This window comes from Parus major, chromosome 2 (assembly GCF_001522545.3).
Source record: "Parus major isolate Abel chromosome 2, Parus_major1.1, whole genome shotgun sequence".
Classification (NCBI taxonomy): Eukaryota; Metazoa; Chordata; class Aves; order Passeriformes; family Paridae; genus Parus; species Parus major.
In genome coordinates, this window is record NC_031769.1 from 136,867,356 (window position 1) to 136,939,444 (window position 72,089).

The 72,089-nt window shown below is 40.4% G+C and overlaps 1 protein-coding gene across 1 annotated transcript; it reads left to right on the forward strand.

Moving 5' to 3' along the window:
• Window positions 1-8,995: 8,995 nt before the first annotated feature.
• On the forward strand, window positions 8,996-29,508 carry SLC30A8 (solute carrier family 30 member 8). The gene is made up of 8 exons (XM_015650420.1): window positions 8,996-9,238; window positions 17,308-17,512; window positions 21,271-21,409; window positions 25,025-25,178; window positions 25,705-25,894; window positions 26,295-26,400; window positions 27,968-28,102; window positions 29,071-29,508. The coding sequence occupies exons 1-8, from the start codon at window positions 9,159-9,161 to the stop codon at window positions 29,214-29,216; spliced, it is 1,155 nt and encodes a 384-aa protein (XP_015505906.1). The 5' UTR covers window positions 8,996-9,158; the 3' UTR covers window positions 29,217-29,508.
• Window positions 29,509-72,089: the final 42,581 nt, after the last annotated feature.

Genomic DNA, 72,089 nt, shown 5'->3' on the forward strand with positions numbered 1-72,089 from the left:
CTAAATTTTTTAACTCCTTGATAAGTCATTTGAAACATAAGCTTTCCAGACTGTTTCAGTTTATTACTCTTTTTAAGTGAGCAGATCTAAATTAGAATCTCCTCAGATCAATAGCTCATTTTTATCACTGGACATTTGAACTGTACCATATAGATCAGATAAATCATCTTTCACTGCACTCAAAAGTTTTAAACTGCAGATCTGTGGTGTAGAACTGCTGTAGATTGGGTGCTAGGAAAATGATGTATTACAATTGTTTCTCCCTACCTATGGCTCTTCCTGTGTAAGTGCCATGTTCCAACTCAGTGATTATTTTAATTGCAGATGTTTCCTCAAACTGCATGATATATTTCTCTCTCTTAAAGCAGGCTGTTTACTTTTACATTACAACCAGTGTTTCCTCACTGGGTGCTGCTCAGATTATTTACACCATGGAAAACACTAAGTAACATACTTGACTCCATGTGATCCTGACTGGAAGGAGTGAGGAGATTCAAAGTGGAAGTTAAAATCACAGCCATGTCTTGGGCAGTGTACAGATCACAGTATCATGGAAAATTCATGCTGGAAGGGACCTTAGGAGGTCTCTACCCTGTCTTCCTGCTCATATCCAGACTGAATTTATCTTTTTTTTTTTTTTTTTTTTTCCCATTTTATGCTTATTATCTCCCATCCTCCCGCCAGGCACTCAGCTGTGAAAAGCCTGGCTTCGCCTCTCTAATGAACTTGTGGGCATCAGGAAATGAACTTGTGGGCATTGGGGGCTACTCTTAGATACATCCCAAGTTGTGTCTTCCCCAGGATGAACCAGCACTGCTCCCTCAGCCTGTCCTCACATCCTCACAGGGCGAGTGCTCCCACCCCGAGTATCTTGGTGGCCCTCAGCTGAACTCACTCCTGTTCACAGATGCCTTCCTTTGGATGGTTGCTCTGATTTTGATACTGCTGTCCTTCATGTATTAAGCCATTATATATTGTCTGCTGATCAAGAACAGCCACAGCAAAGTTATTAATTACAGGGATTTCAGAGGCAGATGACATGACATTGCATAGAACAATCTGAATGTTTTTTCTGAAACACTTGATTTTCTGAAGCAAAACAACCCTTTTCATAGCAATTTTTCATTTGTTTTCTTTTACTTCTTTTAACAGAAAAAGTACTTGAGTGCAGAGGAGATATTTTTCCTTTATTTTGCCTAATTCATGACATATAGAAATAAATAAAGGATTCTTAATCATAGTTTAAATTATAATTCTTTTGGAACAAATAAACTTCTTTGCAGACCTTGTAGATAAGGTGAGGAGCCCTGTTAGTTTCAGGGCAGAAGGAAGCCTAATGTAAAGAAGAATCCTGCAGAGCCACACTAGCAGGAGCATGTACTCACCACCCAGCAGGTTACTGGTGTGGAACTGCAACCACAAAATATCCACAATTAATCCACTCTCAAGGCCTTGACCTGAGTCTTTTTGTGTGGCAAAAGTGAAGGACAAAGTCTCAGAAAAATAACAGACCAATATTCCCCCATGTTCTTGGACACAAGTGTTAAAAATTAAGTCCTGAGGCTTTTTTCCAGGATACCATCTATTACCCTGGTCAAAACCTGGTTCCAAGAAAGCATTGACTCCTGTTAGAAAATAACAATAATGTCCAAAGGTTTTCAGTGTGCTATCATTGCTTCTGCTGGACGTGCAGCTGTATATTACAGCATTGCCATATCGACCACAGGTAGGCATCCACGTCTGTGAGTCCCTTGATAAATCAATTGCAGAGTGTGTACACATGCACTTTAATTCATTAAGCCAGGCTTTCATTGTGGTCTGTCCTTCACCAGCATTATTCAGTATTTTCATTATTGCTATGAACAGAGGCATAGAGGATGTGTTTATTAATTTTTCAGATGACCCCAGTCTGGAAAGGGTTACCTGAAGGACTGAAAAATAGGATTGGAATTCAGAATACTTTTGACAAATTGAATAAATAATTAAAGCAAAAAAAAAAAAGAAGATGCAAATTGATCAAGTGAAAAATATTTATACACAGGTAGTGTCAGTTGTCTCCTCAAATATGCAATAGCCAAAGCAAGGTAAGCATCAGTATAACAGGAGAAGATCTGTCTGGGTGGAGAGGGCACTTAGTAAATCACAAGATGAAACAAGGTAAGTAACATTATACTGTTTCCAGAGAAGTGCCCATTGCCATGAGATGTATAGGCAGAATTTTGTCTATGTGACACATGATGGAAATCTTCTTTGAGCCAGTGGAACATGTGCCCAGCTGTTGATGCTCAGAAGCAATCCAGACTCTGGTGAGTGACTGGGGGAGAACAATCCAAAACAACAGCCCCAAGGAACTGGAGCTGCTTGCTAAAAGAAAAGAAGAGAGAGGCATGAATGTGGCTTCTATCATATAAAAGGTAGCTGTAGAGAGGGAAGGAATTAATTCTCCATTATGAAATAATGGCTTAAATTACACTGAGGTTTAAGTTAGGAATTTGGAAAAGCTTTCTAATAGCAAAAGTAATTAAGCACAGAAATAGACTGCATGAGGAATATCCATCATTGGAGGTTTAAAGAGGAGGCTGTGTAAGCTGTAGAGGAATGGGCAGCCCAGCCATGGGGCTGAAAAGAGGGAAGAGTTGTTCTGATCTGGGTGCTAGCAAGAGGAGAAGATTTACATTTTCTAAATGCAAATCTCATGGCTTTAACACACTGCTGTCTGTATAGTGCTAGCACAAGATAACCTGGAGCAATTAATTTATTGATGTGTGCAAACCTCAACAGAAGGCCTGTTTTTACAGATGGCACCTCAAAATGCTAAAACTCATGGAACAGGGCATCAAAGCAAATCCTCTGATTCAGCCCTTTGTATGAGGTCAGCCCAGATGCTCTGCAGGAACTGGGGTCCAGCTGATGCTGCAATTTTCTAGTATTGATATGCCAGAAAAAAACAAAAAGCCTAGCAGGTGAGTGCTACCAACCTTTGTAATAATCAGCATGCTCATACTTATATGCCTTCCTAACAGATTTTGCTTAGATTAAATTTTTATTGGTGTTTGAAAACCCCAGACAGCGGGGGACAACAGAGGGAGGCCAGTGAAGAAGTTTGTTCTAGCAGGAACAAACTTGTATTTTTTTTTAATTTATATTTGATTTGTATCAAATCAGCTCATACACTGGTATTCTACAAATATCTACAAAACCCAAATACTTTTAAAAAGAAAACTAGATCCAAATTTATCAATAGAGTTTAACATTAGAAGAAAAGCAGGAGCCAGAGTCTTTAAATGTCATATTAAATGCAAACATATCCATATTCACCACCTTGATACTACCCCGGTATCATCAGGTAGCTCAGGGACTTGATTACAGTCATCATGACAATGCTATAATAAAAGATTATGAATAGCTTGTTTCTGACTTGGGAGCAATCTGGAAACCTCATATCATAAAACCAGCATTCAGTCTCTTTAAATTTATTATATGAAAAAAGTTATAAAAACTCTCTGCGTAATTTTTACTGTGCTCCATACACAAGAGAGCCATTATTTAACTCTTCATTTAATTTCCAGATGCTTCATATGCACCGTATAAATGGTACCCAGAGAATCCGGGCAGGAAACAGACTTACGGTAGGCAGCTCAAACTTATGCATCTGTGGAAAATGCCATTAAAATTATAGCTTATCTAGTCTGCTTTGCTTCCCTAAACTAGAAGTGTTTCAACTATTTCCACAGGTTGAGCTTCAGGCTGCAAGGTTGATGTCCCATCAAGTTGTCTGGGAGTCCAGGTGGGCACTACCTGGGGATCACATATGTGCTGCACCTCTGAGATGCCAGGTGCAGAATCCCCATGTGTTTTCTGCCTTGAAAGACAGCCAGTGTGTCCCATTGGACCCCTTACTTACATCATGGGTACATTGCTGTGTGCCACAGTGCAGTGCAAGAGCAGCGGCCTTTGAAGTCCCAGCCCTGGACTTACACTGGACTTTTCAGTTTTCCTTTAGCAGAAAAGAGAGAAAACATGTGGCTGCAAAGAAAATCTTACTTGGTAGCAGTTTCCAGGAGACAGAGCAAAGAGGGCTACCTCCCACCAGGAATTTCCAGGTATGCCATCCCTGTGCCATGGCACAGGTGGGCTGGGGAGCCCTCACACTGCAGCTCAGCTGCCCTGGCCCTGGCCCCTGAGTGCATTGTACATATTCAGAAACTAGAAAGGGAGTAGGCATAAAACCATCTTACTTCTTCAAAGTTTCGGTGTTCTTGAACATTTGAATTGTGAGCCCTGGTTTCCTCCCTCCCAGTAATACACATTATTGCAAAGAAAATTTTGGAAGTTGTGGTAGAAAGAAAAAGTGCTTTAGCAATGGCCAGTATGGCCCAGGCAAGAAGGATGTGAGCACTGTTTCAACACCCACTGCAATTGGACAGGCTTGAGAAATCCTGATTGCCAGGAAGCAGAACACAAATTGTCCCTGCAACTGCTTTTACCAGGTCGCTCTGTCCTTTTCCTAATTCAAACTGCAATTATAGAGATGATAAAATGGAAAATAAATATACATGCAGTAGCTGAGAAAAACCAATTAGTTTTGCACCGGTGAGAAATAATGCAGAACTCCTTGTGTTTATAACAAACTGGCTCTCGATATATATTGTAATGTATCTTCATGACCCAAATATACTTAGGAAGAGCATGACAATGAAATGTATGTTGGAAGTGTAATAAAGGAACTAACACAGTAAAGTTACTATATTTTATTAGTAGAAGGAAACAATTAAAATGATATCCAGGTAGTAACTTAGAAGCCAAATGTCATAGATGTCTCTTTTGCTGCCGAAATATGTGTACTCTCCTCCTAACAGTCTCTTTCCCCAAGGAAAAATAAACGTATCTAAGAAATACTTGTTAGCAATGCAATTACAGGCTTAATTCCCCAACCAACTTCAGACATCATAAAAACAAAACCAAGCAGAAGCCCTTTGCAATTGCAATGGAAAAGAGACAGAAAACCACCAAGTGCTCAGAGAAAGGTAATATATTTTTATAACAAAAGCTGACACAGTCCTTGACAATAAATTTGAGATGACATTAGCATTAGTTTTTCAACTGCAATCTTTTTCTTTTCAGCTACAGCCTAGAATGAAAAACTTCTTCTAAGGTTAGACTGTGCTACTCCTGGACAGGACTTTTGGGACACTCAGACACCAAAGTAGCTTGCCATAGTCTTAGAAAAGCAAAGTACCTTTGTATCAAAATAACGTTTCTTGGCACTACTTACTGCTAAAGGCCTGGTCCCTCCAAAGCACTTAATGACAGCCAGGTTATTTTGTACAATGGGGGTTCAACCCTGATACCTGGGAAACTGGGAAGCTAATACAGAGCACTTCTGAATTGTTTGCCCTAAGAAAATGAGATCAAGATAAAAGTTTTAATAAATAAGATAAAAAGGACCAAAAAAAAGCGCTAAACCTTGCTTCCCTCCCTTCTCCCATCTCACCATACAGATTGGATCCATATTCATATCACAGCTTGGAGAAAAAAAATCCTTCAAGAAGCCTTGCATGGGCCAGAGGAAGTTTGTAGCTGTGCAAGGCTCATGTTTGTGGTGTCCTTCAGGATTCCCACGCTGGGGTTTAGGTTCATCCCTATCTCCTCATCTGTTTGCCAGTGTGTTCCCTGCCCAGCCTGGGCACCCTGGGCTCTGTCACCATCCATAGCAAGGCTTTGGGCTCCCCCAGAGACTCCTGTCTGGGGAGGGCCTGCCTCGTATCATTGGCTTCACCAGGAGAAACTCTGGGCACTCTGGAGTCTGCTCACGTGAGGAGTAATGTCCTGACCTGAGGCTCTGGGCTCTCTAGAAGGATTTCTACTTGACTTGGTAGCAGCATGTACTTCACTGTTGGAAGTAAAGGTGTCCACCCCAGAATAGTACCATGCTCCTTCTAGATCCCCACTCCCAATGCAAGTTTGAATTTCTTTGCCAAGGGCCTCAGAAGTATTTTTCTCCCCTATGACTTTGTGCAATCTAAAATACCCATCTAAAACATTGCAGATGACTTTTACCCCTCAGTCAGTTACCACCAGAACTCTCCATTCTTTTGAAAAATTGGCAGCAAATCCAAGATAAAAATATTGATGTTTAAAAATTTAGTATTTTAATATGTAATATTTTAAAATATTGACCATTAACATCCTATTAGTGATTTTTAAATGGATCTAAACTGGGGTACATATTTTCTTTTTGACATTCACTTATAAAGGGTTACTGCAATGATGGGTTCACAAAAAGAGGAAAGTGGATTTTCTTGCAATTTGTCTTGCTTCCAGCCTTCCAAAAGGATAGATGGCTGGAAGTCACTAGAGCTTCACTGGGTGAAAAGGCATATTTTCACTACAAATGCAAAAACTGTAATAACCAAGCCCCAGAAATCACAAATGCCTGGCTCCCTAGGTTGCCAGTGATGCAGTACAGAGCTACTGATGCTGATGCCAGAGAAAGGTAGAGAAATTCTCTTCAGATGATCTTCAAGATGTCTCATGGCTCATAAAAATGATCGACTTCAGTGGCATTTTCAATTAATAGATGCACTGATTTTTCCTCTGCACATGTAAGCTGTCAGTATCCACTCTCATAATGACAGGATGAGAGGGATTGGATTTTTTTCATATTTAAAGTGTAGCTGATTAAAGTTGAAATGAGATCAAGGATATGCTTTTTTACTAATGGAGATTTTGGATAATAATGACAAGGAGCTTTCAATTGCAAAAGCCAGTGTGTTGCCTTAGATGTCTGTATTGGATGCAAATCTTGAGAAATGTCCTTGACTAGGGTCATTAAAACTGATATGATTGGATTTGTGGCATTTTTAATGTACACTCAGAAACAAACTGCATTATTATTGAAAGCCTGAGATGAATTTATTGAGATGGTCTGAATAATTTTTCTGGAACAGAAATTCCACAGACAGCTGCTGTCTCTCTGTTAATGAGTTTCAGAGTGTGTGAAAAGAGGAAACCCAAGTCTTTGTGGATAGCTCAGAAAAGATTTCTTTCTATCCTGCCTCACAGCCTGTCTCCTGAGAAGCACAACCATCAGCACTGACAATAATAAACACAAACCAGAAGTTTAAATTAAATGCTGTCAATGATCTATGACTTTGTTTTGCTGGTATGCACCTGAGGCTCAAGATCCTTTTGCAAAATGATGGAAACTCATCTGTCTCACTAACAAAAGTTACATGCCTACAGTGATTCTAAACAGACACTGGCTTTACCTGTAATCTTCTGAGGTGGATTTTAAATTTTCCTTAAATTGAAGGTGCTTAAACCTGATACTTTGGCTTAGCACCCTAGAAAAGCTGAGATCCACTGTAAATCAGTTTCCAGGTCAGGTTTATTTTTCTGATATTCCAAGTAGGCAACAGGATGTTGCTATTTGGTAATTTCTGAAGGAAAGATTCGTTGAGATGCTTACAGAGACACTGCAATAATGGTGACATTCATGGGGTGGGGAGCCAGCAGAATCTCTCACTGCGTGTGAATAATAAGCCAGTGTCAGATCCCAGGGTGCACAGCTGGAAAGGCCACCTTTGTTTTCCTCCCTTATTCCCTCTTGGCAGCAGAATAAAGTTGCTCCTTAGTGGTGTTTCTGAGGTGACAAGAAATGTGGTACTTCTGTTTTGTAAGATTTCTGCAAATGCCCTGGGTCCATGCTACACATCCTTGGAGCTACATCTCTTCTCACACCAGCCTTGCTGGACAACCACATTTTCAGGTCCAGTAAGTGGCATCAGCTTTAAAAAACATTAAAGAGCAACTTTTTACAGTTCAGAGGAAGATAAGAAGTTCCAGGAATGAGTCATAAAATCAATTTCTTCCACATAATAAGGGTGCATAAGTGGGTATAAGAACCTGGGAAAAGGCTCTCAAGAAGAGGGCATTAGAGCAGCAAAGATGACAGCACATTGTGGAAAAAACATGCATTACTGCTGTAGCTGAAAAATGCCTGAGATACAATCAAATTGGCTCACAAGATCCAGGGAAATGTTTGCACAGCTGACATGTGGGAGGCAACATGTGGATCTCTGATGGCATAAGCCCAATTGTTTGCATTTATATGTACAAATGTGCCCCCTGTTCCCATGAATTTCAGATAGAGTATGTGCTCTGAGAGCTGAGGGAAGGAAGTTCCCAGTTCATCATCTTCATCATACTTCAGAGTACCTGTGGCAAAAGAACTGCAGAATTTAAGTGCAGCCCCCCACTGCCTTGTTCTAATCTCTCACACGAAAGCCACGCACAGGTCGGGTTCTCACAGTCTGCTGCAGCCAATAATATGGGAAAACACAGCCAGCACCAGTGCAAGATTTCCCATTTGTGCTGAAGCAAAAGTCTGAAGTCAGGCTGTGAGAGGGGTGAGGCTGGAGGGCTTCTCCTCCCCTCCAGGGACTGCGGCTGTCGATTGGACTAACAAACTGAATAAAGCAGAAATAACAACCTGCAGTCCTTCCTGCTGAAATGAAGATTTCAATAACCTGTGCTGCAAATGGCAATAATAAGCAGCCTCTTCTGTTTAAAACCATCAGGAGAGAACATGTCTGGGGAAGAAATGAGTCCTTAGAGTGATTGTTTAGATTAAAAGGCTTGTGCAGAGCTGGAGTGAGGGAGGTTTACTTTCCTCCCAAGTCAAGCATGTAGAAAGGCAAACAGGGCTGTTTCCAGGCAGATCAGGCTGTTTAATGACCTTGCTTCTCTTTTTCAGTGCATCCATGCGAGCTCCTTTGTGCACATCACTGTGTGCTCTGCTGTGCTGGACCCTGTGCCTGTGTCTGGGAGAGCACGCACCCCCCACCTGACCAGGGAGCAGATCCAGAATCAAACATGGAAGGAAAAAAACAAAAACAGGGAGGGAGACCCAAAATCTCCAATCTGACATGCTCAGCAGGTTACTGGTTGGCATGGTAGTGACGCCACCAGTACGAGGAAAGAAGCTCTCTATTGCAGTTTCTCTCGGGTTTATTGGGAAGATTATTAAAACATTTTCCTTTTAAAATATTTGGCAGAGACTTCTGCATAAGTCAAGAGGACATTTCTGCCCATATCACTTCAGACAAAGGAGCGTTTAAAGGGAAAAACCAAGCAAAACCCCATTGACTTTCTTCATGGCTACTGAAAAGGGTCTTGAAAGAGCTTGTCTTGTGAGCGAGAGGGACACCAAGAAGTACTCCTTGGCCCTAGACAGGTAACACAACTCTTTGTTTCCTTCACTGACATTTTTGTGTCAGAGCAATAGGAGATCACCAATCTGCCAACTGGCTGCAGGAGTCAAGGTCTGGAGAGTTTCACTGTGCATACATTTTACTACCTTCAAAATGTTTTGTTCAATATTTTCCTTCCCAAACTTTGTAATTAGATATTTGAAGCATTTACTAACAGCAGTTTGATGTGTTTGTGGTGGACTGAACCAATCTACTGTTGAAGCAAGTGTCTCTTGCTTTGTGTTTTATAAGCTTAGTAGATTTTTTTTTTGTAGGATGTGAAATCTCATGGATTATGCTGCAATTTTAGGCTGAATTATAACTGTGCTATTGACACCATGTTTGACTCAAGGCTCCTTCATGCTTGAATGTCTAAATTATCCATTTGGTTTGAAAAAGGCAATGCTTTATTCTTGTGGATAGTCTGTTGGGCTTAGAGTTAATGTACCTGTTGTGTGCCAGAGGTCCTGTGAGTAAATGCTTGCTTGAGTGAGGAAAGATCCTCTGAAAACATAAAATACTGTAAATGGGGTTAAAAAAATGAGTATAAATGTCTATCACAAAATAGTTTAGAAGTTAAACTTTTTTTCATTCTTCCTTTTGACTCAGACTAGCAAGTATTTTTAAAAGAAAATAGCTGCTCAGTTACAGTTTAGCACCTCTTGACATTTCCATTATCTCATTGGTTTTCAGGTTATTTATTGCTTGGCTCTCTTAAAACATATGGGACAGAAACTTGGCGTAAACACTGTCAGTTCAAATGGAAATCTGTCTCTTCATGTTCTTATACTGGGGTCAGTGCCATCGTATTTTAGTCATTTGAAAGCCTGGGTTATAATTTAAATATTATTACATGGCTCCATAAATATGGATGGCACTGTCCAAAATTACTTCTGTGGTAATATTTATATTTCAAAAAGATCCCATATGATTCTGCCATTCATTTTAGTTATTGAACACACTCAGTGTTTTTTTGAAAGTTTGCAATTTTCTGGGCACAGCTTCAGTGCTTTTGGTCCTTTGGACCCTGGCAACCTCTGGACACAAAGGACAACTCTGGGCAAACCCATTATGTGGTCCCCTGAGGCAGGGACAATTGTTAGGCTACCTTGTGAGGAAGCTTGTTTTTTCCCTGGATCACCGGTAATGGGGAATATCCCTGGTAAGCAGAAGGGTAGGATGCACACTGGGGCAAGAATCCCTGGCAGCTGATCCTCCCATCCGAGAGCTGACACACCTTCTGGTGTCAATTTTTTCTGACAAATATTTCTTAATTTAGGATTAAAATTAGTTGGGGTGAATTGCTGCAGCAATTGCAATTGTTGGGCTGATGCTGCAGTTACATGCAATAGCCCCTGCGCTGCAGGCCTGGTCCCAGGAGGGCTCTGCAGTGGTGGTCCCTGAAGGATGAGGTGGTAGTACAGCTCTCCAAAATGAAGACTTGTCATCCAGCCATGTGGCTTTTCTGCTGCATCCCCATTTTGCTTTTTCCGCCAGATGAAATTTGATTAGCTGCACAATTTAATTACTCTGTTCCAGAAATAACCAGAAATGGGGGCTGTGAGACAGAGTCTCCCTCCTGTTGGAAAGAGCTGGTAGCACAGGGGAAGCCCTTGCCCTGCTTCCCATTGCACCCAGCAGCTTGGGGTGCCAGCCCATGAGCCACAGCCAGCCCATGGGGGATGCAGGGCTGGGCTCACAGAGCAGCTGCCTTAAGCCAATAGTAGCAATAGGCTCATCTTAGCCTTTGGTATAAATTACCACATTTTTCTGTCCCTCATGTGTAGCTTTAATGAGCAGCTCTAATGCTTTCAGCGGAATTTATTTTGCACACAGATTGCCTATTTCCTTGCCAACCTCCAGCCTCTTTCTTATTAATAAATGCCATCATTACAATACACAGGGAACAAAATTAGTTTTATCTTGACCATGTGAGTAAGAAGCCTGAAAGCTGACCCCTTTCCCTGCACTCAGGGTTGTGGAGGAGGGTGTTTTGCACATGCCAGACCTGTCTGTAGGTGGTTTGGGTGCATTGCTTCCCATGTCAAACTTGAAATGCTTAAAAGGGGGTGGGGTTCAACTGAGACCTTTGAAAGTCAGATCACTTGTAGGTTTATATTCACATTGGGAAGGACCTTAAGAATGTCTCTGGTCCAACCAAGAGATTGAATAATGTTGCTCCAGTCTAGTCTTGAAAAAAATCTCTCAGGATAGAAACTCCACAACCTTTCTGGGCAATCTGCTTCAATAGGGAATTAACTTCACAATCGTTTTTCTTCCCCTTATATTAAATCGAAACTTGTTTCAATTTATGACCAATGACCTCATCCTTCCTCCGTGCAGAGTAATAAAGCTCCATCTTCTCAATAGTCTCCTTAAGAATATTGGCAGGTTGCATCTAGGTGCCCACAAAAAGTCCAGTCCCCACAGAAGTGCTCCAGCCTTTAATCATCCAGGTCACCCTCTGCTGAACTTGCACTAATTTACTGATCCTTCCTGTGCTAAGGACCCCAAATTTGGACACAATATTGTAGATGTGGTGTCACAAATCTGTCTGTCCCAAGTGCAAGGCTTTATATTTGTTCTTGTGAAATTAGCTCCTGAAATGACAGTCCCTATTGAGCTCTTCCTCCAGACTCCTCATGGCAGCCTTGCCCTCCAATCTATCAGCTGCACCTCCAGGTTGGCATCATCTGCCACCGTGATCAGGGTGCCCTACACCTCCTCCTCCTGGTAAGAGAGGAAGGCACTACACAGGATGGGTCTCAGGACAGGAGACCATTGCCCACCAGATTTGAGGAAGGTTATCAACCTTAATGGCTACAGGATCTGAAGCTGAGCACTCAGAACCTCTTGCTTCATGCAAAATGTGTTGTTCATAAGTCATACATCACCTATCTTTAAATTAGGTCTGAACTAGGTCCCTAAGATAGTTTTGTATGGTCTTCTCACAATCAATGGTGGTATTAAAAGGGAATAAGTCCTTCTAATGACTAATTATTTATATTCTATCTTTTTTCTATTTTTTTATCACTTATATAGTGATGTAAATAACCCTTTCTCACAGTCTAAGTAGTGGCTTGACCAAATTTCTCAAGTTTCCATGAATGAAGACAGGCCAGAGTATTTAATTTTTTGCTGGCAACAGATCACTGTAATATTGACCAGAAATATTCAATATCCCACTTCACAAATCAGTGGATTTGCATCTGATTATGCCAGCTCTGCTATGAGCTAAACTTTGGGTTGATCCAGCATGGATTTCTTATTGTGTTCTTTATCTGTCTTTATAGTGGGATTTTGAATACCATCATACAGCGAAACTCAAGGTTTTAAGCCTCAAAGTTTTTGGTCTTTGTTTTGTCTCTAAGACAAGACACAAGGTGGGGAAAAAACCAGGGATGGGCAATGCTGAAAGCAGGAAAGTTGCGTGAAAATGTTAGGGTTTGTCTTCAAGCAAAAGTTTTTACCACGGGGCATTTACCTGCAGATATTCCTGTAGGAATATCTATAGGCTTTAGTCTCTTAATTGGTTCCTGTCTGCCAGGCTCATACCAGCAGGCAAAAAGTTTGAAGCAAACCTGGGAGATGATTTCTTCAGGTGAAGAGTGATTTTCTATAGCAAGCACATAAGGAATATTTTCTTCTTTTTCTCCCTTCCTGCAGGGGATTTGAAAACTCTTATGAGATCAAAGAGTCCTCATCAAATAATGGCTTTCCACCACTCCTTATCCTGTGCAGAATCAATGCTCAGGAAGATTATAGTGTTTTTTGTGATTTCTGGTCTGTTTTAGTGGAGGGCCCTGTGGTTGTCTCCTTTGTACTGGGTTGCCAGCTGGCCCAGAAGCACACAGTATTTTACCAGACTCAGCAAACCTAATCCCATTGCCTTTGCTCCCCTGCAGGTGACACTAGGACCCTGCAGAAAGGACTGTGTCTGCCCAGTACTGGCCATATGCCATCTCCATTATGTCCAATTTAGTTTTGCCCTCTTCATCTCAGAAAGAAAATTAGAACCATGGTAATAAGTGATATGAAACAGAAATTAAATAGCTAGGGCATCGGCTCAGAAAATTGATGGTTCAGAGGTATAACAATGATACATAAAATCATGAATGATGTGAGGCAGGTAAACAGGGAATAGTCACTCACTATTTCTAACAGTATAAGAACTAATTAAAATAGAAGGCAGACAGCTCCAGAGTGACAAAAGGCATATTATTTTTACACACATCCTAATTAAATTATGGAATTCAATACTTTCAAGTCAGCTGGGTTTGTGGAATAAAGATCTGTAAAGAGACGTTGGACAGGAGCTCTGGTTCAGAAATGGGGAGCAGTAACTCTCTGGGAATGTTCCCCTTTGGTACTTTGACCTTATGTATTCCTTCATGCTCATGACAGAATTTGGATACTTGGCTACATGCACCTCTGGTCTGTCTCCAGGCAGCTATTGTTATAGTGTTATGTAGAAGGAAAACTCTTGACAATACATTTATGCATGCAGGGCCAGGCCTTCAAAATGAGCCCAAATAAAATAAATAAGGCATGAATTCCTATCTACTAGACATATGAATGTATGCAAATATATAAATAATTGTGTTTATTTTGTGCCGACAGTAAAGAAAAGGAGAAACTGGACAGCCAGGTTATTAACAGGGTCTTACATACCTTGAAAATATTCAAGATTGGTACATGAGTTGAAATCAGAATGGTTTCTGATTTCTGGCCAGCATGAGGGAGGTGACTATGGCTTTGATAAATTTTTCTCTGAAGGCAGTTTCATTATCCTTTCAGGCACCAGAAAATTACTATTTTCCCTCATGAAGGAGATGATCTCCTGTGGAAAGTGCAGTGATTCCACATTTTCCTCTTTTGACTGGGGAACTCATAATGGTCTAGGAGGATAGCAATTATTCCCATAAGCCTGCAGATCAAGGCACCCAGCAGATCAAGTGAAAATAAACAGAAAGGAAGTTGTAATAAAAAGCTATTGCTAATGATTTGTGTAAAATCTGCAATACGTATTAATATTTTCTGCTTCCCCCTTCCAGGCATGACTCAGTAGGAGCCTTTCAGTGACATTCCCCTGACTATCTTTTTTACAAAGAAAAGAGAATTTGAAATGAAGAAAAGATTGCTTTTTAATCTGTGACTCTGCAATATGCTGGCACAGAGACCTGATGCTCAAAGGCTACATCTTCCTCTAAAACACTATGAAGGGATTTCTGGTCTAACAGAGCTGATCTTTGCACCTTAAGCTTTTGATTCACACTTTTATAAAACTGCCTCTTAGATTCTAAGTTTCTTTTAATTAGTGGCAGGCAGCTTTTGAAACAGAAAAATAATGGTTACGTACAGGAGCTGGCAGGATATTTCCCAACTCAACAGGCCAGATGCTGTTCTGCAAGTTCAAAAGGAAGAGTGAATGCTCGCCACCTCTGGCAACTGGGGCACTTTTATTTAGGTACCCTTTAGACAGAAAAATGTGACATTTGTGGGTTTATGCTGTCTGTGTTTGCTTTTGCATCTGTCCAGCAAGATCTGTGGACAGTGCTTTTCTGCCCCTCAGTGATGCCCTCAGGCTTTGTTAGTTGACAGTGAGACTGAAAGACGAAAAACAAAAGAGTGAGATCACAGAGCGACCTATTTTGTTAACAGCAAGGAAAGGACTCGGTGGCTCAGAATATGCAGCAGTGATTTTGGCATTCCTGCCTGAGAGGCTGTTGAGCTGATCGTGACTCATGTCATTAAGATGATTTTAATGTTCAATGCCAGCTGATGAAAATTGAGGAAATTAATTTTACATGCAAACTATAGAAAAGCATTGGAAGTTAACTCCAGAGAGAGATCATGAGAAAGAAAATCTTACTTGCCCTGATCTCCAGGGGAGAGTGAGAGAACTACAGCATTTTATTCAGCCATCTGGAAGGAATTAATTTGTGGTACCTTCTGTGTCTAATTCATCAGTAAAATATGTACAAAAATGACACAGTGCACATGAGGAACCCGATAAATGCAAAAGTAAAGGACTGGAGAAGGACTGGCTGGGGGGGACCCCAGCTGTCAGATGGAGAGCCCATTCCCTAGACAGTCCAACTCCTATTTATTTGTTGTTGTGAGGAAAATAAAGTAAAATGCTGACAAAAGGACTGAGAAAACTCACTGTCTCCAAGCATCAGGCATTACATCTGACCAGTTGCTCTTTCACACAAGCTCCTCACGTACAGGGGGAATCAGTCACTTCCACTGAGCAAACAGAGACCACATGCTAACCTGGCTGGGAAACAGGCTGACTCAGGGGAATGTCACACCCTTGGAACATCTCAATAATATTTACAGAACCAAATCCACATTGATTATCTACAGTTGCAGGGCTTGGCTGCCAAGGTGGGTCAGCTCTTCTTTTGCCAGTACCTCTATGATGTTGATGAACATAAAAGGCCAAGGCATCAGCTCTGCAGGTGCCTTTGCCTCTTGCCCACCAGTGTGGGGCATCTGGCAGGACTTCAAACCTGCTGAGCAGCTGCAGCCCCCTCAGGCTGCCTGAAAAAAGCAGCTGGAAAAAGCTTGTGATTTCAGTACAGTTTTTTTTCTGGACATTGACTACTGCAGGTTGGCAGCCACAAGCTGATTTCTTTCCAGTGAGATTTTAGGCATCTTGACACTTCTATAAACAGTGCAGAAACACTACAGAAAGTCACCAGGATTCATGTTACTTCCTGGAGCACAGGTTTCCTTCAGTCAGCTGAAGAAATAATTCTTCCTAGTCCCAAAGGAAAGTTTGAAGTCAAAATGAGGAAAAAACACTGTTATTACTGGGACAACTAAACCCAGTGCCACACCCTGCCCCCAGGGCAATTTCAGATTTGGAAAAAAAAACAGTGGAGTTTGCTGTGTTCCTGGGGAGCCCCTGCACACACAGACCTCAAGTGGCTGCAACACGAGGTTACAGGGATGGTGTGTATGTGCATCTTTGGCAGAATTCATCTTCTGGTGCCACAGTCTCAGTGCACTCATCACACCAGGAGTAGCTCTGGCAACAAGTGCTGTTTTGGGAGAGACAGAATGCTTTTAAGTCCCTCTAGGAGGGGGTTTAGAGGGGCCTTTTGCCATTTGGGCACTTTTCTGTGGAGAGAAAAACCACCTTGGGACCTCCCAGGGGGAATCTCTTGGTTGCTCTGCTGAGAGCACCACACGTCATGGTCATCCAGGAGCTTCCACAGCTGCTGTGCAGTGAACTTGGCCCACCCCGTATTTCCTGTGCAGGAGCCCTGAGAGGCAGAACACTGAGCTTTTGTGGCAGAGCAGACTTGGCTGAGAAATCACTTTTTGATGGAGCAACGCTCAAGGAGCCACTTCCGTTGGACTTCTCTCTCACCTTACCACGAAGTCAGTGGCACAAAGGGTTCTACATGTACTATGGGTTATATGTACTATAGAGACTGGATTTCTCTGACTTTTGAGTACCTTTGAGATATTTTGGCCAATATTTTCTATGCTCAGGCTCTGCTGGAATATTGGTATATTTTTTTCCATATGTGGAAATTTGAGAAAAAGTAGTTCTGTGTGAAAAGAGAGAAGAGAAATATCTTTAGTTGATTATATTTAAGAAAAAGAAGTTTGGAGTGTTTTTTCTGACTAGTCTTCCTGACAAAGCTGTTGGGAATAAAATCTTGAATTTTTTAGTAGAATTTTCTCCATGTTATGCTGAACTCGGTAGCTATTTGCATGAGGTACAATTTTTTCAAACTCATGTGGTGTGCATGAGATATACAGCCTAAGAAAGCCACCCGTGCTTCATAAACTGCTAAATGATGTAGGAGAGCCCAAAGAGCTGGGAAACACAGCCAGAACACTCATTTCATGTACAGCTCCCTCCCACAGAGCCTTGCTTGTGCGAGCGAGCCTCTTCTGTGACCTGCTCTGCTGTTCCCAATGCTGCTTTTATCCTTTGAAAGCATTAATTACATCATTTCTAGGGCTGTAGGGCTAGACGCCTGAATAACCAGGGTTTTTATTTTTTAACCTTCTATTTCTTTCTATCCCAAAGGATCAGCTGGCTTCAGAAGAATTCAAATGAAGAGAGGCAGCAGCAGGAAGCAGGAGCTGCAGGAGCTAATCCAGCATATCACTGTCACAGCTACTCACAGGCCTATGAGAACAGAGAGAGGGAGCAGCATCAAGCCAGGAGGAAGCTCTGTGTAGCATCAGTAATCGGCACCTTCTTCATGATTGCTGAGATAACAGGGGAGTATGTGTGCTCAAAAAGAGCCCAGTCTGGTGTCCAGCACAGCCACATTCTTGCCTTCAGTGTGCACTCTGACTGCAGGGACCATGCTGACAGGGGCAAAATAACTCTCCTTTGTCCCTGGTCATTAAAAGAACTGGGGAGAGGAGAGCTTTTAAGTGAAATTATAAAATATATTCATATATTTTCATATTTTCATTCAAGGATTGCATCTGGGTAGGAATACAGAGATCATGGTCTGAATGTTCTTCCAGGTCTTTAAGCTTGACTGATGCATGTCTTAGCATCACAAAATTTCTAATAAATTGGGTTACATTATTTTTATAAGATTAAAAGATTTTACATATTTATCCAGACAAATGAGACCTCAGCACTGATGGAGGCTGCTAGCAGCAAGACCTGAAAATAAATGCAAGAGTCTTTTCAAAATCCAGGGAAATCCAGGGCCAGATTTGCCATCTGTTTTTCTACAGTTAAGTCCATGTATTTATATCAGGGCACGTTTATATTTTAAACTGGCCTGCTGGTGTTTCTCTGGGTCAATGGAAGGTTATTTCCCTTCCTAATTATCTTTTGCTTCTCGACCCACCCTACAATACCCAATATAAGTATTTGGCTTGCTCATAGAGAATTTGCTTTAATTTTTCCTCACTGCTCTGCTCTCTCCATGGTTTCTGTGATATTTATATCCACCTGATAGTTCCTGGCTCTTTAATTTGCCCTTCTCTGCAGTGAGCTGAGGTAAGGAAAGACATGAGGAATCCCACAGACTTTTGCCATATGTGCTTCAGCCAATGTAACAAAAATCAGCCAGGAAGGCCTCTGAAATCCATATTTTCCCAGCTCAGACATCTCTGGAGCCCCATGAAAATGAGACAGAAAGGCTTTGTCTTTCCCACAGCTGAGAAGTGGAGGAGACACTGAAAGAGTTGCTGCATTTCTGCCTTCTCCTCTGGCTGCCAAACCCAGCAGGGACTTCTCCACCTCTTCCCTCCCACGTGCTCCTTCTGCACGAAGCCCTCTTGTTTGTAGGTCACATGCATTTACCCCATGAAAACTGGTGCATGCTGCTAATCCCCATGCAGTAATCTCCAGTGCCAGAAGTAATGCATTATTAGCAAAACCATATAATCAGTAGGCTTAAGTTTGGTGAGTGTGGCTGTGCTAGAGGATAATTGGAAGGACAGATGATATGTTAACTAAATGTTTCGTTTTGCTTAATGAATCATGCAGCTTTTTTGCAGTGACAGCTTAAGTAACAGGCTTGAAGACCATTTTGCTTCAGACCATTAAACTTTGACAAACCAGTTATTAACTGCAGTTACAGACAGCTCTCTGTGGAGATTTTTGTAATTATGAACCATACATTTAATTTTTTTAGTCATTAGGCAAGACTGCTGTGCCTGATGATTGACCATTGAGTGACTGACAATTTCTACTGCTTGTGGTCTATAAAGCTATAAACATCCCTTATAGGGAATGGTAAGTCTTAAAGGCCACTTGTTGGGAGTATTGATAAAAAGCTGTAAAAATCTATGACTATGAAACTTATTTTACTTCTGAAGATAAAGAATACCTTCCTCTCCTCTCCTTGCCCTCTAAGGGCAAACAGCTTCCTTGGGCATTATTCTGCTAAACAGAAGAAGGAAAGCTGCATCACTCCTAGAGAGGCTGAAAAGTTGTGCTGCTTTGAATGCCTAGATCTTTCCATTATATTTTTTCTCAAACTATCTGTACTGGCCATTACTGCTTTCCCAAACGGGGCACTGCTGGTTGAGCCTGATACACCACCACCTCTCTTTGAAAGATTATTATCTCCTGTTCTTCTAAGGAGATCCATCACAATCTCCATAGATCTGAAGGTATCAGTCAGACCAATACTACCCTGTGTGAAGCTCAGATATGAAAGCTCTTTCCAATGATTTTTGGTGGCTAAGGACCAAGTGTGGATTTCAAAGCACTTCCACTTGGGCAGTAGAAAGACTGCATGTGGTCTCATGTCAGAACAGAACATAAAAACTTTTTCAGTGAGACAAGTTGCTAAGTTAAGCAGACTGAGATCTCTGAAACTCACCCAAGGCATTAGTTATGCCAGCAATACATAAAAAAATAATTTGCAAACATTTTTCAAAGACAGCAGGCTAGCAGCAAGCCTTTGAGATGCTGTCCCATAGAACATGGAAATAGAGTATATAAAATGCAATAGGGTTTTTCCCACAGCTTGTGACCCACATATTTGTTTGCTGAATGACACCTGATGCCTGGGGTATAAACATCTGGGCACTGACAGGCAAGCCTTCTTTCCCCTGCTAAGCAGATCTGCCTCCCTCTAGAGATACCCTGAAAACAGTCAAAGTCTAAGAGATGTGCCATGACCAAAGAGTATCTGTGCATTTACACTTGACCATTATGAATTTATCATTTTGCCACAAGGAATGAGATGCCCCCAGATTCTGCAGCCATGCTTTCTCCCTTTTGGGAAGTAACTTTCTGTGCTGAAAAACTTACGGTGTTAGGTATTCTAATCTAAAATATGCATACAGGAAGAAATTAAACAGAAAGCCCATCCTGCTTGCATGAAGATGCTTGAACTATAAGGAAATAAGAGATATATCTACATGTCCTTTTGGCAGTGGTGTGCTGCCAAAGATTTGAATGAGGCATTTTATGATGTTTTTCAGGATTCATTAATTTTCATATGAGTTGTGGTCAGGAGAAATGAGTGAGCTGAAATTTATTAAATGACTGAAGAATGAAAATGCATTGCCAAATGCAGAAACTAGGTGTTTTGGCTCTATTATTTCATGTCTACTTTTCTACATCTGCACTTTGATGAAAAGATTCCCTTGCTGTAATATTTTAGAAGTGTCCTGTCTGGGATCCTTGTCTTCTCCTGCTGCCAACAGGAGATGGGGCAGTTTAAAGCAAACTTTTAATTTATTTGGATTTGCCTTTAGCCCTGAGACATAGTCTCATGAAGAATTTGGCAAAATAATGATATTTGGCTTGCTGAGTAAAAGAAATGTGAATTAAAATAACCCAAAATATTTTTAATTTGGTGGGTTATTTTCCTTCAGAATCTACATAAATCCAAACCCCCACAGAGTAAAATTATATTCAGCCACATTTTTTTTGAGGTCTAGCAGGAAAATTAAGTCATGCATTACAGATTTAAAATGATAGATTAGTCCTGAGAACAGAACATTTTCACTATGCCCTCACTAAAATGGTTGATTGCTTATCGCAGTTCTTCCACTGGGATCTTTCCATGTATTCCTGTTTTAGTGTTGCCTGTGACAAATAAACAGTCATATTTTCCTGTAAAAGATAGGAAATTAATCCCATAAGCTAGGTCTCTGAACTGTTGTACACAAATAAAAACACCAGTATTCTGTGAAAAGATAGTAGGAGGATACCAAAAATGTGATTCCTAATATGGCTTTTCACAAAAAAATCTGATATTAAAATAGTTAAACAGTATAATAGTAATGTAACTACAGAACTAATGTAGCACAACCCTTATTGTTCCTAGGTCTCTCTCTAGCAAAAAATTTGGCTTATGCGTTTCTATTAATTCATACCTTTCACTGCATGAATGAGGTACAAAATGGAATTATCTTTGAAGATGTTTGGGTCTTGTGTGTGATGGCTGGAAATTGAGTGTTCCCTTTGATTCTCAGCGAAACAGGTCTTGAGTTTGATCTGGTTGGCTCAAACCTCTGACCAGAGCAGTGATCCAGATGTGTGTTTCACACAGGTGGGCAGATCGCCGGGAGCCTGGCAGTGGTCAGCGACGCTGCACACATCCTGGTGGACCTGACAAGCTTCCTCATCAGCCTCTTCTCACTGTGGCTCACCTCCAAACCTCCCACCAAACAGCTAACTTTTGGGTGGCACCGAGCAGGTAGCAAACATGTCATACTATGAACATGTGGAATGGAAAAGGGAAGCTATAGCCAGGGACTGGAGAACATGCTGATGTCCAACACAAGTCTGCAAGCATTTAGAGACAGTGCACTAATGCTCCCACAGCTCTCAGGACACGAAACAGAGTAAGACAGTGAATTTCAAAGAAGAAAAGAGTCAGCTCTTATATAAAAGCACATCTTTCAGTTCATTATTTACCATAGTTTTGAGCTGGTTCTAACTGGTTGAAATAACAGTAACTTCCCTCAGTGCCTTGAGTGTGTGGAGGACTGAGCTCTCAACCTGTTATGAAACAAGTTTCTATAAAAGCAACAATAATCAAAAAAATTAGGGTTTCCTTCATTTCTAAAGCAAATTATTAAATCATTTTTAAAAGTCCACAATGTTACATTTGTAGAAAAGTAAGATCCTTTAACATTTACCCTTTTCTAGATTCTCTCCTTTCATATCTCTTTATCACTGTTGGTTTTTATCAAATGCAAACAGGTTTTTAAAGTACTCTGTCCTCAACATAAAACAATCATTTTACAGGTGATACCTAATACCAAAAGCCTGACAATCAAACACAAGTGTTTTTATGAAAGACAAGACACTAGCAAAATATTAACCATGAGAATAATTTTCTGGGAGTTCAGTAAATTCAAGATTTAGACACCTAAATATCCATGCTTACATGCAGATGAACACCTTTAAGTACAGGGTCCAAGTCTCTGATATATTCAACAGAAATCTTGACTCCATTCAGCCTCCTAAGTCCAGTGTTAACATCCCTAGGATGTCAGAGGCTTGTGCATGGGAATAGCAGCTGTTGCACAAGACCTATAGGAGACTGCACAAGGTGCCAAGCACAAAGTCAGGACATGTCAAATGTGACCAGACACTCATAGCTAAGAAACCTGTAGTGTTTCCAGTCAGCCAGCAAAGAAGGGAACTGTGTCAATCACCATTCATTTGATGTCCACTGTCCACAAAGGGAGCTTAGACACTTAGGTAATGCCTACAGGTAGGCAATTTATTTGTCTCTGTCTGAAAGTAACTTCATGTTGGATGCCTCAGGGCTCAGGTTTTTTGCTTATATGTAAATGATTTGTGCCATTTGAAATCAAGTTGCCTGGAAGTCTGTGGGTCAATGATACACCTTGTGTCAAGCCACACATGGAGGTGTCAGTGTACCTCCAATGGCTCTAAACACTTGTGCACCAGAACCAAGAACTCAGATGATAAATGCTTCAAGGATGTTCAGCAGTAAAGTGCAGAAACAGCTTCTGACTCAGTTGTCTGTATGCCAAGGTTGGTTGTAGCTGCAGAGTACCAGGGAAGACAAATGCCATACTCATCCTGTCTTTCTGTAGCTCCTTGAGTGTATTCTGCCAGCTCTGCTGGAAACAGGCTGCTGGGTGAGTGGGAGGCTCAGTATGGCTCAAGCATGGTTGGCATTATGTAGACAACACACAGCTGAATTTTGAAGCCTTAGTAAACTACCACTTAACATCAGTTGATCTACCATTACTTGTAATGTTTATTACCTCTTATCCTGGCAGGGGAAAAGTGAAAGAGAGACCTCTCATGCTGATGCAGGCAGGTTCAGCCACTTCATGTAACTTCATTCTCAGTCTGAACTAGATTATTTTTTTTTGTCATTGCAATGCAGAACTTCAAAACCAATCCTTCATTGCCTTTTTTTATGCTGGTAGAAAAAAAAAAAAGTGCCTTGCATCAAATGTTAGAAGCTATTTAATTGCACTCCATGATTGTTATCCTGTTTCATGCTTATTTTCCCAGCTATATTCTCAGTTTAATATGCAGGTGGGTACCTTAATAGAGTAGCTGAGGGCAGTCAGATGGCAAAGTCACTCTTCACTGACTACCAAGGTCTTGCAGGTGCAGCCCTTCATGACACTGGAAGATGTTCCTTGACTGCTTCTCTCAGACTGATAGAAATCATCATGAAAAGATTCTGTATGGCAGCACTCAGGTTTAGCCATCTGAATGCCTCCTGCCCTCCATGCCAAAGCAGTGCTTTTTAAAGTTTCAAACTTTACAAACACAGAAACACGACATTGAATAAGATTAATAGTGTGAGCCAAACTGTTTTCAGGTACAAAAACACTCTTTCACCTTAATTTTCCTCAGCTGCTCTGAGAGGTTCCCACACAATCCTACACTATTGCTTTCTGTGCTCTGTTAGGGCTAGTGTTTCTGAAACAAAGTAACTGAGAACATCTCCAGAGAAGTATTTAGCTCTGGTGAACTGATCTGTAAGCTTAACTAAACTTTTGCCAAGATATTCCACTGAAAATTAATACATAAAGATGACCACTAACATATTCTCTTATGGAAGATATACATGAATCCACACAGGTGGATATCTGTGTTCACAAGGGCTCTTGGCTGCTTTCACATCAATGATAGCACAGCCACCAGCACCTTCAGCTGGGCCAAGTTTGCAGGGGTTCATCCTGCAACTTACGATAAGTTGTATGATTTATGTTTGCTTCTATCTACTTTTATGTAAAACTAGATTCCCCTGTTGGTGCACTTTGATTTGTTACTTTCCATTTTTAGGCAAAACCAGTTATTTGATAAGCCTTTGCAGTCTGCAAAAGGGGGGAATCCCCTTAAAATTCTATACAAAATCATAAGGTGTTTTAATGGATTGTGAGTGGAGGTCTGTGCAAGTGCTTTCTGCCTGTCTACTGCCTCTCACTTTGCTCTGAGTTTGTGTTTTCTTTGGTATTGTCTTGGTTGTGCTCATTTACCCATTCAAGTCACATGGCAATTACTAGTCCCAGATCCTATTAAAAGCATGCTGCACGTTCATATGCACTTCCCTGGACCTCTCCTATAACAGTGTAATAAAAGGTGTCCTTGGGGGCTGGATTTATCTGAGCCTAACTCAAAGCCAATAGAGACAAAATTAAATTTTGTTACCCCAGGGAAAAAATAGCTTCTTTTGTTCTCATCAGAGCTGGTGGCACAAAAATGACTTTGTGGCATTGGCAGAATGAGTTCCAGCATAAGTTTTGCTGACAGAACCTCGTTGGGAGCTGCTACTGTCATTCTGAAGTGTGAAGTGGTGAGAGGTGTGCAGAAACAGGGGAGGCCAATGGAGGGGGATTGTGTTTGACAGTGGATTTGGGTGAGCTGTGCCTCTCTCCTTCCTTCAAACCTCTGCTCCTGTGATGAAAATAACTTTGTTGGGAGACCAGGGGGGCTGGTCTTTATGGGTTTCACACCACAGTCAGGGCCAGGCAAACTCCTTTTGCTCCTCCCAGAACTCCCCAAATGATCTTTTCCATCTCTCCAATTTCTTAGAATGTTGTATGAACTCAGCACTGGAAAGGGGACAAAAGTAGGAGCAGGTAGAACAGGCTTAGACCACCACATGTACAAGGCTACACTGGATAGCCATTAGATTTACTATGATCAGAAAGGAGGTTGGCCCATTCTTTGTGAGCTTTAAGACTGCCAGCATACAAGAACCATCTCTCCTGGCTATAAAGTTTATAAACCTGGAGCCATTATCATCAACCTCTTAAAATTTTTTGCATTCCTCTTCTGACTGTTAAAATCAGATTTTTTTCATTCCTAGAAATTCTGGGAGCTTTGATGTCTATGATAATAGTTTGGATGGTGACTGGTGTGTTGATATATTTGGCTTGCGTGAGGCTGCTACACCCAGATTATGATATTGATGCTACAGTGATGCTCATTACCTCTGTTTGTGCTGTGCTCACCAACATCCTGTAAGTTATTTTATTCTCCTTTCATATGACATTTGAACCTTGAACCTGCTGCTGTAATTCAATAAAAAAACCCACAAACTGTAGAGAGACAATGGCCTCAAAAATATTAAGTATTTATGAGTTCCACAAGGATATGGAAAGAGGTCAAAAAGAAAGATCCTGCTTCTCATTGAAAGTTGCAGTTGCTCTCCTCTTTTCTGTTAGCTGCCACACTGGGAAGTCAAATTATGAATCTACAAACCCTAGGAAAAGATTATTCTCCATCTCACTTTTTATTAGATGTCAGAATATTGAAAAACTCTATAGAAAATGAGGCCTCATTAATTACCCCATTCACAGTCTTTCTTGATTATGCAAATCACTGAAAACCTAGGAACTGTCTGCTCAGCCACTCTGCATTGCAACTTAATGTGTCAGGTTTTACTGTTCAGCATGCAGAAGTGACAGGGGTGGTGAAGTGAGTGAGCTCACTGCTTTCAGAGATGCAGTATATCCTCTGATATTTGCAGTTTTACATCTCTTGCAGACTAAGCCTGATTCTGCACCAGACTGGCCACGGGCACAGCCATGGGGCAGGAGCCAGGGAACACGAGTCACTCCCCCTGGAAAAGCCAGCTCTGAGCAATGCCAGCCTGCGGGCAGCCTTTGTGCATACCATTGGAGATCTATTCCAGAGTATTAGTGTGCTAATTAGTGCACTTATCATCTTCTTTAAGGTTGGTTTTATTAGTTCGTATGCCTGCCTTGCAATCAAGGGTAAGTGCTATTTTCACAGTGTTGTGACACTAGGCACTATGTAAATATTTCCTCTGTCTTAATCATACACACTGTAATTGTATCAAGAGGAATTATTCTTGGGAACTGAAATAACTGTTGAGAATGTAATCCTTGCTTCTTGGTGTTGCAAGGGGATACTTTGGTGTCTCTCCCTTTCTGTAGCACCTTCACTCCCTATGCTGAGGCTCCCTAACTGGCAAAGGAGGCCAGCACTCATTCTGTACTTGATGGAATGAGTTTATTGGAATGGAATTTATTATTCTTTCATGCTAACTAATTAAAAATGGCAATAATCGACAGTAATGAAATTAACAAAGTGGTGTGTTTGTGTTTTTCTAGCCACAGTACAAAATAGCCGACCCAATCTGCACTTTTGTGTTTTCCATCTTTGTTTTGGCAACTACCATCACGATTTTAAGGGATATTTTAACTGTGTTAATGGAAGGTAGGACCTGATTCCAGAATCAATACACTCATGTTTTGATTTTTTTCCCTGTTGCTTTCTCCATAATGCTTATATATACTGAAAAAAAGTGTAATAGCACATTTCTGCATCTCAGTTTCTGGTATTCTCATGATTCTGATCATACTTCAAAGTTACTTCTAATTTTAATCAAAATTGTTTTCTACCATTACATTAAGTTTACACATATGGCAGCTTTTGTAAAAATCTGTGTACTGGTGTTTTACTGACGAGTTCTGAGTTGCTTTAGTTTGCCATAAGTGTAGCATTTCTTTCTATCACCCCTTTGGCATATGAGATGCCTAATCACACTTGTTCATTGTGTATTTCCTTTACCCATGTGAAATACAAGTCTTTGCCAAGAAAAAATGATTTGTGCTTTGAACTGTGTCTTTGAAATAGGCTGGGTGCAAGAGACAGAAGTTTAAGAGATTTTTAGTTACATGAGTCCAGAAAAGCAAGATGTTGTAGCTTTCCAGTTGCATTCCAGTGTATGGGAATAGACAATTCTCAGCACAGCAGCAGCAAGAGCCAGGCTTAGCAATATTTAATCCTGTCAGCTATGGGACTGAATATTTCATTTGCAAGGCCAAACAACTTGAGCATTCATAGATGCGTGTTTTTGCCTTCCTCACACTGAATAATATAATGCAACCTCTTTCTTAGCTGTGAAGATATGAGGATTAAAGGGAAAAGTAGCTCTAACAGTGCAGGTTTTGAATGGATAGTCAGTGTGACTGCCTGCATGACTGCTTCTTCACTCTTTCACTCACACCTACTGCTGTTTCAAGAAATAAAATATCTGATACTGTTAGAGTAGTTTCATTCCAGGGCTGGTTTGTTTTCAGTGGTTGTGAAATAGAGATACTTCCATGTAGAAGGGTACCTAGACAAGAGTGCAGCAACTAACTATATTTTGGCTGCCAAAATATCAGATCTCTTGGCTACTGAAAAAAAAAGTCAAACTATCAGGAAGGGGGAGCAACCCCTGACACTGAGGAGTCTCTTTCTCAAAGCAGTGACTCACAGCTTCTGTAAGCATGCCAAAGTCAGCAGTGCTCTGTTCACCTCTGCACCAAGCCCACTGTCCTCCTGGGGAGCTCTCTGTGGAGTCTCCTCTCTCCTAAGTAGAATATTCTGCCCAGAATTTTCTGAAAAGAAATTGGATGCTGGAGCTGCTGTTTCAGCTTAGTGATCCAGGTGGAACAGGATGAGTTTTTGCTGTTCACGTAGACATAGAGATGCTCAAAAAAGATGGTGCAAAACTACAACATGATCTGGCTAAACAGCTCACTACCCTATGTGAACTGGACATTCAGACTGCCCCCTAAAACATGCATGAGTCTCAACTTTCCATGGAGAAATTTAAAACAAGGGATAGAATTATGTAGCACAGTGAATGCTGAAATAGATGGGCTTTCCAAAGCATTGTATACTTTTATAAAAATGATGCATCTAAGTGAATAAAGGTTCATGATTAATTTTCCTCTATTGATCATAATTCTTATCCCTTAAAAACATTGTTTTTCCATCAATTTCTCCTTTTCAGGAACATCAAAAGGATTTGCTTATGATGCTGTAAAAGCAAGAATTTTAGCAGTTGAAAAAGTGGAGTCTGTTCACAACCTTCATCTTTGGTCTCTGACAATGAATCAAACTGCTCTCTCTGCTCACATTGCCACAGGTCAGTAAGTTTCTGGAAGCAGGGAGTAACTATTCAGCTGCTGCCTAGTAAAGGTCAGTTTTTCTTGATTCAGATTAAACTGACTGTAAATCTGTTGCTTGTTAAAAAAAAAGTAACATTTTTGTTGGAAAAACAAAATCAACAATAATAAAAAATAAAGCTCTCAGATCCTCCTCCCAGAAATTCTGTCTAAACAAGAGGACCTCTACTTAGCCCAGAACCTGAAAACTGCAGAGGCTGTGGGACAACTAAGTAAATGACAAGATATTTAAAATAAGAATTAGACTCAAACTGGATTTTTATCACAATTTTGTCAAACTTGAAAACTGTTGATCTCTACAAGAAAAGCTACCAGGGCCAATATGCATTCCTGATGTATCTCCAGCAGTAAAACAATCTTTAAAAATAAATGGAGCTTAGAGGTAGCTCCAGCTCATCTTTTAAAATTTGATTTTAAATTGTAGTTCTTATCCCAGTTGAAAAGCTGCCCACTACTCAGGTCGATTTTCTTATGTCTGACAGCTTTTTATGTATTAAGATAAAAAAATGCCAGCTGTGTTTGGCTAGAGGTTAAGTCCTCCACAGAGTCCCGACTTTCCAAAAACAGGGGGTCTATCAGCCACCCAAATCACTTGGTACTGCTGCTACTCCCTGACTGGATGAACTAATCTTAATTAAGTATTTCTGCTTTCCTCCAGTCTTCTGCCAAACTGAATTTCCATGGTGATTACTTTTAGCTTAACTCTTTCCAAAATTGCATATTCCAACCACATTTGAATGAACAAAAGGTTGCTGACATGAAAGTTCCTAAAAGGAGGATAAAAAAGGACAAGAAACATTTTCTTGTTTAAAGTTTCTATCCTACTATCTATATTAGATATCAATGTCTATATTGGAAGTATGTAGTACTTCCTTAAAGTATTATCAAAATGTTTGTGTTTTGATTATTTTCTGCTTGCTATCTGTAGCAGACACAACGGACAGCCAGAAGATTTTGAGAGATGTTACCCAAGCCCTGTTTGAGCACTACAGCTTTCATTTCATCACCATCCAGATTGAATCAGGAGAGGATCAGAAAGCAGACTGTGTCTTCTGCCAAGAGCCTGGGGATTAAAGGGAGCAGTGTGCTATGCCAAGTAACCATCACCCCTCTTACAGGTCAATGGAGACTGTATGTGCTGGTTGAATGTAATTGATTAACATCAAATGGTAATTAACTGACATAACAAGCCCTGCCATTGCAAGAGAGCATGGGCTTTTCTTTGTTGGTATCATCTACCATGAGAGAACATTTATTAAATCCAGCCATCAGCCAGATTGCCTGCCCATCAGCTGTTTCTTTCAATTACAAGAGAAATATCTAAATTGTTCTTGACTAGACCAGCAGATTGGCAATAAAGCAACATTTAGAGTGCCTGTCTGTAATTACAGGTAACAAAAAACTAATCAACCTTCAAATTACCGACAGACAAATTATTGCAGGTGTAATGAAATGTGAGTTTGGTGTTAGCAAACTCAACACTCACTCAGGATGAAAAAGAAAATTTAAATTACTGCAAGAGTTGAAGAAATCTGGGGAAGAAAGTGATGGTGCTTTCCTCATCTTTTGGCAGACACTCCTCTTTCTGCCCATTAAGGGAATAGATATGTACCATGGATGAGAATAAATCACAAGAGAGTTCATCCCATTCATATTTGGCAAACAGCTCTTTGTTTTTTTTAGCTAGCCCTATTTATGTTTTCAGCTAGCCTTCAGGCCAACTCTTTTCTGCCAGGCATGGGCAGTGTTCTGAACTGTCAACCCATAACTTGAATAGTGCTGCACCATGATAAGTTATGAGAGACAATTTGAGGTGGATCTCTGTGTCCCTTTCAAAAGGTACCATTGAGTCATGACAATAAAACAGACCAGGTGCTCTCAGATAACGAGAAAATGATTAGGGCAAGGAAAGACTGGGACCCATTGTGAACATCCTGTCTGGTGTCACAGATCAGAGCGGCCTGTGGGGTGTTACCCAGTGACACTACTTCACTGAAGTTATATCAGATAATTAAAAAAAGCCTTAGGCATATCACAGAGCCATTCATTGTAAAGGGAGGTGACATGCCTCTCCTTCAGGTAACTAATTCCCATATTTTCTAACAAGATGTGAGTCATGGTTTCCCCAGTTGAGTGTTTCCATCACTCCAAACCACTGCTCACTCACTCCCACATTCCCCCTCCTCTTCCCCTGTGGTGGACTGGAGAGAATTGGAGGCACAGAAGGTAAAGGTTATAGGCTGGGATAAGAACAGTTTACTGGAAACAGCTGTGAAGAAGGAAAATGAGCAGTAGCAATACCAATGACAGAATATACAAGAGGTGAATGATTCTCATGTGAGTGCTTACCCCTGACAATAGCCCGCCCTGCTGCCACACTACTCCAAAGCAACCCTTTCCCCATCCCTGAAACGACAGGAGTGGTATAGAATAACCTCCAGGTCCTGGTCATGTCCCCTCCTGGCTACTGCAAAAATTAACCCTGTCCTGGCCAGAATCAGGAAAAAGTGTTAAATCCTCCTCTTTTACATACCTGACAATGCTTACAGCAGAGCTGAGAGCAAAGACTCAGGTCTTTCTGCAATCCCTCTATTTTTGTCTAACCAACTGAATTAAGCTCTCACCTCTTGGCAAAAGCAAGGGTTGCACTTCAAAATGCATGCTCCAGTGCTCCAAAAAATAACTTCAGTTCTGCCCCTGGCCATAACAGTGCTTACCATGCAGAACTAGACATAATGTTTTCCCACTCCACAGTTCTCTCTCCAACAGCTGTAGGGCTCACTTTGCTAACAGGTTTGTTAGAACAAAATGAATTATTTGATACCAAGTGGTACTGACTTTCCATACTGATATTTGGAAGGACTATTTTGTTATTGAGGTATAAATGGGCCTTGCTTTTTAGGAAATTCAGTTTTATTAGCAATAGGTTCATATTACTTTTCTCCTTTATCATTCTAAGGAGATTAGAATTTTTTATTGGGGCTTTTGACTACAGATAATACATAACTATGTGATGATGGATTGATGTATTAAGCTGGCATTTGTTACCTGGTAGGGGGAACAAGAAATTATTCTGCTTAGAGGAAGATCTTACTCAGGTAAACCTCCCACTGAAATCAGATGAGGTATTAAAACAAAACACCCGCTAGGAATTTCATGAGTATCTCATTATTTACTGGCTTGAAAGAGCTGAGGCCATAGCAGTGATATTCAGTAGAGTGATAAAGACAATTCTTGCCCTTCACAGCTGAAACTCTAGAAGATAAGACACAAATAAATCAAAGCACAGTAAGAAATTCTAAATGATGAAGTTAACTTGTATTTCAGCCAGTTTCTCTGCTGGTATTATTTAGCATAGTTGCCTCCTTCCCAAGGCAACTCAGCTGTGGTTGTCAGGTAACCTGAGTGTTCCTTTCATTACTTGGAGAGGCCAAATTAATAGTGTGGCCTTCATATAAAAGAAAATGTCTTTCCAAGTGTTTGGAATAAAATGAGGACATAGACCTGAATAAAATAGAGAATTCTGAGAAAGAATTTTATGGTCAAGGACAGTGTAAAAGATAACATTTGGGTGACAGAAACATTCATATAGGACATAGGTTCAGTTCCAAGATTAAGGCTGAGGTAGGGAAAAAGACCATAATTTTAAGAGCAAAAGTGGATTTTAGAAAGGATTTAAACAGGCAAGTGATATGGTCCACTAAGAAAGTTATGCTGAGTAGTAAAGCTGTGAAAAATCTGGATGGAAGCAACAAAAGAGGGGCTGGAAAAAAGAAGTTTGGGCAGTCAGCACCAGGACTGCTGAGACTATCAGGCAAATTAATTGAAAGGGAAAGTGGGAAAGTGTTTTGCTATGTTTTGGAAAAAGGAGCAGTAAAATATAGGTATTTAAGGAAAGAAGGAGATCATACAAAATAATGATCTGTAGTGAAAGAGAGTGGGAGGAAAGTTGTTCAGAAGTTTTAAGAAGGAGGCGAGGCAACAGCTTCCATCCACAGTAGTGTAACATGGGTATGTGAGTAGTAAAGGTCAGGGCAGGACTGGGGAGGCAGAGAAGTCTGGGTTTTTTAGCAGCAGTAAATGCATTCCAAGCAAAAAAAAAATTAACCTCATATCTTTAGCTAAGGCTAGAGACCTAAGGGAATTTTACCTAAATATGATAGATGGAAGATGAATTTAAAGAAAATATTTACTTGTAGTTATAAATATTGCTATAAGGAGCTGAATTTTTAATGTTTCTGCTATGCATGTGAATGTAAAATGTATGTTTGCTCTTCATTCCTGTCTAGTCTGATCCTCAGGGATATGATCTTGGTACTAGGTTGTCTTCAGAATACTGTCTGATTGACCAGAGAGGATTTCTGCAGACACGCTACTGAGATAGACAGAGGCCAAAGACAATTTCTTGTCTGCTTTATTAACTTTATATCTTATTGACTGTCAGAAGAATAACTACAAGAAAACTGACCAAAAATTGCTTTATCTAAATTATTCTTGGAACCACTGTGAAACAGAGAAGTATTTCTCATGTAAGAAGTCTGTTCTGCTTGCCTGACTGTTTCTGATGGACTTCAGTTCATTTGGGCAGGTACAGACCTTACTAGATAGCCCATACTGAAATTCTATGAACGTGTGCATACTCATTTTCCTCTAAATTTTAAAGTAGACATTATGCAGCTTGTAAATGATGTATTTCTCTGATCCCCTAAAAGTACTCTCTTTTTTTCACTTTCCACAAGGATAAGGAGAAACTCAAGATATTTTGGAGTAGAAATCTTGAAACAGTCAAATGGAAAGCTAAACTTTCCTTATTCAGCAATGACAAAAAGTTTAGGTGGCAATAGTGTGCTGAAATGACCACCAACAGTGACAGAAGTATTTGTAATTATTCAAACAGTTAAGGAACAAGTCTGTTATTATCACCAGTAGAATAATCTCTTACTGTAACTAAAGTCATAGACATAGTTCTGTATTCTCCTGAGATGTTATTATGAGAACTGTATATGAAATCAAGGATTATATTGCCCACTTAGTGTGAGAATTCACAAGAGTAATTTGTCATCTCCAGAGGAAGACAAACAGATATCCCCAGATATCCAGCAGATGTCCATGGCAGCAAATGGTGGGCTAAGGAACAGGAACTGTGCAGGTCTGCAATATGTCGCTTTCAAGAGACATATATCAATTTCAAGAGGTTATATCAATTTTGTCTTGGAGCATTTTCTTCTCTACAGCTAGCATGCCCCAACACACGTTCCCCAGTGCCATCCCCCCAACCACAGCAGACACATTCTCCTTCCTTTTTCATTCCCTTTGCTATTGTTCCCTTCTTTGCTCTTCTACTTTTCCCCATTAGTGCTTTTTTCCTCAGTACCTCTATTACTCACCTATTCAAATTTCAATGCCAACATATACTTAGTGAATATCTTTTCTTCTTACAACTCTTCCCATTTCTCTTCAACCTGTGTGGTTAGATAAAAGATCCTCAGAAAGAAGCTGCCTTTTGCTCCATGTTTGTTGAAAATGTGGCATAATAACCCATCTTTTTTTCACATCAGGAGCATAATAAAAACAAAGAGCAACAGCCATTCCCGACATCACGTGTTGGCACATGTCCAGCTCTGATATATATTTTCTTTATACTAAAGTTATTTAGAATGTTGATAGCAAAAAATTATCAGAACTGTCTCCAGCTTAAGGTGTTCTTTCATGTTCTCAAGCTTTCTGATAATCTCAGCTAAAAAAATAAAATCCTTTCTCCCTTGAGTACACACAGTTCAAGCAAGAAAGAAATTACAGACTTCCAGTTGCTTAACTGCCTCCTTTGACATCTCTCTGCTTGGACTTTGTGTCAGACAGTGTCTAGCAAGAGTGCACTGCAGCAAAGGAAGATTTGGATAGCAGCCCGGTGAGAACAGTGTCTGGAATGGAAGCACAGCAGAGGGTTTTTAACTTGGTTACTGGTGCACATTCAGGATTTTCCATCCCAGGTGTTATGTTGATGAGAGACATGTCTGCTTTTCACTACAGTCTCAGGGTTTGACTTTCAATTTTTGGAAAAAAAGTATGAAAAGGAATGAATGAACAGAAGTACAGGTTGTACAGGTTGTAAGTGAAACATTCCTGGTGGCAGCAGAGATATTTTACCCCATGGCTTGCAGTCTAACAGCAGGGCTCTGTGGCTTTGTCTCCCAAACTGCACTGGCACATGTTCTGCCAGCTGTGCTGTCTCTCCCAGCACACACCACAGAGGCTGCCATGGCATGCAGTGAAGGGTGTCCTGCTGGGACACATGCCATATGACTCCTTGCATGCTCTGGCTACGAGCTCCTCGCCTCCAGGGACTCCTCCTGAATTGCAAGGGCAGAATCATCATCCAGAAGCACCGGCTTCCTTTTTCCTACTGTGTCATTATATTCTGTACTAATTTTTTTTCTTGGAGACTGAAGCTGACTGGAACAGTTTGTGTACCTTCTGTCTAAACAAGAAAGAGCAGGAATTCATTAATCATGGCACAACCTGCTAATCCACAAAGAGGCACAAGGCACTCTGGGCTAACTCCTGGTCTAGGCAGTAATTCTGATATCAAAATGCCTGGAAACAGTGTGCTTCCCAGCAGCAACCTGCAGCCTGGGTCTTTAACTTTTGGCTCCTGCCCTGCTTTCTCATTTGCTGACAGGCAAGCGCTAGCAGTGCTTTGAAAGACATGCTGTGCTTTGAAGGATGTGGTGTGCTTTGAAGGAGCAGCACAAACTGCTGATGAGCTTATGAGGACATTGCATCCAGCCCTCCTCTACCATACAGACAGTTTCTGCAAAAGCAAATCCTTTGTAGGATGGAAGAAAAAGTTATAAGGGTATAAACGGGAAACCCCACGGGCTGCAATGTTATCACGGTACCAAGCACCTGGGAAATGGCTGGGAATGAGCTGCAGAGATGTACTCTGCCTGCAAAGGTGCACATTGCCCCTCAATATGCATGAGCAGCAGCAACAATTCCACAGGAGTGCGACAGGAGAAGAGACTGAATGTGAAATGAAATTTAAAAAATCCCTTTGCCCTTTAAACTACACTTACAGAATTAAATGCAGAATCAGGGAGCATAAAAAATGTTCTCTTAAAAAGAATAGTTTCGACTTTTCTCTGAGTACTTTCTGCACTGTGAGTGTTTTCAAGAATTGATCAGGCACACTCATTTCTATGGTGTATTAGCAGAAAATAGCTGGTCATCCATTAGTCCCCTGCTGAGTTTCAATTGCAAAGATATGAGTGAAAGCTGGCATTAATTGTGACAGAGGTTTAAGAGCCGTATGGGCTTCAATATCGTATAAAAGACGTGAGTCAATATGGCTTTTCAATAGCAGTTTAATGTCATTAATTTGTATTCTCCTAGCACACAGAGTCTGTAGCAGGCACAGCTCAGGATTCTGCGGTCAGAGATGGGCTCTGCTCTACCAGGGCTGGAGACACCAGGGACAGGTGAGGGAACATGATGAAGGAAATCAGAGTGACTTCTGTGAGGTCATATCAAATGTCTGTGGTGGAAGCTGTTACACAAACCAAATTTCTCTGAGTGTGCTTTAATGGCCTGCCTAGGAACAGACACCACCACAAATGCCTGTCAGCACTTACCTGTACAGACTGGTTTACATTAGACAGCTCTGTTCAGCTCTGTTAATATTATGGGAAAGAAGAAAGGAAAGCCAGAGAAGACTTAACATCAGTGACAAAAAAAAAAAAAGGATATCAAACACAAGACACAAGAAGGAAAAAAACCAAGCCAAAAGTTTCTTTTAAAGGTGCTAAGGAAGGTGTATTGGAACATATCACCTCATATTACTTTGTAGTTTATTTCTTAGCAATGTGTTCCCCTAAGCAGGCTGACTTTGAGGACAACCAGAGGTGCACCTTTTTGCCCTGGGAGAGTCTGTGGGCTTACAGGAGGAAAGATTTGTTCTCCATGAGCCCTATGTTACATCCCCTGCATAATGTCCAAGAAAGGGAATGAGCCTGCTCAGTGACAACACAGTCAAGGAGACAGACAGCAATGAACACAGTACTTTTCCTCTTGCAAAAAATTTTAAAACCACTTTATATTTTTCATGGATATTTCCTATCCTTCCTCTACCAAAAAAGCACTGAAGATCTACCCAGCCAGGAACATCACTGAGCCTCTCTGAAAGCATGAGTCATTTTTTACTAGAAAAATTAAGTTTTCTTTTTTATGATCCACTAAATGGTGAGAGAAGACACCCTGTCATGGAACAATAAATTCAGGCTTAAATGCTGGGGCTGGAAAAAAAGATTTTATCTCCTTGTGTAATTCTCCAGGAAACTTTTAAGTTTCCAGAGAGTATTTTAAGCCTCAGCTAACACAGTGTTATTCCATTTGGTAGTTGCCTGCAGAGTACTATATTTTATTTCATCCTCTCACTTCTGTAATTCCAGTTCTTTCATAAGAAATAAATGCCTATTAATCAGGCTTGGGTTATTGTAATGGACAGGTCTTACCTTGGTGTAAAAACCTACATGAAAAACCCATGCATTAAAAGGAACTATTGCCACCATTTTAGGGCAAGGACATGGAGGAAATTAGTCCTGGCTTTGCAGGCACTGTCTGTGCAATCCTGACACATGGGCAGGTCTCACTTCTCCAGCATTGCTGCACACCTGAGAAGCTCATCTGTACCTGCTCAGTAGTGGAGGGTTCTCTGAGTGTCTTAAGCATGAACTTCAAATCCCCAGGGGTGCTGTGTTTTCCTGTTGGAAGGTTGTATATTTGGGAAGTTGCAAGGCTGAGACAGCTTTCATTCTCCCTGTCACCCACTCCTTCTGTGATGACTCACCTTGGACACCAGCTGTGGATCCTCACTGGGAACAAGACTTCAGTGTCTTGGAAAGCCACTACTGGGACCTGGATTTACTTTCAAGCAGCTGTCATTTATGGCAAACCCCACAGATCAAATACATTCTTTATAGACACTGCACCATATGTAATTTACAGCTTTCCTTTCTCCAAAACATTGACCTGGGTTTAAGTGAACAATGAAATATATATATATATAAAAAAAAAAAAAAAAAGTGGAATTATTAACTACTAAAAACCAGCAAAGCACTAGGAACCTTCTTGGACTATTTTTCAATGTATGTAACAAAACATTATTGAGATGAAAGAATATAATCAATACTGAGTAGCATTATAGCTAGCTGTGCAGCAATTTAATGCTAGAAATGGATTAAGGTGACAGGAAAAGTCAATGCAGTCTTAAATTAAAGGTGAGGAAAGTCAATGAAAAGTCAAAGCTGGTTAGGAGTCCATCAAGCAAGAGAGGCTAAAGCTCTGGTAAGAACAAAGTGCCTCAGTAACCTTACCTTATCACCATAGCTCTATGTTTTTCATGTTTGTTGAAAAGAGTAAGTGGTTATGTATTTGCTCTCAGTTTGAACCATTAAACCATTTGAATTCATTGGGCTATTTCAAAGAGGATTTGCAAAAGGGGAGAAGTTCTGGGGTTTTATCATCTTTGTTTAAGGAATAAAAATGTGGAATTTTCTCTCAGTGTTTTATTTTACTTTAGCAAAGTCTTTTCCCCTCAAAGAACCTACAAACCAAACTCACTGGAGAATAAACAGGATTATAATGTTGCTAGTACCAGTGGAGACAGCTTTGGTTAGATAAGGTAGGGATAATTTTTACTTACAGTTTTAGCTCAAATTGTGGCTTTGCTTTGTTATATGAAAACAAATGATAAGGAAAAAAAAATCTGCTGCATTCCAGCAACACCTCTGCCTTTAATTCTCTGGGGTTTAGAAACCCTTTGAAAAACTGAGAAAGCCCAATCAATTATTTCTCTTATTTCCTAAATAACAACAACAACCAAACAAAAAACCCAAACAAACCAACAACAACAACCCCCTCCCGAAAAAAAAAAGGCTGTGTCTCTAAATTTTGTTGTAATACTCAAAATCATGGATACTCAACAACAATGGTTATTGTCAAAAGGTTCTGCTCCTAAGTCCTTCACTTTTCATACCCCTACGGGAATATAAGGCTGACCAGAAGAAACTGAAAATGTCCTGACCTATGTATTATGATTGATGCTAATATCTTGCATAGCTGTTTCGATTTCAATATTTCTTAAGCTTTGACACATTCACAGCAGGAACTAGCACTGCTAACATGGAGAAAACATACTGATGAGGAGCAGTGAATTCTTGGTCTTTGGTTGCTCAAAGTGATGTTTCTGTAGCTTCATTTTCGATGATGCTGAAGTTTCAAGTTATGTGTCAAGCTACCTGTTAGTGTTTAGTCAAAAGCAGCCTGGAAAATCTGTTTTTCCTGTCTTGTAATTGCCAGTATCTGAGATGTCAGGAAGAGCTCTCTCTTGCTTTTAGTGTCTCTCAGGTGTGTACCAGAACTTGAAGGAACTTCCATCACTTGCCCCTACAGATGCCAGAGGACAAGCTGTTGTTTCAGAGCAGGCTTTGCTCCCTTGATGCTAAACACTTACCCCACTTACTAGAACAGCTGCAGAAGTCACCAATTATTTGTTCTCTACGTAAAAAGCTATGTTTAACAAAGCTGCTTTACCTAGACATAATCTGGAGCATAAAGGCGTGTGAATCTGCCCTTAAGCCAGGACCAAAAGGTGGTATTTCAAAACACAGCACTCTGTGGCATGAAATAGCAGTAAATCCAAGTGAAGTATGCATCATGTATTTCCCCCTCTGCAGATAAACAAGCTTTCTGACAAGGAACAGGAGTTGAAATCTCTGCCATCACAGTATACAGATTATGAGACAAAGCAGTTAGCATATTGGGAAGAAATTTTGGGGCTTCCAGTGTTCAATTCCAGTTTGCAAACAATTCCTTGTACCACAAAAGCAGGCTGTAAAAGGAGTTATAACAGATCTAAAACTGCAGTGTTGTCAACTTTGTTGTCTCCTCTGACTGGAGGTGTTTAAAGTGCAAAGACTTTTAGGCTGGAAGGCTTTTATTCCAGCAGCTAAAAAGCACAATGCTTTTAGAAACCTGGAGAATAAGATTTGCAAGGAGAAGGCTTCAAGTCTCAGTTTGCTTGTTAGATGTTTTTCCCCCAGTCTGTTGATCATTAACAAGAGCACACACAAGAAAGGCAACAGGCCACCATAGGTCATAAGCATGGATTTATTTACTCTATTTTCTTGTAGTGGAATATGGAAGAGGTTTGAAGTCCATGTCAGTGGTCATGTTGCTCTCTAACAGAAATGTATCTTGCTGTTTAGAACCAGATACCTGCAGAAAGCCACTTAAGTAGCAACAACCAGCGGACTGGATTGATTCTGGTTATGTGAAAGTGTCTATTTAAAATTACTATCAAAGTCCACCTCTTTGTACAGTGAAATCAAATCCAGACTTTTATCTAAGTTTAGACAGTTCAACAGCATATTTGTGGGAAATTTGGGCTTAGAAGACCACCCCAGCTGACATGTTTCTGCATCTGAAAATACCACTAAATATGGTGTGGCAGCCTCAATTACACTAGTGTCCTATATAGACCTGACATTTGGATGGGAAGTGTGTTTTACCCAGTCATACATGCCTCACTCATAGCTAACACTAGTGGCTTCTTGGTGCTCAGGACACTTTTGGGCTGGGGATGGCTGTGGGCAATGAATTTCATGAGCAATACATTGCATGGCATTAGGCCTGTCCTTTCTGGCTTATGTTTTCTGACTGTTCCAAAGGCAGAAAGAGTAGACTGGGGTTTGAGAGCATTTTCAGTGAGCTACAGGCTCACTGCTGCTGCATAGTCTCTTGCATCAGCATTTGATTTTGTCATTTCCAGACTGGACAGCAGAGCTTGGGGCACTCCTGGTAAAGTTTCAATGTGTCTCTGTGATAATGATATTATTGACACCAAGCTGCAACATCAGTGAGGGATTTTGTATTGCTCTGTCTAGTCTTTCAAAAAGTGCAGATTAACTCTTCTTGGGAGGGTGTCCAGAAGATTTGGCTTCTGGTAGTAAGTAGGGCTGGAAAGCTGATTCCTGAAGTGTTTAGCAATTTTAGTTGCTTAAAGGAAGAAATGGAAACTAGTGAGGAAGTACATGCCAATTTTAATGTGATACTGTTGCACTGAACACAGGTTTGCAGAGATTTTAAAGTTCACGAGTTTTTGAAGAGTCATGCTTATACTTCTGCTAATATCATTCATATTTAACCTTGCCTTCATAATCAAAATAAAATTGAATGAGTTTTCAGTCCACAAATCCATCACATACACTTGCTGTTCTAATCTTACTCACACACCAAGGGAATTTGTTTCTCTAGCTAAATCCTTAACACAATATTATACAGATAACTTCACAGCTTATGTAACAAGCACAATTTGGGTTGATGAATGTGTATGGGGAGTGTGGAGAAAAGGAAAAATAATTAGGTTCATAAAGGAGGAAAAAGAGTGTTGTGAATTATTCTACTACTTAAATATTTCCTTGATCTGCAAGCATGGCAGTGTGGAATGAGATGACACACCAAGATTAACTTGAAAAACAGAGTAATTCTTGGTTCTTAGTAAAAAGCAAGGTGAAATGCTCTCAGGGCTAATCTACTTCTGTTTACCTCACTTGACTTACTCCCCTCAGACTCCAGAAGTAGGCTTGGTCATATCAGACAATTTATATATTTTTATTTTATTATACCAAATGGCCTTTATCACTTTCTCTTGTTCTCCTAAGAGTCTGAACCAGCAGCTGCAGCTGAAACATGCAATATTTTACAAGACTTCCAAAGACTTTATTCTTCCACTTGAATAAAAACCTTTAAGGGGCATAGTACAGCAAAATGAACAAAGCTTTTATGCTCCAAATGCTGAATTTACCCATCACCCATGGTCCTGCCATTCATCCCCTTCCCTCTGCCTGAAGGTGATATGGTTATTCCTCAGGACTGTGAAGATCCAAGCAGGTCATGCACATCAGCAGAAACTGGGAGCAAGGTTTACCACTTTCCCCTTGGATTTGCCCTCTGCTGACACTTCAGAAAAAGAGAATCTCCAAGTGTGGAAACCAAAAGCCTTTGAATCAGCCAGTGAAAACATCTTGTTTTCCTGACTCTTAAACCCACAGAATAATTTAAGTTGGAGGGAACTTGTGGAGGTCACCCAGTCCAACTTACAGTTCAATGCAGGACTAATTAGAGTAGGCTGCTCAACTCCAGTTGAGTTTTAGATGACTCCAAGGATGGATGTTCCACTTCTCTCGTGGCCACTTATTCCAATACTTGATCATTGTCACAATATAAGTTTTCTCTATATCAAGGAGGAATTTCCCAAATTTCATATTGAGTCTGTTGCCCTCTGATCCTACTTCTGCACACAGCTCTTAGAAGGGTCTTGACTTCTCTGCACCCTCCCTTTAGACAGTTTCGGACAGTAGTAAGATCTCCCTGAGTTATCTCTTCTTCAGCCTGAAAAAAATCACGGCCTCTCTGCTCTTTTTCCTACTCATGTGCTTGAGCCCCTGACCATTTTGGTGTTCTGTTCATTGACTTTCTCCAGTATGTAAATGCCTTTCTTGTTCTGGGGAATCTGAAATCATAATTGCGAACAAGACTTTGACCAAAGGAATCAGACATGAAAGAATAATGAAGTCCCAGTAGGAACTTCTGGAACCTGTATCAAAATTTTCCTCAGACTTACACCAGGACATGCCTATCTTAGCACTAACAGGTTAAGATGAAATAGTCTGGAGTACAGATGTCCAAGAAGCACCAACCTTACCCATGAATTCTCATTGGAAGCTAAAATTTGGGCCTTAATATAAAGTTTAATATAAAGATGAATGCAATCCACATCAATTCATTGAAGTTGTTCCTCTAATCCTCTTATGAGAGTCAACTCTTCTCCCTTAGGGGACACAAGACACACAAAGTGCTTCATTATCTTTATTCTTCCAAGCTTAACTGAAGCAAACTCTTCACAGATGAGGGAAGAGCCTTTCCCAGTCACAAATTTACTGTAAAGACTAGAGGGGGCCTGATGCAGGGGGATTGTTTTTGTAAGGCAAAGGCTGATTTTGAAGAAGCTTGTTCAAAAGAAGCTGTTTTGACTTGTCCCACTAATAGTGTTAGCAATATCATCAGCAGACAACTTACATGCAAGTAGCCAGGTCACTGTTATATGTTACAGCTTCAGAATCATAGAATGGGTTGGAAAAGCTCTTTAAGATCCTTGGGTCCAGCCGTTAACCCATCATTGTCTAGTCCACAACTAAACCATGTTCCCAAGTGCAACACCTACAAATCTTTTAAATGCCTCCAGGGATGGCAACTAAACCACCGGGCAGCCTGTTCCATTGTTTGATAACCCTTTCATGAAGAAATTTTTCCTATATCCAATCTAAGCCTTCCTTGGTGCAACTAAAGACTTTCCTGTCCCTTGTTACCTTGGAAATGAGCCCAACATCCACCTGGCCACAGTCTCCTTTCAAGGAGTTGTGGAGTTGTTGATTAGGTCTCCCCTGGGCCTCCTTTTCTCCAGGGTAAGCACCCACAACTCCCTCAGCAGCTCCTCATCTGACTTGTGCTCCAGGTAGACCCTTAACCAACTCCATTGTCCACATCTCTGGATGTGCTCAGTGTCCTTCTTGTAGTAAAGGGTTTAAGACTGAATTAAGTATTTGAGGTGTGGCCTCACCAGTGTTGAGTACTGGGAGAAAACCCCTGCCCTGGTCCTGCTGGCCACACTGTTCCTGATCCAGGCCAGGATGCCACTGGCCTTCTTGGCCACCTGGGCACACACTGCCTCATGTTCAGCCACTGTCGACCAGCACCCCAAGGGCCTTTTCTAAGGGCAGCTTTCCAGCCACTGTTCCCCAGCCTGTAGTTTTGTGGTGACCCAAATGCAGGACTTCCCTTTGTTGAACTTCATACCACTGGCCTCTTCCCATCAATCCAGCCTGTCAAGGTCCCTTTGTAGACCTTCCCACTCTTGGACAGATCTCAACACTCCTACCAAACTTGGTGTTGGCTGCAAACTTTCTGAAGTGGCACTCCCATCATCTTGTTCCTATCATTGATAAAGATTCTGAAGGAGAACTGGCCCCTGCACTGAGCCCTGGGAACATTCAGGGCCCAGATGCCAGCTGAATTTAATTCCATTCCCCACCACTCTCTGGGCCCAGCCATCCAGCCAGTTTTTTACCCAGCAAACTGTTCTCCTGCCCAAGCAATGAGCAGCCAGTTTTTCCAGAATTATGTTGTGGGAAATGGTGTCAAAGGCTTTACTGGTCCACGTAACATATCCACAGCCTTTCCCTGCTCCACCAGGAGGGTCACCTTGTTATAGAAGACCAGGCTGGACAAACAGGACCTGCCTTTCCAAACCCATGATGACTGGTTGTCCTGCATGTGCTGTGTGATGGCACTCAGAACTATCTGCTTTCCCAGCATCAAGGTCGGACAGCCTGTAGCTCCCAGGATCCTCCTTCTGACCCTTCTTGTGTGTCACATTTGCTAACTTCCAGTCAGCTTCAACTAGGATCTTCTCAGTTAGTCAGGACTGATGATAAATGATGGAGACTGGCTCTGTGAGCTCCTCTGCCACCTCCTTCATTACCCTCAGCTGAACCCCATCCAGCCCCATGGACATGTGTGTCTAGGTGGTGTAACACCTACTGGTCACAGGCCATTTCGCCTTGGATTATGGCATTTCTCTGTCTTCCATATCTGGGGTCTGCATTCCTGGAGAACAACCATTCTCACTATTAAAGACTGAAGCAAAGAAGGCATTAAACAACTCAGCCTTTTCCTCATCCTTTGTCACCATGTTTCCCCCCACATATAATAAAAGATGGAGAATCCCCTTAGCCCTCCTTTTATTGCTTTTGAAACCCAAAAGGATGCAGGGATTATGTCTTGGCACAGTCTGAAGCTGACCAAACATCTGGTTCACCCTTGGTAAACTGTGCTTGTTAGTTCATATTTGGTTTTCACAACCTTTTCTTTTACATTGCATTGTGTAAATCTGGACAGTTTCAATATGCCCTTTGTCCTCTTTGATGTAAAAACCCTCTCTACAAAAATACTTCTTTCCTTAATTTTAAGGGTACTTTTAAAGGTTTCCCCTGAGCCACTCTAGACCATAGAAGTGGGCCAGGACAAATGTAATGTCTCTGTTTCCATTTATGAAATTAGAAAAAGAATGGGATTTTATTCTAATTAAAAAACTTAAGCCACCAGTAACAAACAGTTATCAGTCATGGTTTCTATTTCAGGATGAAGTATGCTTGACATGACCTAAAAGAATTGTACCCATTTCTTATCCAAAATTTCTATTTATAATCTTTGTTATTTTAAGATAGCTTGTTTCTCCAGTAGAAAAAATAGTTTCATCTGAGATAAAGCGGGAAGAACTGGTTCCCATTTTTCATTCTTTAATAATTTTCCAGCTATATTCTGTAATTCCAGTGCTGCTCTCTGCACTGATCCCATGTCAATTGGGAATTTTCTGTGTACTTGTATTCAAAGGCAGGCTGATGGATTCAGTATGACTTTTGTGATTTTGGAGCTTTTCTTTTTCCTGGCATTAAGAGAAATCCCTTCAGTTCAGAGTGTACAGATTTTAATTGCTAATATCTCAGGTAGCATAAGGGCTGACTCAATGGGTAACCAGAGTGGCTTGGCATTTGTGATGGAGAGGAGACAGAAATTTCTTTGTTCACAGGATCAGAGCAGCATGTTTCCTGCTGCCTTGAATACCTTCTGGGATTTTAAAAGCAGAACACTTAACAAAATATTATTTACTTTATCACTGCATCTAAGGATGACCGATATACAATATCAATCTATATCAGCATATAGAAAATAGGGTTTTGCTGGGGCAAAAGTTATCATGGGGTGGGGGTTTGTGACGTTGGCACCATAGAGAAATTTGCTGATTTTACCCAAATATCTTTTGGAACATGCTAATTGGAGAAGGAAAAAGAAGCAATCTATAGGATTTATCCAGTATGGAAAAAGAAAAGAAGAGAAGGTCACAGGTATGACTTTCTTAGATCTCTTCCACAGCCTGTGATGTATGTAGTGGCATGAAACAACTCCTGTACCAGATGCATAAGATCATGAAGATGACTTTGTGTAATGGGGAAACAGATGAGCCCACAATGGCAGAGAACCACAGCACATGAGCTCTAGTGACTGATATGTAACACACCACAATTATAAAAAGGCTTTATGATAATCTTTCCAACAGCAATCATTTGGGCATTTTGAATGTTCAGAGAGATGTTCAGTCTCCATTGATAACAAAACATAACTTTGTTGCTGACTGCCTTGGCTAGCTGCTGTGCAGATAAGCAGACACCCATGCCCTGCCATTCTGTTGACCAGACTGAATTATGTAAAACATTATCAACGTATAATTTACTCTGAAGAAAAAACAACAAATCCAGGATTGTCTTTTCATTCCAGCTGTGCCTTTTACACTGATGAAATGAAGTCCTACTTGTGGCTATGTGGCAATGCTGAGTACCCAGAAAGTCTTCAGCTTTTGAAATGCATTAGAGTCTGGCTTAATGTTTGGGAGAGACTCCACACCAAAGCCAGGGTGAACAAAGTCTTCAAGTCTGCCAGGCTATAGATTGAACATTTTATGAACAGTCTCAGGCCAATCATCATCTATGACTGTGTCAAAATTATAAGAGCCAGAAATTCTCTTTGAAACAAAATGTGGGCAAAATACAATTTGATCAACTCTCTTAGCTGAAGGCAGAGGTAAGAACCTGAGCTGAATAACTATAATATTGTGTGAGTGCCACATGAACACTGGCATATTCATTCTCACCTTTAAGGAGTTATTATCCCTACTTCAGCATACAGAGGAAAGAGAGGCAGGGAGAATAAGTAATTTTCCCAAGGTCACAGTTAAAATCTATAGTATGGATAGAAAATAAATCTTGATCTATTGAAATCTGCAAAATGACCCTTTCTTCATTTTATGGATAGGTAGTTAGAGGACTTAGCAATGTGAAAATAGTTTAATAACCCTGGCAAACATGCCACAAATCCATAGCTGTTGTATATAAATACCTCTCAGATATCACTGCACATCCCAATCTGTCCTCCATCGCTTTTGCTGGCTCAGCAAGGTGTCACATAAAATTAGACGGAGAAGTTAACACATTAAGCATTTATTGATCTCAATAAGTTGCAGTAAAATATGCCATGTCTTAATGAACAGAAATAAAAGGTCACCTAAAATACTCATACAGTACCTATGATGTGATACAAAATATTAGTTATTTATTGTAACAGAATAAATATTAAAGACTTTAACTCTTACAATACCAAATTACAAGGGTCAGGATGGAAGATTATCCTGTTTGTCTGATCTACTTGTAAGACATCCCAAATAACTAGCATGTATCTTGTTATCTCTATAAAAATCCTTGCCTAAAGTCACTTACTTCTAACAAAAGTTATTTCAGCTCTAACTTAGCAGTATCAAACAGAGAGTAGTCACTGCTTTGTCCTTTTCATGGCAAGGGAAACAGAAGATTAAATTAGCTTTAGAAACCAAAGTGGCTAGTTTTTTAAAAGAAAAACTTTTCTTCACTTTGGCTCCTCAGGAAGTCTACCCTGCCCTTTCTGAACCCATTAGGAGAGAATAAAATCTCAAATTTTGCGGGTGAAGTCTTTATTTTCCTCAAGGTGATGGCAAAATATCAACCAATTTAAGACTGTATTTTCACTGCTGGCACTTAGCAAGAAACAGGAGAAAAGCCCATAATGAGGATCTCTGCTTCAGAAGTCCCTGTGTCTGACACCTGTATGTGGATGGCATCTGCTGAAGATACATGTTTTTGCCAGCTGCTTTGTATGACAAAGAGCAAGAAACATCTTTTGCTAGAGACAAGGAAACTCCTACTAGTCCTTAAATGTCCTTGCTTTGATGCAGCAAAAACTTTCAGGCCAGGAGTGGTGTGGTACTGACTTGCAAAGCCTGGGAAAGGGAAAGCCAGGGAGGTAAAGCAGGAAAATTCCTTTTCAGCCCCTGAGCTTGAGTGAGAAGGCAGAATAATTTTTCTTCTACAAATGCTCATTTCAGTTCAGAGGAGGTATGGCCTAAAGGGCACGCTGACAATATTCAGTTTTTTATTTCTACCTCAGAAAACTTGATGGATGTGTTTGAGAACCTCAGGAAACCTCTTGTTGAGGAAATGGATGAGAATGAGGTAACACAAAGGTAACTGAGAATTTGAGGAAGCATAAAAAGGACATGAAAAAAACAAAGTTTTATGTTGTTACGATTGCAGTCAGTTGTCCTCCTAGTGCTGAGAATTCAGTTTTTGATCCTTGGAGATGCAGATTTCAGTGAATATTAGAGATCTGGTTGCCTTTTTGAGAGCCTATTCTCTCCTGGCTGGTCCAAAACCTATTCTTGCTTGGAGACATTCACCACATGACACAAAGTTTCTCTAAGAAGGGCACCTTGAGGGCATCAGTAGTGAAGCTGCCTTGGTGTCTTTTAAACTTTCTCTTGGCAACCCTTGCCCTGCCTGTTCATTAACATTTGCTGTAATGCCATCAAACTCAGCAGCTCTTTTTGACTGGATGCCTCAGCTAAACCCTTTCAGATTTCCATCTGCCTCAGCTCTACAGAAAGAAGATGAGTGATGAACATTTTGTCATTCCTGCTGACAGTGGAGATGTCAGAACAAATAAAAGATATCTTCACAGCAATCATGTCATTTAAACTTTAATAAACCTTTTGTCTCTGCCGTGCCCTTTGACGGGAGTGCAGCCGATGTCGCTGGACCCTGGGGCTCATCTGAAACTCCTGCTGCAGCACATCCTCAGGGCTCTGCAAAAGCCACAGGCACGCTGACCAGCATCCAAGAACAATAAAGCAAAGAAATGTAAAAGTAAGAGATTAATAGATGAATGTGAAGTGAGTTGAAATGCTTTCCTTCCCATCAGCACACCACTGCATTTCACTTCAGCAAAACTGGTTTGGAATCAGACAAACATCACTGAAAATACATCTTGGCCCTTATCTGGCAAATAATGGGGGTGGAAAAGAGTATTCCTCTATTGGGGCAACCTTTTGCTCTAAATGCCATGAAATGTCTTTATTATTATATTTCTGGACATCAAATTAAGTCTAAACTCCAAAGGCTATTGTAGTGTTCACTAAAATAACAAAATATCTTCCTCTGCAAGATAACTTCTGTAGACACAGAGAAACCTTTAGACTGTAAAACTTCCTCAGCAAAAAACACCAGGCAAGAAAAACTCCCTGAAAAAGGAGAATATTCTTTATCAAATGATTCTAAAAATCCTGTGACCAGTAGAAACGAATGCAGCCAGCTGGGAAGAGGGAGAGACCCACAGGGAAATAAGAATATGAATCTGACAGAAGCCTTGCATGGTTCCAGTCCTATTTTCTTTGAAATTGCACTTTATATTATTTCTGCAAAGCCAAAGTCGGATTACTGACACTTTTTAGCATACCTGGTGCTGACAACTCTCAGCATCTCATTGATTCTTGCAATAGTTTATGGTTTATCTCTGGAAATAGGGGACTCAGTGCCAATCTCAGCCCATTTTGTTAAGAGAAAAAAAAAGCCAGCCACAAGGTCCAACCCTGATGGTCTTAAGAAAATTTAAGAATGTAACATAAGTGCTTCTTACTACAGGCTCAGAAATCAGATAGTAAATATAATAAATCTAACCTTTCATTCAGTCATGTGAGTTTCAAACCAGTCTCAATATTTTTATCTCCAGCACAACTTTGGGAATAGGTAATAATAAAGTCTCCTTGTCTTCTTTGACAAAAGGTGAAGGCCTTCTGTCCTTTTGGTTCTTCTGAGGGCAATTTCTCTTCCAAGCTGGCAGTGACCTTGGCCCATGGGGCATTTAATGAAAAAACTGCATTAGAAAGAATCTGGCAATTGCATAGGAGATTCCCATTTTCCTTATTCTGAATTGATTTCTTCTCTCTTCTTGAAATTTCCTTCTTCTGGTAGTCAGGCAGCTCTGCTTACAAATGAAGCCAGACCAGTTGAGTGGCCAGTTCTGCTGTGGTGAAGAAGGTCCCCATCTCATTACTTCTGCCCCTGCTCCTACCCTTTGCTCCTGTGCAGATGCCTGCTCCAGGGCTGTGTAACACGTCCCATTTGGGAGTGTTTTGCATGCCTTTAAATCTCCCTCACTAAACAGCTGATGATTTGGCTAATATTGGACACACCAGATTAAAATGAGGACTGGAAGAGACTGACATTTATGTTTACAGCAGACTGACAGCTATGATTCTGGATATTCATGTATAAATTTATTGCTGCCCTTTTTTTGTGTGTCAGTTTTATATTTGAATGACACATCTTTACCAAAAGTGGAATTTACATGACCAAGGAATGGCAGAATCAGGCATAAACTTTCTGAGAGGAACGGATAAATTTCTGACAGGCATGGGTGTCATGGGCACAGGCAGACCATGTCAGGAATCAAATGTCTTCAGGAATAAAAGTCCACTCCTTTTTCCAGTAATGAGGTGCAGTTTTCCCTCTATTTTGTGGTGCACTTTCTGCCATGGAGATATTAAATGTAATTTTCATTTCTGATAGTTACATCAAATTCTACTCATTAGCACTTCGTGTAATTCAGCAATTTTCAACATTTGAATTGAATCTCGTCTCCAAAATACTTTTTCTCCAGTTCTGGAGGTTATTTCACCTTTCTGCTGTGTAGACAAACACTGTCTACAAGATTGTACAGAAGCTGCTTATTAGTTTCCTTTACACTTTCTATTACTTGGAGGGCTTGCCTTTTCATTTGCAGGTGTACCTGGAAAAGTGAGCAGCTTTCTGGTTTAACTAGTGATGATGTTGCCCATTAATTATAACTACAAGGAGAGTGACTGTCTCCTTATTTCTTATAATTTTTGATAAGAGAAAGTAGAAAGCAAAGCCTTATCCCAATATAATTTTATTTTTATCATCTGTGAGCACATGTTCAAGCTTCCTCACTTTTTACACACATTAGTTGATCCCTTTGAAGAAATTAAAATGGCAAATCTCCTTGTTGGTGTGTGTGCATCATGCTGACTGCATAGGAAAACCTCTGCTACAGCAGGGAATTTGCAAATCCTTTGTGGCAACATCATTCCCCTAACATCAAAACAGGAACATTTTATTGCTTGAGCTGTCTTGGATTACATCAATGAAACATACAACAAATATACAAGGGAAGATGCCCTTGAAACAGAATTTTTGCAAGATGCTAAGTTGTAGGAAGCTTTATTTCCAGGCTGTGGGACTGACCAATCAAGCAATGTAATTGTATAAGGCTCTGAGTACCAAAAAAAAAGCTTTAAGATAAGACTTTCAAAAACACAAATTTATGTTGGGGAGAAATAAAAAAAACCGCATTCTATGTCAAAATAAAATATCAGAAAATTTCTCTGAAGTTAGCTTTTGTTGCTTATGATTTTTTTTAATTTTAGATAAAATAATGTAATGAAAGACGTAAGTGTACTAATTGACTGTGAGTGAATAAAATAGAAAACCTTGGAGTCTGCTTGCATGTCCCCAGGTGTATTGACATGGTAGAGAGATGGTGTTCATAGCATTCCTTCACTGAGGAATTCCCAGCAATGCAAGGGAAGGGGACACAACCACTTCCAAAGCTGAACTGCTCTGGGGGATATAGCATGGTTACTTCCATGCCTTGAATCTGACTTGTTTTATCCTGCTTTGTGTACATAATTCACTACATTTATACATACATGTACATGTATATGTATATGTATATACACCATGTAATATCTTTATGTGTATGTGTATGTGTGAGGGTTACATGGGAATAGATGAATGCAAACATATTGTTCAAACATGCTATTTAAAACTGCTTTGATGCAAACCAAGCAAAGTTGAGAGTTAGCATTCACAGCACCATTTTACTGGTATTTACTGAGAAATCAGACCTAATACAGACAGCACAACACTGCTAGCTGTGGTCTACCAGAGCAAATAAAATCATGTTTATTTCTTCCATAAGATATTCCTGGATAAAAGATTGTGTCACAGCAGCAACATGAGCATAGGAGAGAAATCAGAATGACCAAAACCACAAATCAAAACAGACAGAAATAAAACAAACAATCAAACCCAGGAAAGATATGAGTTTTTCATCTGCATGCTTATCACTGGCATGGAATAGCCTGTCTCATTGGCACTTGAGCTGCTAGAAATCCCTGCTGCAACAAAAGGTTATTCCACCCACAGGATGCCAAACTGGCAGTGTGGTCTTGGTGCACAGGCTCTGGCAATCATCAAAGCAATGGTGATGGATGGACTGTTGACTACAGATGACAGCAAGAAAATAACAAGAAGATATGGCAGAAAGAAGCAATTGAGGTTTATAATGACAGAAGCCACAGAAGCAAAGATGCCTCATTCCCATATATCATAAATAAACAGGAATGAGGCTGGTAGCTCCATGGCACATGTTAATGTTGAGAACTTATGCAGTGTTTTAACCCTATGCACCCCAACTTTATGTAAATAAATGCCATCATAAATCAGATAAAGTTTAGAATTCTGGATTAAAGGGTTTTGAGTGCGGATTTCATTTCCTGACCAAAAAAAACAGGCTATGAGGGAAAGCAGATGTTTTCTACGAATGTTTCTGTTGCACTAGAAAGCTATTTTTTTAAAAACAGGAGAGACATGAAAAAGAAGTTGCTCAGGACTCTTGCAAAAATAGACCAGGGGACAAGATTATCTTGCAGATGCATTTTCTGTAGTGCACAAGGAACAGCTTGTGAAAACACACACATTTGCATAGAGGAGAAATGCAGTAGAAGTAAAGTATGCTGACATCCAAGTTCACTTATTTTTCTTTTCCCAAGATTTCCAACTATTGCACATGTATTAATGCTTATAACACCAGAATGAGAACACATCTGGAGGTATTGTATCTGCATTATAATACTGGAGCTTTATTTGAACTATTGTGCAATATTTTCAGAACTTTGAGTGAAGAGGAAGGTGAAACCAGACAAATTTTCCTTACACCAGCACATTATATTTTTCCTCCTCTGCATTGCAGTATAACAACTGCTTTGGTTGGCAGAATGACATTTCATTACCCAGACATATGGGAATTGATTTTAAAAATGGCTAAAAAATTAAGCTATCCAATTAATAGCAATAGTTCAGCATTAATTCCCATTGGCTGGCAACCCTGGATGTACAGACAGGCTGGAGGATGAGAGGCTGGAAAGCAGTGCCACAGAAAGGGACCTGGGGGTCCTGGTCTGTGGCAAGTTGACCATGAGCCAGCAGTGCCCTGGCAGCCAGGAGGGCAAACCCTGTCCTGGGGGGCATCAGACCCAGCATGGCCAGCTGGGCAAGGGAGGGGATTGTCCTGCTCTGCTCTGCTCTGCTCTGCTCTGCTCTGGGGTGACCTCACCTCCAGTGCTGGGGGCAGCTTTGGTCACCACAATATGAGAAAGTTATTAACTACTGGAGAGTGTCCACACAAGGGCAATGAGGATAATGAAGGGCCTTGAGGGGAAACCATGTGAGGAGCAGATGAGATCACTTGGTCTGTTCAGCCTGGAGGAGACTGAGGACAAACCTCATCATAGTTACAACTTCCTTGTGAGGGGAAGCAGGGGTGGGAGGAAGACACTGATCTCTTCTCTGTGGTGACCAGTGACAGAACCCAAGGGAATGGCCTGGAGTTGTGTCAGAGGTTTATGTCCAGTATTAAAAAAAAGTTCTTCACCCAGAGGTTGGGTGGGCACTGGAACAGACTTCCCAGGGAAGTGGTCCCAGAACCAAACCTGACACTTCAAGAACCATTTGGACAACACTGTAATGGTGTTGTCCAAATACACATGGTGTGACTCTTGGGGGTGTCCTGTGCAGGGCCAGGATCATCCTTGGGGATCCCTTCCAACTCAGTATATTCTGTGATCCTGTGAAATCTTTTCTCAGTAGTATAAGTATGAGCTGAATGTAAATCCATGAAGACAATCTACCTAAACTTATCACATGAAGAATTTTCTGACCTATTCTTTTTTATTGCTAAATCAGTATTTAGACATTTTTTCTACCTCTTAATCTTTTTGACACAACATTCCTTCTGTAACTTCAGAATCAGCACAGGTCCCAGAATTCCAGGAGTTTCTACTTTTCTGCGTACAGCTTTGAGCAGGAGGTTTGTTTTTCAGGGAACTCTTAAAGGGAGCTATCTGTCCAGAATTTCAGGTATTTTGAAGGGTAGAGAAGAGGGAGTTATTTCCCTAACTTGAAGAGAACTTTCTCACTCCTTTCAAATGTATCTATGGGACTGGGAAAGGGAAAGTAATGTTGAAAAAGAAAATAGATATTTTTTTAGGAATTGGACAAATATATTTACAGCATAAAAATAATTTTCTGCACATCTGCCATGAATTTGCATAATGCTATCTTAACTACTGTTCAAATCAAAGCCAGTTCAAGTAAACAGAAAAGTCCCTGATTGAACTAATTACAATTTTCAGCGATTAGAAAGGATAAGGAGCAAGTATTCACAGGTTTACTTTGCAAGCACACTGTAGCGTGCAACATAGTGCAGTGAAAAATATTCTATTCATGCATGGTTGTGTTATAATTGCCAAAATGGTTCAGTATCATTTTAGTTATTAAGGCACTAATGAGCCTTTAAATGCATGCTGAGTCCCAATGATGTTATAGATTTAGTTGCAGGTTAAGGAGTGAAAATCTTTTGTATGTTTGCTTTTCCCGGAATAGAAATGTTAAGGTTTTAAGTAAGAATTAATATAATTTGACTTTAAAAATAAGGCATCTAATCTAATCTAGTCTAAGCTAACCTCCTCAGTGCCATATAAAATCAGTGGAAACAGATAGAAATTCCAGAGGCAATTCATAAGTAAATTAAACTTTAAGAACAGGTAGAAGAAAATAGACCACCTAGTCCTCTACTGTGTCTCCAGAAGTGGTCAGCCTGAGATGCCAAGTGGAAAGCACAAGAACAGGTCGGCACAACACTCCCCTGTTGCTGAAGAGAGTGGTCTGAGGGGGGGCCAAGGCCAGGAGCAGCAACTCACCCCTCTCCTCAGTGACTGCAGCCACAGGGTACACAGGGTACGACTTAGCCTCCTCCATTGCTTCTCTCTCACCACCAGCCATGGTGTGAGCATGGCTGCCTGAAATCCTCATTTGTAAACTGATGCCCTAAATTTTAGCTTTCATGTTTTTCAGATTCTGTACTGCATTAATGTGTAACTCTGAATTTCATATAAAGTGTTAGTAAGTTCTCTTCACAGGGTAGTTAGACAGAGCAATCCTTTTCCAGCCTGTGAACAAAGGACACCATTGCAGCTTTAGGTTCAAGAAGCATAAACAATAGAAAATTGAGGAAAGCAATTGAAGAAAATGGGGCTTCATAACCTGAAGCTGTAATTGGACAATTAATCCCAATATATAAATGGACCAAATCATAGAAGTGCAAAGACCCATGACAGGTTGTCCATCTTGGGTTCATCTTGGGCAGAGCCCCAGCTGGGCTCTTTTACTGCCCAAGATGTATCCTTGGAAGGCTTTTTAATAAATACTTACTTTATTCCTATAACTTTGTCTAGTCTTTGTTCCAGGGCAGCCTCTCTAGGCATCAAAACTATGCAGAGAGTTGTGACGATGTTTGCCCGTGCCTGGCAGCTCCTCAGCAGGCAGTGTCCACACAGTGAGGAGCTGCTTCACAGAACCAGGCCAGCTACTCCTTCTGCTGAGGCAACAAAGCTGCAGCACAGGAACACCCACTGCATGGCCTTCAGGGGGTCACCATGCCCACCATCCATCCATCCTGCATCCAAAGTGAGAACCCATCCCAAAAGGCCATGAATCCCTGAGCTTAGCGTGGCAGGTACCCAAGCTGGTCAATGCCCAGCTAGCACAGGAAGCCACTGAGCAGAGCTCTGCTGCACCCACAGATCTGCTCCCCAGTAAGTGATCACTGAATTCTCATATAATGTAGAAGTTCTTAACAAACAAGATGTATCTTTAATTTCAGAATGATTAAAGTTCTATTTTTCTCTTGTACCTCTTGTACAAATGAGCCTTGGTCTGCAGAAACAACCATCTATCATGTTATATATCCATATGCATACAGAAAAATCTTACCAGTTGTCTGGGAATCAATAGGAAAGTGCTGGATTCCACTGGAAGTATCCAGACACCTGAGTCTTCTTGTGAGATCTCAGTCGTCCATTCACAGATGGCTGTGTGAACTGAATTATGATATAACTTTATTAGTAATTCTGCTTTATTCTGACAGAAAACTGAAGTCTTTTAGCAAATCATACAGGGTAAATAACAAGCAGAGCAGTTGTTTGGTTTTTATAATTAAAAACTGCATCAGCCTTTAAATTGCAGTTTGTTTAAAAAGTATTTTTAACATGGCTGTCTGCTGTATGAACCATGACCTGATCCTGGTGTCTTGGCAACTGCATTAGTTACTTCACATCTGACAGCTCACACTGCTTGAGGAGATTGAACCAATTTCCTCCCTACATCCAGTCCCATTTTCTAGCACCATTCCAATGGCCACATGTGTGGTGCCTGTTGCTGCCCTCACTGAACCTAGCAATTGCTTTATTTCTTGTTTCTGATGTTCTGAGTTTTGGAGAAAAACTACTATGAAACAAGGATTTTTTTTGTTGAGAAAAACATCCATCTGTTCGAGGCATGGGGAGACAAAGAGAAATAAGTACAGTAATGCCCCCAGTTTGTGATTTAGGAGGAGTGGAATTTTAAAAAGAGCAAGTGAATGAAAGGAAGAAAGAAAGAAAGAAAACAATTTCCCCTGCCCCTAGTTGCAGGCAAAGCATCACCTCTGTCTCCAAATCACTCTCAAAACACTTTTCATGCTGTCACCAGGAGAATTATTTGTCAAATACAGGTCTGATACATCTCAGATCCACTTGTTTCTCTTCTAAATGATGAAGGCAGTAGAATGGAGATTAACTGCCTGTAGCTAGGACTCAGGCTGGAAGAGAAAAAAGCAGCAAAAAACTAAGAAAAGCTTTATGTTTTATAAAACATGCAAGGTTAAAAATGGTATTAATTTTCATGCACAAATGGCAGTTCTACAATTAATATTTAATTAAATCTGAGGAAGGGGCTCAAAGGTATTGACATTACTATCCTATCTGTTAGTTAGCTCTTCTGCCTATGAAATAGAAATACTTCTTATTAAAATCAAAGTTATATCTACTAACATTGGATTTGATCTAATGTTAGAGAATATCTAATTACTACCTAAATAATAACTACGTAATCTCATGGAAGAAAGTTAGAAGGAAGATTAAATAGTGTCATATCCACTCTGGAGATAATATGACTAAAGCAGACATGGAGAAGGAAAAGAAGAAAAACCATCTAGCCCTAACACATCTGGACACAGTGAAGTAAATGTCTTCTCCCTTCTCTGACACTAAATGCTGAGATATGTTCATTTTTTCAAAGAACTGAGTCTACACTGGCGATGCCTGTACTGATAAATGAGACTGTGCTAAAGGTTCCTAGAATGATAACCCATTCATTTATAGTGAACTCTTAGAACTCTTAGAATCTCTGGCATGATTTTGCCCAAACCCACTTAGCTCCCTCCTAAATATTCCCCAGGCAAAGCTCAAAAGCTGGCACAGCCAAGCAAATTTGGCATGGACAATCTGCACATGGCTAACCTGCCTTGGGACTGACGAGTGCAGGTGACAGTATACCAGTTGGCCTCAGTACTGCAGAATAGGCCTGGACACATTTAATTTACCTGTGTGGTCACAAGCTCCTCAGGGAAATGTGACATCCTCTAGAAATGACACAAATGATAAATTTGATTGATAGCATTAAGCAAGTTCAGGATCCTCTCACTCATTGCAGAAGCTACAGATGCATGAGGAAGACAGAAAGGACCTATTTGTACTGGATCCCAATTAAATATCTTGTTAAAAGTAGATGACCATTTCTAAATTTTCTAAATTTTCTTTGTAATGCTGCTGGTTTACAGAAACACAGTATCTGTTTTCAAAGAGCTAGTTGCTTTTTTCTTCCCCATCCAGAATCCTTGTTAGCCTTTGAGTCAAACAGTAAAGATGGTATTTTTCTGTTGTCACATACAATCCATTCTAAGTCTAGACCTGAATTTATTTTGTGACATGTAGAAAATTTATTAATTTTCCCTCTATCTCTGCTTCTGGAAATGTATCTCTTCTTAAATTAAAGTGTCTAAAATTTGCTAGCACCATGTGATTTATTCCTTTGGGAAGATAAGAGGCACCCTGATACATTTTTAGATCTGACCACCACTGGAAGTGTTGAGTTCATAAAAAAACTCATGCAGAATGTGTAGAGAAAAATAATAGGAATGTTGTGACTGGTGTGAATGGGGAATTAATAGAAATGTCTGGTCATGTTTTGAAGACACCTAGAGATCAGCAGCTCATCACAGTCCTAGCATGCAGCAAAGCTCAACTTCACATGTAACCCAGGTGGCAAAGGACTGTGAGTAAATTCTGACAGCTCTCAGAGGAGGTGGAGACACAAAGGACCATCAGGCCCACAGGAGTACAGAAAGGCACATGCAGAAGTCAGCACATGGTTCCCAAACCAGGAGACAAGATGAGAACTCAATAGATGGTATCTTGTCCTCCACTAGGAACCCTGGACTGACCACCCAAACTCAGGCATCTTTGATGCTGTACAGACCACCAGCATATGTAAATCCTGGTGCTTGTGTGTGGGAGTGTGAGTGAAATCAGCAATGCTTAAATGTCAATCACCTTCTATTCCCATTTTCAAGGGGCAGCAAGAGCAGGGCTGCTCCATAAGCAGAGAGGAGCTCAGGGTGACCACACATAAGCAGCAAAAGTCCAAAGCAGTCATGCCACAGGCAGTGGAATATGTGCATTTTCTTATACAGGCCTTATGATAAGGCTCAGGGGAAACCTTATCACTCTCTACAATTACTGGTCTCTACATGTACCCAGACAGAAGTCATATGAATATTGCCACAAAGATGCTCAGACGGATGGAGCACCTCTGGGTGCAAGCTGAGGACAGCTGGGATTGTTCAGCCTGGAGAAGAAAAGGCTTACAGTACCTAAAGGGGGCTTTAAAAATGAGAAGATGAACTTTTTATGTGGGCAGACAGTGACAGGACAAGGGGCAGTGGTTTTAAACTGAGAGAGGGCAGGTTTAGATTAGATGTCAGGAAGAAATTCCTTACTGTGAGGGTGCTGAAGCACTGGAACAGGTTGCTAAGAGAAGTTGTCAATGTCCCGTCCCTGGAGTGAGTCCCTCCTGGGTGAGACATTCAGCATGGTAGTGTTGTTCTTCCTAAGTCACTGTTAGATTTGTGGGAGCCCTGCTCTCCTGGAGGTGGCTGAATCCCTGCCTGCCCATAGGAAGCAGTGGATGAATTACTTGGTTTGCTTTTACTGTATCTGTTAAATTGTCTTTGTTCCAACCTATGAGTTTTTCACTTTACCCTTCTCATTCTCTCCCTCATCCCACTTCAGGGGGGTGAGTAAGAGGCTGCATGGTATTTAGTCGCCCTCTGGGCACCATGACAGTGAGACAAAGACCATCAGTTATATATAGATATATATAGATAGATATAGATATAGATTATAGATATAGATATAGTTATAGTTATAGATATAGATATAGATATAGATATATAGAAGAAAGTTTATTATTAACAATGCCAACAACAACAAAAAAATCCCATAAAATAAATAAGATGGAGATTAAAGAGAAAGCTATTATTACAGAAAAAAATAGAAGTAAAATACGTCATATTTTTGTTTTGTTATCTATTTTAAAACTTGTATGTCCGATTCAACAAATATAGAAAATAAATTCAGCAATATACAGGGGAATTAATATAGAAAAAAATGAAATAAGAATTATAGTAGGAAACTGGGGACGAAACCAGAGACTTTAAAAAAGAGTCAAGGAAAAATCATATCCTGAAGTGTGTGAACATATGTTTATATACATTAACAGGCTGAGTGTGGGCGGTGGCTATGCCCATTGTAAACATGCATGGATAAACTACATGGAAAGCAAAATAGGTTAAATCAGCACAAGACATCTCAGCAAACAGAATAGTCAGTAATTGTAAAAGGCTTCAGTATAGGAATAACTCATAAAAAGTCCTGTCCAGAAAGGTCAAGATGAAGAGAAAAAAGTATTATTGGAAAGAAATACTAGTAGCAACGTTCAAGTTTTTATCAAATATTAATGCAGTATTTGATACATGAACAGCTGTTAACATTAAAGCATAGAATTGAAATTACTAACATTTTTCCTTCTGACTTGTTTTAGCAAAATAATTTTTCTTCTTTTTCTTTTCTCTAGAATTCATTTACAAATCAGACATCACATCTGTCAATATCTTGTCCAAATTATTTCTACAATTCTTATTTAAAATTGATTACCTTGGCTGGGATTTTAACTAGAACCTAGGTTTCAGTGAGGTGGCAAGAGGATTCATTCTGAGCATGAGCTCAGTAGAGTTCATTTCAATTTATTACTCATTTTAAGTGAACTAATCTAAATTAAAATCTCCTTGAATCAATACCTCATTTTTATCACAGAATATTCTGACTATATCACACAAATCATTCAGCTGCATCTGGCAAAGGTAAAAGGGCTTTGTGGTGAAGATGGGCTTTTTTTCCACCAAATGTACTTAACACATAAATTCCACATGCCCAAGCTCTATATCTCTCACAGCATTAGTTCTTCGTATGCTCATCAGCCAGCATGCTCTCCCCATTTATCTTTGCATCATTACAGGATTATTCAAGTAAAAATAGCAGTAAAATACTAATGATATGCAGGAATTTATACTTGGCACAGAAAAAAATTATTTTTTTACCCTTTCAACTTCCCATTTTAGCTAGCAAAATGAAGAGCCAGTTTGTGTTGTTTGTAATCAGCATCATTATGTTCATTTTGTGACAGATTCTAATGTTTTTGTTGTGGGGGTAGAGTGAAAGAACATTCTGAACAGATTTTGTTTTAATATTGCATCTTTATGAGAAGGTAATGACAGTTACAAAGTAAGGTGTGGGGGGCTGTTCTGACAAAGGCCATAAAAAACTCTTTGGAGACTAATTTGTATCTTGTTCTTTTCATTATTCTTTTATCTTTTGCTTGTGTTACATAGTCTACAGTCAATTCATAAAGTATAATAAGAAAGCATGTTTTATACACACTCAAATTGGCATGGCTGCACAAAATAGTTGCTGCAGATACTTTATGTCTAGAATCCTGAATTCCCTACATATTTCTTTCAGGTTTTATTTCTTGGCCTTTTCAGCTCTGCTTATGATTTTTCAAGTGTAAGTCATGTGAAAAAAAAATTTCAAAATGCTCTCATTCAGCAAAACACCTCAGGGTGGAGGTACCTGTCATCATATGAATTGGCCCCGTGGAGTCCTTTGGACTTACAAGCTAAACTGGGTTTTGTGTTGGTGCTGTGGAGAACAGAATCCTCTGAGCAGCAGCAGCAACAGTCTTGAGCACGTGCTTATCTAAGCCCAGGGTAGTCCCACTCTCTTTCCTAAAACCAAGCACAGCCTTGGAGAGCCCAGAGGAACCAGTGGCTGATGCTACAGCTGCATCTCTGCTGTGAAAGTTTCCTCCCGTGTCTGGGCACACCTTAGTGGGATCTTGATGCATTGGGGAAAAGCCAGCCACATCCTCCCTCCCATCTCATACACCCCAGGAGGTGTTTTTTGACTGATTAGAGGGCAAGAAACCCATCTCACATCTGCAGATAAATGTGGTCACTGAGTGCTAGTGATGTTGCTTTCAGACAATTTGTAGGTGTTAGAAAGAAAAAGAGACCGTGACACATGGCATCAGGTATGAGATTACACAGGGATTCACCAGGATTGGCTACAAAGTGCATGAGAATAAGGGAATCTCTGTATGCAAGAACATTCAAGGTCTCATTTTCTAAAATGCCCATGTATAGCCCTGTGTCAGAGCTCCTTGCAGAATCATTGCTGTATGTTTGTGCTTGTGTCTTCAGATCTGAGAAGACAGTGCATTGTGTGATTGTGGTCACATTTTTTTTTAAAAATCACTTCAAAATAAATCAAAATAAATTGTCTAAAGCTTTGATAATATACCATTCATGTCCATGAAAGTGCCTTCACACAGAAGCTATTGCTGTCTTTGTCCCTTAAAGTACCACATACATTCTACTCTTTTAGATCAATTGCCTCAGTTTTGAAGTCTTCCCTTTAAGTAGAAGAATGGACAATATAAAGCTAAATCATGCCATGGTGTTGGAGAGTATACAAGTCTTTAACTGTACTCTGTGGCTCACTAGTTCTCTTTCTTCCTCAGGAGCACATGGGTGTTCTATAAAAGAGAGACTACTCACAGTTTCATGGAGCTTGTTTTGAAAGAAAACATCAATCTCAAACTGACAGGTTTTATAAGAACAAATCTGGATTTTCCAACACCTTCCAGTTTTACAACTGTTCTTCCATACTGCCAAACTTGTCTACCTCCTCTAGCAGGGAAGAGCTATTAGAGCCCAAAATAGAAGCATTTCCACCAGGTTTCTAAACTGCAGTTGCCCCATGTAATTGCTGTTGCTGTAACAACTTTAAAAATGTGACCAATGACAACACTTAGCCACCAATCAAGCAGTATTTTAAATGTGAGAGGACAAGACTAATGAAATGTATGATAAACAGCTTGTGTTGGTCCATGGGTATAAATCAAAAGCAAGACCTGATAGATTTGTTCCATCTCCAACTGCTGCTGTGTTGTAACTAGGGGATTAAAATAAAGTGAAATTAGCACATCTCTTACACAGACCCTTTTTGACAGAACCTGGAAAGAACTACTCTGTGCACTCCCCTCTGCTTGTCTCTACCTTGGCATTAAACTCAAGAGATCAAATTATTTCAGACATGATATTGTTAATATAGAAATAGTGAACAAGTTTATATGAAGAGACCCCACAATTCCCTTAAAACCAGTTATGCTTGTTTTCTCAGCCTCTGCTTGAAATTCCTAATCCTTAAATTCCTGCTTCCTAAATGTATCAGGAAAAATACACAAAAAGAAAAAAATAAGATCCTGCAGTTTCTGGTGAGTTAAGGAAATGTGGAGAGATGCCACCACACTGCCTTTGAGAGTAAGGGGAGGGGGCCAGACAAACATCAGATCTTTAGTGGAAAAATATACTTCAAATTGGCTCTACAGAAGAATAGGGAATATAGCACATCATGCAAATTGCCACCAAGAATAGAATTCATAGGCATATAGATATCTATTTTATACTATAAGATAAAAATGCTGGTTTAGGCAGACATCAGATTCAGGCTCTAACAGAGAATTTGCTTTTCTGAGAAGGAAGACTGACTTAGATTTCCTTCACATAAAGTTGCATAAAATAGAATTAAACCTGCTGAGAAATGTAGAAGTGTAATCTTTCATAACACATAAAGCTTTGTCTGCAGCATTACAACTAAATCCTCTGAACAGCAGATGATGGAATGGACTGCAGTTTCTTTTTGTGACATGACACACATACTTACCTTTTTTTCATAAGTCCTTCTCAAAACCTCTTGGATGATCTGATATGAAAAAGTAATGTATACCAAAGCAATGCATTAAGGAAAGCTCCTTTGCAGCATGGGTAATCTACAAACAGGCTGGGAAGCATCTTGATTAATTTCACAGGACAGCTTTCAAAGGCAAGGCACTGTAGGTTACTGGAAAGGTAAGTTTAAAGGTGTTTCAGGTCCTGTTTGTTTAAATGAAGCGTGTCTTTTCTCTTTGAGAAAAGTTTGAAGATCTCTCTATCTCTGTGGAAACCATCTTCACTCTCCTTTCAGAACGTAGTATTAAAAGCTGTCACACTGTGGGGACAAAAGTAAGAAACTGTTTCTCCCTCATCTGGCCTGGAGTAGAAAGAAATGTCAATATACATGTAACTGCCAGCTGAACCTTGAAAGGCTGGGAGCTCTGGTTTGGCAGCAGAATTACTCTGGTTCAAAGAGGCAAATATGCTGTGGTCTTATTGCTTTAGGCAGACCTATTTATCAACATTAGTGATAGGATCACACTGAGAAACTGGGCAGGCATTCAAGAATCAGCAAGACATTACCCATATTGTCCTGTGTTAAGCAGTGGCTTCTGAGGAGCAGTAGATAGGAATCAGTTGTCCTTGCTAAATCTTCTGAGACCCTCCTTGTTCCCAACTGACCACTAAATACTTTTCCAGCTCTGCTCATGGATAGTATTACTTGCTCTTCTTAAATCATCATAGAGAACAATAGGTGTTACTGTTGGGGATCTGGTTTTATTCTACTGATGTTAGAGCAAACTTCTGAAATAAAACACTTGACATTTCTGCTTGGTCTGGGAACAAAACCAGAGAGCAACCCAAAACCTGTAATCTGAGTCAACCTTGAGCCTTCATCTGCACCAAGGATGGAGCAAAGTCATCATATGCATGAGGGATGAGGGATGAGGAATGAGGGCTGAAAGTAAATATTAAACCTGTATTTTGGAGGCCAAAGTTCAGAAGTGTTCCCGTAAGAGCTTTCAGCTCTCTTCTCAAAAGGAAAAAGAACTAAGGGTGTAAACATTCTGAAATCTCAGGCAAGCCTAAAACTTCTAATACCCTCTGATGATTTGAAATTTACACCTCCTCCATCAAGATGACACCAGAAAACCAAGCCATATTCCAGTTCCTTCATTCCAGCCAGAAATGCCAGACCCTGCCAGGGGCTCATACTTGTGCCACCCTTGCTCTGTTGCTAATGGTGGCAAAGCCAAGACACCAGATTTTTCCTATGCAGGACAAAGCCACAATGACAGTGCAGATATGTGGTTTGTGGTTGTTCTTCCTTCTAGTCAAAATATTTCAACCCATCTTCAGTAGATTTCAGTTCTATATCAAGAATGAATAAACTGCCTTATTTTGTCTTAAGCCAAATATTAAGGAGAGAGTTTTTCTGTTGCTGCTCTAGCTATGTCACCACTGTTGATGCTTATTACAGCACTATTTTTATATGGTTGTAGGCAAGGCATGTATTTTAACTGGACAAATCCTGTCAATAGGCTAAAGTTTTATACTCTCTTCCTTCACCCATTATTCAGTATACAAGACAAATCAGCCTCCCAAGAAACTGCAGCCAGACTTTATTTCTTACACAAAGTGTCATGAGTAAAGAACAACATTGTCATTTATTTGATATTCACTCCCTGCGTTGTTACTGACAATTTACCTCACAGATTATTTGACACTGTAGCAAATTATACCAACATCCACCTCTGTGTTTATGTAAGTGAAATTGCTCAGGGACTGGGATGAGGATTTTCAGTGGCTGAAATGCTTAAGGAATTGAAAATTCTAGAGATGGTATAAAAATAAATTGTTTGTCCTTGAGATAGAGACAAGATGTCCAAGTGACTGACTCAATACACGTCTTTCATGTCTCTCACCTTCCTAAAGTAAGACTTAAGTGGGATTGACATCAATATATATCTGACTCTGTTTCTCAGGTCTTATGGGATTTAGAGAATGTGTGTACAGAATGAATGTGATACTCAGGTGATTCTGTCTATGACTCTGCATAGAAGACACCCTATTTTCATCCAAGAGTTTGTAGATGTAGAATTATTCCCCTCAGACAAAGATGGGAATGAAGTAAACACATCTAGACCAAGTGACCTGAGTAAGGGCTTCCTCCTGTCGTGTTTTGCATGAACACTTGATATCCAGCTGTGATCTGAGGATAGTCCAAGATGCTGGAGTGCCTTCTTCTTGGGTCCTCAGGGGGTTTGTGCATGAACTGAGCCCCCTCATCACACTGCACTGATAGCCCCAAGTGTAGAAATGCCTTGAAGAAAACTTTGAGCTCCCTAAGAGAACTACAAATGACATATCAGCGGCCTCTTGGTAAATGGTTGCAGAGTTGGAGCCCTGAAGGTATCGACATTTTTGGCAGCAGTCAGGTGGGAATTTTCTGTCTAGCTGTTTTGCAGCTGAATTGTCTTTTAGAGTTTCCTCATAACAAATATTCCAGACCATCAGCCTCTCCTTTTTTATGGGAAGGACTCGGGAAATGTCTGTACCTATAATTCTCCACCTTTTATTATTTCCCATGTTGCCACCCAAAATAATGATGAGAAAGGCAGCTACAGTGTATGGTATGCCAAAGACACATCTGTGGGAAGCTAATTGTTTTTCCACAGCCACTTCCATATTTACTTTCTTTTTCATTATCTCTATAACTGCATTTGAACCAGAGGCCATGGCACTCATGGCAACCACCCATATTGACAGCACATGCTTTTAATTTTCTTGGCAACAATTATTTATCCAACTTGTCAAGTTCCTGATGACATTGAAAGAGCATCTGTTTCACACTGTCTGCATCACTTAATGCAGGAAGACATAGTTCTCTGGCCCATTTTATTGATTCTTGTAATATTTCCCTCTATTAAAGTTTTCTCTTCTTGGCATCTTATATTTTTCTTGGCCTTGGCTTGTTAACTGTATCCTTGTTCATTTTATTACCTTATTTGCTGCTTCTAAGTAACAATTTCATACCAGTCTCCAAATCCTTCCATTGTTCCTTGTGCTGGCTTGGAGCTCTGCAATCTACACACACTCCCCAGAGCAATGCTTTACTTGATCTGCAATAAGTCTCTGACAAAACACAGAAAATTGGAAAATTGGAAAATAGTATGAGACTACTGTGCAAAAGGTAAAAGACTCACAACAGGAGATAGTGAGCCAGCTGTACCTGGTGCTGCTCTGCTGCAAAGTGTGACCCAGGAACATCACTGCAGTGACCATCCTGTTCCAGAGGTTCCCAAGAGAATGAGATTATGTTTGGGCATTAAAATCCTTTTGTCACAGAAACTGTTCAGCTCAGATGATAGTTCAGCATAGCTTGATGCCCACCTCAATTTAAGTCTTTTGGGATCTATATTTCTAATCTTCTCTCTATCTTACCTGAAGGGCGGTTTCAGGGAATTGTAGGCAATTGAGCTCCATGGTGGGCCACAACATTGGTGTCTCCTCTTGGTTCTGTGTTTTTCCCCTATGAGACCACCTTCTTGGAGAAGAGTCTGCTTCAAATCCTTCCCAAAGGAAGAAAAGGTGGGAAGAAAAATCTTTTCCTGTCCAAAAAAGTATATCAGCACTGCTGTTGCAGAAGGGCATTGTTCCTTCCTCAAGTAGAACTGTTTCCCTCTGGAGTAAGTACATCAAAACATTTAAACATACGAATGAGTGAATCTAGTTATCAAAGTGCTCACTGTGAAGATGTTGAGGAAGTATTCCAGGGCTCAGTGTGTAATTTAAGAAAAACAACAACCTGACTGGAACCTTTCACTGAAAAAAGTGACCATCTTACTGAATTTGACATATTTCACTGAAGACCACCTTCTGAACTTCTGGAAATCTTGTATTTCAACTGTCTCCCTGTGGAGTACTTGCAATGCTTCTAGTTCCTGGATTTGGAATCCTTACTAATGTTGTCTGATGTAACCTCTAAGACAGAAACACATTTCCTGAATTCTTGCTGAATCCACTGCATGACTGGACAGTCCCACTGGGTTAGCAAGTTTGCTTGTACTAACACACAGACCTATTTTCAAATATAAAGACATTGCAGATGAAATTCTGTGTTTAGACCCAAACTCAGTTACCCCAGATATATAGATATCCATTTGCCTTTCAAACCATAACTTGAAACATTTGTTTTTGCTGTTTTAAACTAATCCCTTTCCCTTCTAATGGGACCATATGCCTTAAATTGCCTTAAGATAAATGTGGTTTTATTCCTTGGAGAATTGCTAGCAGATTGAAAATATTTTTCTTTTAGAAATATTAAACAACAGATTACTAAAGATTAAAAATAAATAGAATTCTTGGTGAACTGCATTGCTTTTAGGGAGCAATATTACCTAACTACTTGATCGTGGTTCTGGTTTATGTCAACCCCTTGTAAGGTTCAGTGTGGTATTCAGTATGTGCCTAGAACATTTAATATTGAAGCTTAATCTATTGTACTGTAAATCACATACATGTGTGATTCTTAGTAAATTAATGAAATTTTTGCTTGACTGAAAATAATTGGAGTGTCCTTGGACTTGCTAAAGAGACTAACCCTATTAAATATCAGTCAGAAGTGAGGTATACCACTCATTAGTCAATATAATTTGGTAGGTTTATATGATGAAAACTTAACAGTCTCCTGAGCAAATTCCACCATAAGGTGTGCCTCTATTCCAACCCCTTAGGATATGCAGGAAGGAGCAAACCATACTCCCTCTGCTAACACTCTGAAATGGCCAGATATAATCTATCTTGTGTCCAAAAGCAGCATTATTGTGGTACTGTGCCCAAACTAGTAAGTCCTGCTGACAGCATTAGGACCAGACACAGAGGTGGGCTGGTGCTATGCCAGCACTTCCCTCTCATGGGCTCACAGCTATCTTCTCTTCAGGGTATCTTCCCTTTGCTCCCACATTTTGGGTGCCATGGGCTGCACAAGACTTTTTAGCAAGGAGCATGGTCCCGTTTCCTGGACTCTTTGCTCATACTGCATTCAGGCTGCTCTGCAGCTGTATCTGCAAGAGCAAATTACCTGCATGTACACAGTGCCTCATCACACCCTGCCAACTGTGTGTGGATGTTCTCTGTAAAGCCACATAGTCCATGCAGGCTGCCCAGTCATCTCTCCTACTGGCCTGGCTGCACCAGCACACAGGCAGCCCTCCCTCCCTCCTCCCAGATGGCAGCTCCTTCACTGCCTGGAAGAATCCTACCAGCTTACCTCCACTGTCAGGCAATTTTTACAGCCCATCTCCAAGACCAAACCTCCCCCTTGCCCAAAATTCTAACCAAGGTCCTTTGCCACCAGATAGCAGGGGCTAGATGGAGTAGATATTACACAGCCTTTTTGGCACTATATAGCACAAGGATAACACTCAAATTCATGAGTACACATATTTCAATCAGGATCTGTCTTTAGTGGGAGAGAAAATGTTTTCTTTTCAGAGCCCAACATCAGTGATGCCTCAGGCTTTCCATCTCTATTGCTGCCAACAGCTTGACCTTTCATTACCACATGCTACAGTGCCAGGCAAAAGGGGAAAGAGCCAGGACCCCCATGGAGCTGCCCCACTCTTGAGCCAGCTCATTGTCTGGCTGAGGCTGCTTTTGCCACCCCCTTTGTGATGCTTTCCTCTCTGCTGCATCCCCAGAGCCAGCCTGCCTTCCCATCCTGGCACCCCTGCACAGGGACCTTTTCCTGAAAAGGGCTTGCTAGGGAAGCACAGCCTCTCAGTGCAGGGATCCTCATGAGACATCTCTTATTGTTTTCATCAGATGCCTGCATGAGAGAACTCCTCCATCAGGAGTTTCTGTACAGCCTCAAGTACAGGTATTCTTGTGACATATACGAGACATATACAACATATACCCCTGAAACTTGCTGAAATATTGCAAAGCTGAACATGTGGAAGCAAGAAAACACCAGCTGTTTGAACCATAACTTGATTTTCCCCTTCCAGTGCCCAACTGTACATATCCTTCCTCACCCTCCCCAAAAAATACAGTCCTGTCTCTCCAGTATTTTGGGTAGTTTTATAGTCATGCAAGTGCTATTCCTTGGGGACAAACTATAGGGTCTGTTGCTCGCCCATGACCAGTGTAATTCACCTCACACACCAACATATTTAGGTTCTTGAGAGGAATAAAGTGTAAGTTCTGTTTCTGGGCTGTCCACTCCTCCTTTAAGGTTCTTAAAGGTGAGGTTATTCCTCTGTGGGACACTATATCATGGGGCCACAAAGTTCAAGAAGGAAAATCAAGTTTTGGGATGAGGGGCTTCTGGGGTACATATTATCACACAAGATGCCCCAAGCATCATGTTTGGAGCTGCTCTCGGTGCCTGGTGTTTGAATAGGGTAGTTGATTCTCAGGACTGCCCTGGAAAAACAAAGTAAACTGTGATTCTCACAAATTTTAGTAAGAAAAGAGTCAGTCTTGACTAATACTAACTTCAATAAATTTAGGTTGAAAGATGTCGACTGCAATGAATATTTCCAAGAAATCCTTTCTGTTGTTTAGCAAACTCATATAACTCTTTAGACTACAAATAATTTTAGTTTCTTATTATGGCTGTAGAATTTATTAGTTAATGGATATCCAAGGAATTTTTTGAGAACAAAATATAATGTCAGGGATTCGGCAAGACCATTCTCCACATGTTATATGGTAAAACAAACAACTAGAGGAATGGGGGCTAGGAGGGAACCAGAAGGGACTGAAAAATGCATTTTTAAGAAGCTGACTTGATCATTTCCCCTTAGAAACTTTCCCCTTAGAACATGAAGTATCAGGGCTTTCTGAGGTCAGAAAATGACCCGGCACCATGAACTCATTAGCTGGAGGTAGATTTTCAATGCATTGGATTGACATGAAGGTGAATCATTATGGTAAAGTGCACTGGATAAACTATACACAGAATCTGAGCAGACACAGGCTGAACTCAATGACTTAAAGTTACAATGTTCCTTTTCTGGCTGGCAAGGATGGGATTAGCATTGCCAAAGACACTGGTACTGTGCTGAGAGTGGTGTTCTGGAAAGGGAACACAACAGCGGCAAGAAAACAGAAATGAGAAGAACAATTATGAGTGTAAGGAAAGAGTCCCTGCAACTGGTGTATGAAATTGGATGGCAATGGTACATTATCTCTCTGAGCAGGATGGATATTCAAGCTGCCATAGACTTGAATAAACACTGGTCATGATATTCACTGAAGTTGAAGTCCCGTTATTGATTTCAGTGGCACAAGACTGATCCCTGGGGTCAGTTCTGTGCAGAGGAATGTGAATAGAAGGTGATATAAAAAGAAGGAGAATTAAACATAATGACATTTTCTAAGTGCCTTGGGTCATGGCCCTGAGCATTAACTTTGCATTACTTCCCCACCCACAAGCCATGGAGCCAGTAGGTCCCTTTGGCCCTACTCCTGGCAAACAACTCTCAGAGTCTCATGGCACATGGAAGTCACACCTGGCCCTCAGAAGGACATTCACACATGTAGTTCTCAGCCCAAATTAGGTCCCATGTGTTCCGTTTAGTTAGTGAAAAGCAAAAAGCTTCTCCACGGTTTCCATGAAACACTCAAACACAGATCTTGCTTTGTCCACCGGGATGGTTTGTGGAGAGTATTCACACTTTACATATGTGCTTCAAAGATAGGATACAAAGAGCTTCTTTAGAGATTTGAGGTCCATAATCTTTCACAGAGGCTGCTCACACATTGCAAAAAAAGGCTGAAAATTCTGCTTATGTTGCATGATATATATGCTGGTGATGATTTCTGTGACATGACTGCTAAACACAGAAGAGCAGCATCTGGTTGGACCAAAGGTCTTCTTAGCCCAATATCTTCTCTTTAACAGCAGACATAAACAGACACTTGGGGAAAAGTGAGACCACAGCAAGCATGTAAGGTATTTCCTGCTATTATTCTGTCAGATTCCAGGCCTTGTCAGCATAGGACATGGTTTTGTATGTGGTCTGTTTCTCTTCCATGAACACGTGCATTCTCCTCAGAATCTAGAGTAATTAATGTTACACAACTATAAAATCAGCACTAACTCTGCAAAGTGAAGATGTGTCCAAAACTGTCCTGGCCATGAAGCAGAGTTAAGTGGGGGTGACTGCAAGTCTTATCAGTATGAAGTTTTTGCTGGTCTGTACTCAGCCTTTAGGACAGCCTGTGAAAACCATGCGCTGGTCTACCTCTCTCTGTATTGTGAATGACAATGCTAGAAGAGAAAAATATTGATGTTGCTAGCCTGGGAAAACTGCAGTTCTTGTGAAAATTGATTCCTTTCCATGTCTTCCCATCAGAGATGTCAAAGAGGGCCAGCTGGCTAAAGTGAGGAGACAAAGAAGTAGCTAAAGACCCCTTGATCACAGGGTGCTGAGAGGTCCACATTAAGAATGAGAAACCTTTTTCAGGAGGTTGAACTTCTCTGGTAGCTTGCTAAGAGACTAAAAATCAGGAAATCTTGGAGAGTACTGAAACAAAGAGAAAACCATCAGGTTACTTCCAGGTGATTGGATATGGCCATATAAAAAGTAGTGTATCAATCACAGACACACACAGCTATTCCATAATTCATTACTTGACTGCACTATCTTCATTAATTCATAGTTCCCCATGGTTTAAAATATGAGGGTGTAAAAAATCAGAACAAGTGATTCTTACTCTCAGCAATGCAGAAGCCTGAAGAAGTGCCCAGCCCAAAATCTTGTCATTTCCTGGAATAAACACTGTAGATCTTGCAAAGAATTCAAATAAGAATAATTGCCAGCATAATAATTCACTTGCACAACTGTAGAAATGAGATAGCAGAGTTGTGCTGCGGTCACTTTATAAACTAAATAACTTGCCAGAGCTACTTCACAAAGCTCTGAAATATGTATTAGGAAGGCACAACATATAAAAAAAGCAATACAGGTTTTCCATTAAAGCTTTCCTATCCATAAAATGCCAGAGGCTAAACTGCATGAAATACTCACTGAAAATCCCCTCATCAGTCTTTTCTTTGTCATAGTCGGAAGAACACTGAACAGCAACTGTTGTGTTTGGCAAATAATATTAGAACTGCAAATGAATTCAAAATATCCATCACTAAGACAATTCAACTGATCATAAATTGAAGCTGTATGAGCAGGCTGGAGAGAACACTTGTCTGTTGCTACAATAATTATTGTACACACGTGTTTCAGCAGGGTGTCAGCTCTACAGGCATGGCATCATTATAAACCTCTCGCTGGTATAGCTGACCTCGAGAACTTGTCACTGTCACTGGTCTAT

Excerpts from the sequence above, each read along its gene's own strand:
- SLC30A8 (XM_015650420.1), top strand. The coding sequence starts at position 9,159 with ATGGCTACTGAAAAGGGTCTTGAAAGAGCTTGTCTTGTGAGCGAGAGG. Across the intron at positions 9,239-17,307 it reads TACTCCTTGGCCCTAGACAG|GATCAGCTGGCTTCAGAAGA; the intron begins GTAACACAACTC and ends TCTATCCCAAAG. Across the intron at positions 28,103-29,070 it reads CTCTGCTCACATTGCCACAG|CAGACACAACGGACAGCCAG; the intron begins GTCAGTAAGTTT and ends TGCTATCTGTAG.